The sequence below is a fragment of the Callospermophilus lateralis genome, chromosome 18 (assembly GCF_048772815.1).
Source record: "Callospermophilus lateralis isolate mCalLat2 chromosome 18, mCalLat2.hap1, whole genome shotgun sequence".
Taxonomy (NCBI): Eukaryota; Metazoa; Chordata; class Mammalia; order Rodentia; family Sciuridae; genus Callospermophilus; species Callospermophilus lateralis.
The window spans coordinates 11,453,544-11,520,067 of NC_135322.1; the positions used below are offsets into that span (position 1 = coordinate 11,453,544).

The 66,524-nt window shown below is 38.8% G+C and overlaps 2 protein-coding genes across 2 annotated transcripts; both read right to left on the reverse strand.

Moving 5' to 3' along the window:
- Nucleotides 1–2,732: 2,732 nt before the first annotated feature.
- Znf227 (zinc finger protein 227) lies at nucleotides 2,733–18,266 on the reverse strand. Its single transcript, XM_076838193.1, has 6 exons — nucleotides 17,528–18,266; nucleotides 15,722–15,794; nucleotides 15,250–15,311; nucleotides 11,668–11,794; nucleotides 10,527–10,622; nucleotides 2,733–5,406 (listed from the first exon to the last, which is right to left on the reverse strand). Exons 3-6 carry the CDS (start codon nucleotides 15,307–15,309, stop codon nucleotides 3,275–3,277), a joined length of 2,415 nt encoding a protein of 804 aa, XP_076694308.1. The 5' UTR covers nucleotides 15,310–15,311; nucleotides 15,722–15,794; nucleotides 17,528–18,266; the 3' UTR covers nucleotides 2,733–3,274.
- A 25,416-nt stretch (nucleotides 18,267–43,682) lies between these two features.
- Nucleotides 43,683–55,259, reverse strand: LOC143383518 (uncharacterized). The gene is made up of 5 exons (XM_076838194.2): nucleotides 54,526–55,259; nucleotides 50,958–51,017; nucleotides 49,174–49,300; nucleotides 48,167–48,259; nucleotides 43,683–46,751 (listed from the first exon to the last, which is right to left on the reverse strand). Exons 2-5 carry the CDS (start codon nucleotides 50,970–50,972, stop codon nucleotides 44,578–44,580), a joined length of 2,409 nt encoding a protein of 802 aa, XP_076694309.2. The 5' UTR covers nucleotides 50,973–51,017; nucleotides 54,526–55,259; the 3' UTR covers nucleotides 43,683–44,577.
- Nucleotides 55,260–66,524: the final 11,265 nt, after the last annotated feature.

A 66,524-nucleotide genomic window follows, 5' to 3' on the forward strand; every position in this document is an offset into this window, starting at 1 on the left:
GGGTGTGGCCTACCCAGGTGTCAGTCAACCTGCTGACAGTGGACATCATGAAGATAGACTCAGCCCCCTGAATCCTCACACCTTGCCTCATTTGAATAGCTTCTCCTCAATAAAAGGGGTCAGCGCATGCTCTCGCTCACTCTCTTTCTGCAGACCCTTAAGGTCAGAGGAGCCGTCACAGTAACCCCAAAGAAAAAGGTCTTTGTGTCTCTTGTGTGGTTATTTCATGCAGCCCAGTTAGCCCAGTTTAACTAGAGCGACCCCTGAGCCTTTTAGTCGTGAGAACAGAAACCTGGCAACAAGGGAAAATGGAAAGATCATTAAAGTAAAAAATAAAATGTGAAGCCGGGGCAGCATTTAAAGGTAAATTTAGAGCATTAAATTCTTATATTGGAAAAGAGGAAAAGCCTTAAATCGGTTACCTAAGTTTGTACCTTAAGAAACTAAAAAGGAGAAAATTAAACACAAACCAAAAAGAAGGTAGAAAATAATAAAGATAAAAACAGAAATTAAAGAAGAATAATAATCAAAAAAATCAATAAACTATGAAAAGAAAAAGTAGAAATTACCAACTGCAGGACTTAAAGACATGATTACAGATCCTAATGACAGTAAAACAATAAAGAAAATTATGAACAACTTTATGCCATGTGACAATTTGGGGGAAATGGACAAATTCCTTAAAAGACACAAATCCAAAAAGAAACAAGGCAATCTGATTATTCCTGTATCTAACAACACTGAATTCCAGCTTAAAAAGAAAAAAACAAAAACTTCCAAAATAACAACAGGCCTCAACTCTTTTATCTATCAAACACTAAGGACACCCTTCTCCATCACCAATTCTGCACAAATATTATAGGAATAAAGAGGATAGAACACTTTCCAACTCATTTTATGAGGCCATCATTATTTTGTTACCAAAATAAGAAAAAAAAGATATTACATGAAGACAACAGACCAATAATCCTCATGCAACCTCAATATTAACAAGTAGAATACTATATATGAGAATGTATTGTGATCAACTGGATTTATCTCAAGAATGCAATGTTACTCCAACATTTGAAAATGAATGAGTTTGGCTGGGGATGTGGCTCAAGCGGTAGCGCGCTCGCCTGGCATGCGTGCGGCCCAGGTTCGATCCTCAGCACCACATACAAACAAAGATGTTGTGTCTGCCAAAAACTAAAAAATAAATATTAAAAAAAAAAGCTTTAAGAAAAAAAAAAGAAAATGAGTAATAAGTAGAAAAACTACATGATTATTTTAATACATGCAGAAAAAAAGCATTTAAGAAAATGCAACATCCATTTATTGTGAAAATTTCGCAGCAAACTAAGAACAGAGGGATTTCCCTGAACTTCATATAAAGGCTGTGACAAAAACCTCCAGCTAATATAACACCTAAAAGACTGGGCTGGGGACATAGCTCAGTGGCAGAGCACATGTCTAGCTCTGTGTTCAATCTCCAGTACCACAAAAAAAAAAAAAAAAAAAAAAAGACTAATTTCTAAGATCAAGAAAAAAGCTAAGACATTACCTCTCAACTCTTCCATGTAACAATTTTTGGAAGGCTTAAAGAGTATAATAAAGAAATAAGCAAACAAGCAAAAAACAAACTGGAAAAGAAGAAATAAGTATCTCCATTTTCAGACACCATGATTATATAGAATCTATTTAAAAGGTACCAGACCAGTGAGTTTAGATAGGTCTAGAGTTCTAGGAGTACAATATTAATATAAATAAAATGAATTTCTATATACTAGAAATAAACAAGTAGAAACCTGAATACATTAAGATTTCAGAAAACTTTTCACTACAAATCTAACAAAACACAAGCAATATCTGTGCACTGAAAAATAAAACTCACCAATGAAATAAAATACCTAAGTCAACAGGAAGGAGAGAGATGAATGGGAAGACCCAAAGATGCCAAGTCTTCCAACATACTTCCCATCAAAAGCCATGCAGGTTTTTTTTTTTTTTTTCAATCAACAAAATGATTCTCCAACTTACATGGAAAAACAAAGAACTAGAATAGCTAAAGCAATTTTGAAAAAGTAAAGTTGGAGAACTCATGCTACCTGATTTAGAGACTTACAATAAAGCTATCGTAATAAGTGGCATTGGTGAAAGAATTAAGATCTTAAATATCAATATTAAATTTTCCTGAATATTACAGCATAGCTGTTTTAAGTAAATATTCTTATTCTTGGGAAAATATACTTTGTATTGAGTGTAAGGGCAAAATGACTGCAATATACTCTTGTGTGGTTAAGAAAAAAGTGGTATACATAGGAATCAGTGAGTATACATATGCACATCCAGATACGTGAAGAATGACTCAACTGTGTTAAGATGAATCTGGGTAAAGGGTATATGAGAGAATTTATATAAATTTTACAGTTTTTCTAAGTTTCATATGATTTCAAAATAAAAAAAAATGTAAACATATGAATCAAAATCTCATCATTTAGAGATAATTAGAAATATCTATACATCTTTACTTTTTCCTTAAAAAAAATAGGATTCCACAAAAACTCATGTTTTATGTCTTCCCAGAATAATAAATTCTGAAAATCTTCCAACCTCTGTAACTACAAATTTACTTTCTCTCATTTAGTGTTTGTAAAGTATTCCATGCAATAATAATACAAAAAATATCTTGGCAATCCAACTGATTTTCTGTTTGCTACTAAAACAATGATTCAATGAATATCTTTTCTTATATGTCATGGCAGACATAAATTTACATTTGAGGATCAAAAATTCATCTCTGGGAATCTACTATTTAATTATAGCCCTTTATACTATATAAAATAATCATATTGTACATCCTTAGTTACAGGAAATTTTTAGTCAGCAATTTTATTTTTCCATAGCTGTACAGCTTTTTAGTAAAAATAATGACCACTGTAAGTATAAAAGGAAAGTTTAAGGAAAAATAGTTCAAAACCCTTCCTGATCAAAAATAATAACTAGTTAACATATGGCAAATATCCTTTTATACAATACCTTTGAGCATAGTCACACTGAAAGATGGTCATTTACATTAACTGGATCTTGCCAACAGGATGGCAATATCAATTTCTTCCCGAAATTTGAATTCTAGCCCTGTTACTCTGGTTCTACGTCATCATTTTAAAGTATGTGTTAGATTCTGAGTCTGAAGAAAACCCCTTCCACTCTCGATATTTTAATAGGGTTTCATCACCAGCAGACTCAAAAAACTTGAAGTTGTACATTCTGGCAGAAGTCAACAAAAAAATTTTTATTTCTTGAGTTTTTTGCCAATGTGGACTTTCTGGTGGTATGTAAGACGGGACCGGTGACTGAAATCCTTGCCACATACATCGCATTTGTAAGGTTTTTCTCCAGTGTGGACTCTTTGGTGGGCTTGAAGGCGTGCACTCTGACTGAAGCCCTTCCCGCATTCCTCACATTTAAAGAGTTTCTCCCGGGTGTGAACACTCAGATGGACTCGAAGATTCGAGGGAAGACTAAAGGCTTTACCACACTCCTCACACTTATGAGGTTTTTCTCCTGTGTGGACCCTCTGGTGATGGCGAAGATTCAAGCTCCTACCGAAGCCCTTCCCACACTCCTCACACCTGTAAGGTTTTTCTCCAGTGTGCCCTCTCTGATGGTATATAAACTGTGAACTGTATCTAAAGCCCTTTCCACACACATCACATTTATATGGCTTCTCCCCAGTATGGACTCTCTGATGGGACTGGAGGCCAGAGGACTGACTAAAGCCCTTACCACATATACCACATTTGTATGGCTTCTCTCCAGTATGGACTCTCTGATGGACCCGAAAATCGATGGCCTGACTGAAGCTCTTATCACACTCTTCACATTTATAGGGTTTCTCCCCAGAGTGAACTCTCTGATGAGCATGAAGATTTGACCTCCAGCTGAAGCCCTTCCCACACTCCTCACATTTATATGGTTTTTCTCCAGTGTGAATTACTTGGTGAAGTTTCAGATTTGAACTGTAACTGAAGTCCTTGCCACACACTTCACATTTGTATGGCTTCTCTCCCGTGTGGACTCTCTGATGGGTTTGAAGCTTTGAGGACTGGCTGAAGCCCTTCCCACATAGTTCACATTTGAATCGTTTCTCTCCAGTGTGGACATTCTGATGGACTTGAAGATTGGAGGCCTGACTGAAGCCTTTACCACACTCCTTACATTTATAAGGTTTCTCTCCTGTGTGAACTCTGAAATGGATATGAAGATCTGTATTTCGGGTAAAGCCTTTCCCACACACCTCACATTTATATGGCTTCTCCCCAGTATGGACTCTGCGATGGCATATCAGTGGTGAATTGTGGCTGAAGCCCTTACCACACACGTCACATTTGTAGGGTTTCTCCCCAGTGTGGACTCGCTGATGGATGTGGAAATGTGCAGCCTGAGTGAATCCCTTCCCACACTCCTCACATTTATAAGGCTTTTCACCCCTGTGGACCCTCTGATGAACACGGAGATTAACACTCCAGCCAAAGCCCTTGCCACACTCTTCACATTTGTATGGTTTTTCTTCAGTGTGAACTCTCTGATGGCACTGAAAATTGGAACTTTGACTAAAGCATTTACCACATTCCTCACATTTGTAAGGTTTCTCTCCAGTGTGAGTCCTATAATGAATGATGAGACCTGTGCTGCTACTGAATCTCTTGCCACAATTGTCACATCTATAGGACTTTTCTCCTGGGTTAGACTGGTGAGAATAAAAAGGGTTCTTATTGAAGCAATCACCAGATTCCTGACACTTACCCAGTGTCTCTCCTGGGTGAACTCTCTGATGAGTTTGCAGGTGTGTGTTCTGACTGAAGCACTTCTCTCCTGTGTGAACCTTCTGATGAAGGTGAAGCACTGGACTATAATGGAAGCTCATTCCACACTCACTACATGGATGTGGTTTCTCTTGAAAGGGTAACTGCAGATTGGAGCCATAGATATCGCTCCTGCCACAGTTGTCACATTTGCAGCGCTTCTGCTCTGTCTTATTTTTAACATGTTCACTGAATGGTGATTTCCTCATCAAGTCTTCACACAAATGCAGACTGCTTTTCACATCAATTTGCTTATTTCTACTGAGATTCTGTGACTTTCTCAAATATGCATTCTGGCAAGAATCCTGGGTTCTTAAAGTTGACAACTCTTCATTTTCAACATACCTGGAACCATTTCCTTTATGGTTCTTTATAATGCTCTCACTTTCAAAAACCTGAATGGAATTACCTTGTGATAACTGGAAATTCTTCCTCTGAAGACATCTGGTTAATTCACTTGCAACCTGTTTCCAGATTTGCCAGCAGGATAGCTCTGCATGTGAAAGGTATTTTAATGCAAATTTTTGAAGAGTTTCCATCTCATTTTGACTTGTATTGCCTATAAGAGAAAGCATCATTCAGAAATAAGGACAGGTTAATACTTTCTTTAGAAATGTTAGAATTTCAGAGTAGGGCCAGATTAAGTAGCACATGCCTATAAACCTAGAGTCTCAGGAGGCTGAAGCAAGAGGATCACAAGTTCAAAGCCAGGCTCAGCAACTTAGTGAAATCCTTTCTCAAAATAAAAAATAAAAAGGGCTGGGGATGTGGCTCAGTGGTTAAGTGCCTCTGGGTTTGATCCCTGGAACCAAAAAAAAAAAAAAAAAAAAAATCACAGTAAGGACATAGGGTAAGGCCTTATAAGCAGGGGAAGAGTCATCTTGTCCTTACAACATCATTTATCCTTTTCTCATGTTTTTCATCCAGATGGAAGTAAAGAGTGGGATCAAGAGTCTTCTAACTTCAACATGTAAAATGTGGCTCATTTCTAGAAGTGTAAATATGATGTTTACTATGAGAGCTACAAGCTTGAAATCAGATGGTTTCAAGACAACAAAAAAACAATCTATGTTCCAACCACAATAACATAAATTAAAAGCTTATTTACCTTTTCTTTGGGCATAAAATAGTACTTTAGGTTTTGGTAGAAATTATACTTCAAGAATAATTTAGAAAATGGGGCTGGGGTTGTGGCTCAGCGATAGAATGCTCACCTAGCACATTTGAGGCCCTGGGTTCGATCCTCAGCATCACATATAAATAAAATAAACATACTGCGTCTAACTACAACTGAAATTTAGGAAAGTGGTTGGAATACTAACATGCACTGTTCTGAAGCCTGGTAATAATTCAAGTCTGTAAAAGTAGAAGAAAAGGGAAAGCTAATCTTGTACAACAAAGAAAGAAGTTGGGAGAAGGAATAAAACAAGGCATAGATAGTGCAGGCTCTCAAAAATAAACCCGGGAGAGAGGAATTATATTTCACTTGGAAAACTCAGATTTGTTGATTCTCTCACTCCCTTTAGGTCTATGTTCAAATACCTTCCTAACATTCAATGTAAAAATAATTCCACATTAACTCCTATACCTTCGATCCTTCCCATTTTCCTTATAATGCTTTATCTCTCTCCCTCTCGCAGTGCTGGGGATGCAACCCAGGGCCTTATGCATGTTAGGGAAGTGCTCTACCACAGGGCTTCACCCCCTAGCACCATATTTCTCTCCACTGTATTTATTATAAGTTGATCATCCCTAATTTGAAAATTCAAAATATTCCCAAACCCTAAACTGTGCTGACATGGAGCCACAGTGGAAAATTTCACACTTGGCCTCATGTGATGGGTCACAGTCAAAATGCAGGTGTACTAAGCAAACCACATAAAACTACCTTCAGGTTACAAGGTATCTATGAAATATAAATAAACTTTGAGTTTAGGCTTAGGTTCCATCCTCAATATTATCTCATTATGTACATATAAATATTCCCAAATCCCACCCAATCCAAAATCTGAAATACTTCTAGTCCCAACCATTTTGGATAAAGGAGATTCATTCTGCATTATCTGACTGACTATATACTTCCTATTTTTCTGTCTTATCCTTTTTTTACCGACTAGAATATAATGGTCACAAGAATAGCATAAACTCTGTTCCCAATGTAATTTGATTTTTATCAAATTGTTGGGATACGTTAGTATACTATGAAATCAATTCTATAATTTGTGACAATTTTTTGAAAAGCAGAACAAAAACTTAAGTGTATTATAAGCAATAAGAGTACCACTAAAGCTGGGTGCAGTGGTGTGCACCTGTAATCCCAGCAGTTTGGGAAACTGAGGCACAAGGATCAAAGCCAGCCTTAGCAAAAAGAGAGGTGCTAAGCAACTCAGTGAGACCACATCTCTAAATAAAAAATAGAAAACAGGGCTGGATGTGGCTAATGGTCAAGTACCCTGAGTTCAATCCCCAGTACCCAAAAGGAAAAAAAAAATCCCAGTACATACAAGTTGAGGTGGTGAGTACCTCTACACTTCTAATCCCAGCTATTCAGGAAGCTGAGGCAGGACTGCCTGAGCTCAGGATTTTGAGACCAGCGTGGGCAACACAGTGAGACTTCTATATCAAAAGAATACTATTATACAGAGGCTGGGGTGGTGGCTCAGTGGTAGAGGCTTGCCTGGCATGTGAGGCACTGGGTTTGATCTCCAGAAGAGAAACAAACAAACAATAAAATCCTGGCTTAAATTATTTCAAAGGGGAGGAGGGACCTTAATTATATAATTAATTTGCTTAAATGGAGTTATATCCTAATAATTTAAACTTTGAAAAACTATCAACAGGCACATGAAACTCTGAATGGTGACCTGAATAATCCACCTCCCCAAAGAAGAGATGTTCAAGTCCTGAACCTGTTAATGGCCAAAGGAACTTCATAAATATGATTAAATCAAGGATATCAAGATGGGGAGATTATCCCAGATTAAAAATGAGCTCAAAGTAGTCACAAGATGGAGGCGGGAGGGAAACCTCCCTCATTTCACCCTCTGCACCTCTCCTTTAGATAGTTTTGATCTGTGTTCTTTTGACTGTAAAAAACTGCTAAATAAAGCACCTTCCTGAGTTCTGCAAATCATTCTAACAAATTACCAAGGGAACCCCCAAATTTGTATCTAGTTTGTCAGAAGTGAGTCTGAGAACCCCTAGACTTATAGCTGGTGCTGAAGGGTGTCTTGTGGAGGACTGTGCCCTCACCTGTAAAGCCTGGCCTTGGAGTGTCTAACATCAAAAGTCATTGCAACATGTGAAGAGCTTCTCACACTGTCTACCGTCAACCAAGATTACCACCAACAAGGTTTAAATCATGCTGGAAAACTTAGGTAGAAACTCCATGATCTTTCCTTTCCTAGTCAGAACTCTGCTCATCTCCATAGGTATGACAGTGTACATGGACACTGAAAATGTCTAATCCAACACTGCTAAACAACTGCATATAGAATGTAACTATTTAGATATTACAATAAAGGGAGGGGGAAAGCAGGAAACTGGCTGTACACAGGGCAGTTTTCTCTAAAATGTAGTAACTTGAAGTTACTATGTGGAAACTGATGAATCATAATGCCTAGTACAATGATATTGATAAAAATTACCAAGAGTTCAATTACAGCCTGATAATTGTGAATAACTTTTACCTTCTAAATTTAAAAGGTCTGAATCTCTACATATCTAAAGATGTCTACAAAATTATAATTGTATAATAATTATGGTATAATTACCTAAACATATAATTATATTTATAGATTCACTGTAAAACAATGTTCCAAAATTACCCGTTAATCACTCTAGTGCATTCTAAATCAATGAGCTATCTTTGGAGTAATAGGGATGTAAGGTCCATTGTCTCCATTCTTCTCTGTAAGTTTTTAAGAATCACTATAAAAACAAGCACTGTAATTTGTGCTCCTGTGACCTCCAGGGAATATATAGATTATATAATTCTTGGATATTATTGGCACATGGGGCATGATTGCAAGGTCCTTAAATATACTGATATTGAAGAAGAAAAGGAAATCTTTGAAAGGGGGACAGAAAATGCTGCCTGATTTGTTAAAGGACCTTAGTCTGTTAGGTAAAAATGAAAAATGACAATACTTAGGACCATAATTCTTGAGGTTGTTTGCATATGAAAATGAGACCCAGTCAAGTGAAGCAAGTATCTAATAATCCTGAACACATTAAACATGATGCAGCATGTAGACGTAAAAGGGAAACAGACAAAAGAAGAGTGGTTATATTCATTAACCACTCCAGAATTCAGGGCCTCAACTGGTGTGCTTGCAGACAAGCCTCTATTTTGTTTTTGGGGTTGGGAGAGTATGTAAATTTACTGCCTCTAGGATGAACTAATTTTAAATTTTAATTTTTAAATAGTAGAACTGAGAAATACACAAATTAAAGAGGAAAAAAGAGAAAGGAAGTGAAGAATGTAGTGAGAAGTGAAGGAGTGAGAAGGGGGATGAGGAGGGCAAGGACGAGCTAGTGGAAGAGCATGGTGGATGGCAGCACGTGGGCAAGGCAGCCTTCAAGGAGAGAAAAGACTGGGGTCACAGGCTGGGGAAGCTGCAAGGGGAGCTTTCCCATTCCTGTGCCAGTGAATAGGAAATAGTTCATATAATAGTTCATTCTTGGGCTGGGATCATGGCTCAGTGGTGGAGCACTTGCTTAGCATGTGTGAGGCACTGGGTTTGATCCTCAGCACCACAAAAGAAGATAAACAAATAAAATACAGGTGTTGTGTCCATTTACAACTAATATATAGATATTTTTTTCTTTTCTTTTTTAGCTGTTGATAAACCTTTATTTATTTATTTACTTGTGGTGCTCAGACTCAAACCCAGTGCTTCACACGTTAGGCTAGCGCTTTACCACTGAGCCACCACCACAACCCTAATAATTCATTCTCTCAGCAAGTATTTCCAAGTACAGAAGGCCCATCAGAGGTTTTTGTGGACAGCAAAAAATGAAACTGCCAAAATCCCTACTCTTGTGGGATGAGACAGATAATAAACAAGAAAATAAAAAATATGTCATTAGGTAATCAGTGTTTAGCCACAAAAGAGATAAGGTAAGAGGACGGAGAGTGAAAGGAAGAAGTTACTTTAAACAGGACAGACACAGAAGGCTTCTCTAAAGGATGAAAGTTGAGAAATGACCTGAAAGGAGTAAGGAAGGGGCTGTGCTGGGCTGGAGGGCTCTGCTGAGGTAGTGAACAGAAATAGCCAAAGCCACAAAACAGAAGAACTCAGAAAGTCCACGCCAAGGGGACCCAAAAGGCCAGAATGATCTAAGCAAGGGAGAAAGGATAGAAAATGAAATAGAAACTTGGGGAGGATAAGAGATCAGACAGGGTCTTACAGCCCAGTCAAGTGACAAGAGAAGGCTTTGAAGGGGGATAACTAGAGGAGTGGCATGCTCTAATTTTTTTATTATTTTTTAAAGAATCACCTGGCTACTGTGAAGACACAGATTATACGAATGTAAGGGAGGAAGCATGGAGACCAGCATGAAGGTGCTTGTCATTATCCAGGTGAGAGGTGATGACACTCAGATTATGGTGGCAATGATACATGTGATGAGAAGCTCACTAGCTCGTGTCTGAAAGAATAGCTACACGATTCTCACCAAAATAGCTACTTCTCTGGGTTTCTGTCTCCATCATCCAAAGCTTTTCTTCTGCTTCCAACTGGGACACCATATCCACTTTGAAGGGAAGGTACCCTATGAAAAAGTAGAGATACATATATTTAAGGTGAACACACAACTAAAATACATTTTTGCCTAAGTCATATAATCCTCAGTGGTATTTTAAGAATTTTTAAAATCAGGAACTATAAGAAAAAACTCAGGTCTTGCCTAGTTCTCAGATGATATATTTGACATATATATGTAATAAATTACACTTGGCCAACACTGTCTTTCCCATCACTCATTCAAAGTGGTCACAGCATGGGCTGTGGTAGAGAACTTGCCTAGCATGTGTGAGGCACTGGGTTCGATCCTCAGCACCACATAAAAATAAATAAATAAAGGCATAAAAATATAATAATATAATAATATTAGTTTTTAAAAAATTTGTCACAGGGCTGGGGTTGTGGCTCAGAAGTAGAGCACTCGTCTAGCATGCGTGAGGCACTGGGTTCAATCCTCAGCACCACATAAAGTAAAATAAAGACATTGTGTCTACCTATAACTAAAAAATAAATTTAAAAAAATGCTATGGATGAATTGTGAGTGGTTTTTGATAAGGAATTCTGATATAACCTACCCTCATATATTTCATTGAAAAGAAAATGCCAGTACAAAGCCCTAAGTTTACTTCATGACCCAGGAGTGGTTTACCACCATAATTTGAAAGATAAAATATAGAAGCAAAGTTGCCCATCTACAGTTCACCTAGAACATCTCTCAATTGTGGCAAGACTGATCCTTTGCACTGGTGAATTCTGGGTTGTGGAGAGTTGTCCTATGCATTGCAGGCCCACATCCATGGTCACCACCTGTTAGATGGGACAACTGGGTCCAGATATTGCCAAATGTCCTCTGACAGAAAAATCACCCCCGCTGAGAACCAGTGATTCAAAAGAAAAGAATTTCATGTGAGCAAAACCACCACTAAAACCTATCCCTATCATCCCAGACATTAGAAATCATTTTGCTTTCAAGAGTAGGGAACCATTTCAAATGGGTCAAAGCCTTGAACATCTGAGGACACAGAGATACTCGAGGGAGTTAAAGTTCAGTGTCAGAGGGTGCCTGTCCTCACCCACTGCAACCAGGTTCTTGAAATTCTCCACCATTACATCTTGGTACAGCTTCCTCTGAGTAAGGTCCAGCAGCCCCAGCTCCTCTGTGGTGAAGACCACAGCCACATCTTTGAATGTCACCGTCTCCTACAAAATCAAACACACATAGCCTCAATTTTGCAGCTCCCCCAGAAAAAGTGCAGTACAAGCGTGGTACAGTGGTGCACACCTGTAATCCCAGCAACTTGGGAGGCTGAGGTAGGAGGATCACAAATTCAAGGGCAGCCTCAGCAATTTAGTAAGACCATGTCTCAAAAAAATAGAAAAGAAAAAAAAAAAGTCTAGGGATGTAGCTTAGTGGTAAAGCATACCTGGGTTCAATTCCCAGTACCACCAAAAACAAACCCAAAATAAGTACAGCATGAAAAGGATAAAAAGGATATTAAACAACAGAATAATAAGTACATACAGATTTGAAGGGATCCTAGTCAGTTTGTTTCAATTACTGTCTCTCCTTTAATGTCCCCTACCCCCACCCCCAAATTTTAAACTCTTTATCTGTTTTAAATGTTTGCAAAGTTCATAGGCCTTCAGCAACTCCCTAGGACAGTATATAGCTCTTCCTGGATGCTTCCAACTGCCAATTCACAGTTGGTTCAGGGATCAGCTCTGGACTCAGGCTGTCTGAGTTCAAATTTGAACATTTCTTTCCTTTATTAGTTTACAGAAACCTGGGCAAGTTCCTTAACTTTTCACTATCTCAATTTCCTCTTCTCTTCAATGCTGTCTAAATCACAAGGTGCTGGAAAAGACAGCACCACGGAATACATGTAAAGCACTTAAGACTGCACCACAGGGGCTTGGAAACTGAATAATTCACATCCCTGCTATAATCTCTTTCACGCCATTGTGAGTGCACAAAACAGTATTCCTTGGAACAATGTATATTTAACCAATCCATATAATATATAATTAGTCATATGTTTTTACCTATAATCAAAACTTCAAAGATTCCTTTATGGAGATCTTAGCAAAAAGATAGAAGAGAGAAAGAAAGAAAAAGAGAGAAAGAGAGATATCTTGGCCAAGAAGCAGCAATTGCAAAGTCATAGAATGTGGGAGGCCAACCTTACAGGTGACTGAGTTACACTCCCCAGCTGGGTGCTGAGGCGCTCAGTCACAGAAATGGGTGTGTCTTGCTACAGCCCCATGGGTGAAGCTATGCTCACCCATTCCTTTGTAATATAACCCCTTGCCCTGTTTAGGATAGAATCTTCCATGGAAGTGCCTTGTGTGTGTCCTACCCAGGTGTCAGTCAACCTGCTGACAGTGGACATCATGAAGATAGACTCAGCCCCCTGAAACCTGACCCCTTGCCTCATTTGAACAGCTTCTTCTCAATAAAAGGGGTCAGCGCAGGCTCTCGCTCTCTCTCTCTTTCTGCGGACCCTTAAGGTTAGAGGAGCCGTCACAGCAACCCCAAAGAAAATGGTATTTGTGTCTCTTGTATGGTTATTTCGTGCAGCCCAGTTAGCCCAGTTTAACTAGAGTGACCCCTGAGCCTTTTAGTCGCGGGAACAGAAACCCAGCAATAGAACAGTCACTTTTAAAACTTTAAAAGCAGCCTAGCAGAATGTCCCTAGAAAAGTTTTCTCAATGCACTTTTCACATGAGTACAAGTGTTCCTGCATCTTTAAACTCGGCCAAATATACCTTAATTCTCTTAAAAAAAAAAGAAAAGAAAACATTTCACAACATAAGTAAAATAAATCTCTTTATTAATATTCATATACATTATTAACACTATTTTTTTCATAAATTCACTTCCTTTTTTAAGAAACCCCTATTTTTTTCCTCATAATCCAAATGGGTTTTATCTTACTCTTTTTAGCAGAGAAGGTACAGGATTGAACTAAGGGGCACTCTAGCACTAAGCTATACTCCCATCCCTTTTTACTTTTTTATTTTGAGACAGTTCTATTAACTTACTGAGGCTGTGATCCTCCTGACTCAGCCTCCCAAGTTGCTAAAGTTATAGGCATGCACCACCACATCAGGCTATCCTACTAGTCCTAGCAGTAAATTGAACTATTGACCTTTACTTTGTTTAAGTATATCCCACCAGTTGGTAATTGTCTTGTAATATTGTGCCTGATTTCTTGTGCTGAAGAAAAATTTAAACTACTTATATTAAACTGAGTTTAGGCATCTAGGTTTTCAGAATGACTAAGACACACACCTAGCAGAGAGGAAACAAGCCCTTTGGTGAGACCCAAATGAAGGGCACCATTAAAGTTTATGTTTCAAAGGGTCATATGCAGGTGCTTTCTATGATATGCACTCCAGTTTCTGGAAAATACTTTTGCCTTGTCTACCTCTTCATAAAAATGGAATGAAAATATTCCTACCTAACAGTCAGAAACTTCAGAGTTGAATGTACAGGTGACCTGGGAAAAGGTGGGTAGTTATATGATATTCCCACACCCCTATCTTCATGTTTAAAATGCAGATAAATCACCTACATATTCACACAGTGCTCTAAAGAATAAAGCAACGACAGAAAGAACTGGCGAGGTATTTAAACACTATTAGACTATATACAACTGCTACCTATATACAATTGCTTTGACAAAATAAATAGATGAGTGACTAAAATACACATACACATATACACGCACGCACGCACGCACACACACAAGGAAAAACTATAGCTCTCCTTCTATAAAAACCATTTAATAACTTTACACCATGTCATACTTTGGATGCTCTACTTTGGATGCTCTGCTTACAAAATACCTAAGAGAACCGACATGAAATATACCTCTTCAATTTAGAGTTCCTAAAACTTGAAGGACAAACAATGCAGAATTCCACCGGAATTGCTTTCTGGGGACAAAAGCTATACATAGAGAAAATGTTCCTATAGTGTTCCTTAAAATGGTAAAATTCTTAAATCTCTTAAAAGTTTTAATAGGAATAATTTATTTTTTAAAGGGCATTCCAATTCAATAGAATATAATATAGTCACTGAAATACATTTGATATAACTAAATGAAAAAAATAGTCAAAATTTCACCTATTCCATTATTGCAAATATATAGTGACATGAACTTGAAAAAGGAATATGGGAAAGTAAAAAAAGCTAGTTTACAAGCAAGAGAGCAATATAGATTATTCTGTTCTTAAAGTTTCTCTTTTCAAATATTTTTTGTAAAATGGTAAAGATAATAAATGAAACAAAACACAAACATACACACACACACATCTAGCATACAATGTATACTCAAAGACCTGTTATTTTGTAGGACACAGTGGTGCATGTCTCTAATCCCAGCAGCTTGGGAAGCTAAGGCAGGAGGATTACAAGTTCGAAGCCAGCCTCAGCAACTTAGCGAGGCCTAAGCAATTCAGCAAGATTCTGTCTCAAAAATAAATCATAAGAACAGTTGGGGATGTAGTTCAGTGGTTAAGTACCCCTGGGTTCAATCCCGGGTCCAAAAAAAAAAATCTGTTATTTTCCATCAGCCTTCCCAAAGAAGAGAAAAATATATACCCAATTGTTGAGAAATTGAAATCATATATTAAGACACAGAATCCCTTACCTGAAACTTGGTCATTTGTTCCTGTTCCTTCTGGGGTAGGTCAGATTCCTGAATAGGCATGTCTGAGGAAGGATGAAGAAACCGTGAGATACAAGTTAGAGCTCCCATTACCTCATGTGAATTTTTGTGGAAATTATAGAAGAGTTTGAGTGTCCCCACTTCCAGACAGATGCCACCACATAGCTCCATAATCAAGCACAAGCAGATTCTGCCTACTCGGAGGCCTGTCAGCTCAATGCCATTGGCAGTGTGACCAACGAACACAACCAAATGCCACCTACTATAGGAATTTCTGGGAATGGTAGGAGATGAAAGGCTAACATGTGGGCTAAAAAGACGTTGTGTTCTGGAGCCAAATTAGTTTAGTTTCTAGAAATGACAATTCTGAATAGCCCAGAGCATGTTAAGAACTCTCTCTGTGCCCTACTTTTGTCATGGGTCAATGAAGACAAGAATCAAACATGGTACCTACCTCATAAAGCAGCTCCAAGTATTAAATGAACAGATGGAAATTTCTAAGAACCAGGAGTCCCTTTCTCTTGTAGCTACAAAACAAAACAAAAAGATATTTTGTATCCTAAACTATACTTGCAAACATTGTTAGTCTACAAAATCACCTTTAATTTCTGAAAAGTCTAATCCTGATTTGAAATATCTTCATAGTTAATAATTTGTTGCCCACTGATAATATTTTACTGATACTGGTATCAGTTTTCTAAAAAGTACCATTTCATGGTACTTCATGATATCAGAAAAGGCTCCCTTTAATTCTATGTACATGGATATAAGGAAAAACACATAGCAAAGGGAAAGATAAAGACAAAAAAAATCAAGATAATGGAAACTAAACTAAAAAGGTTCCAACATTTGTCTAAAAGCAATGAGAGAAGCGAATGGAAGAAATGGCAGAGACATATTATTTCAAGAGGTAATTACTTAGAATTTCCTACAGGAACTCTAAAACAGTATAAATAAAAATAAATATACTCCTAAACTAATAAATCACAGCACAACTCGGGATAGTGATAGACTAAAAGAATGCAAAGAACTGAAAACAACAATAACAATCTGAGAACTCCTAGAAAGAAAATATATTTAGTTTACTTGAATGACAATTAGGTTGACAGAAACAGGAAAACTAACTGGAGATTGAAAACAAGAAGATATTCTCTTCATTTACTATAAACAGAATAATTGTCAACTTTTCTATGCTCAATGAATGATTATTTACATGAGGGAGAAACAAAGATATTTTAAGTAAACAAAAATGAAGAAAATGCATGGCTATATGAACCCTGAAAGATAAGCTGCAAGAAGTAATGGGAAGAAAACATCTGTCAACATGTTGGCTACATAATAGTCTCTGCATTTTAAAAAAAAATCACAGTAACTACAATGAGGATGGCTTTTAAAAAGCAGGCCTATAACTTAGCCTCCAATTAAAAACAAACCAATAGGGCTGGGATTGTAGCATAGTGTTAGAGCACTTGCCTAGCACGTGTGAGGCACTGGGTTTGATTCTCAGCAATGCATATAAATAAATAAAATAAAGATCCATCAACAACTAAAAAAAAAATGTTTTAAAAAGCAACAACAACAACAAAAAGGAACATTAAATTTTAAGTGTTTTTAGTCTATATTTTTTCAAAATGAGACTATATGCTGGTTAAAATTAGTATTTGTTGATTAGGTACTGATACTGGTATCAGTTTTCTAAAAGTACCATTTCTTGGTACTTCATGATATCAGAAAAAAACCCTTTTAATTATTTTTAAAAATTAAAAGAATGGCATAAGACTGCAAGTTCTAAGCCAGTTGAGGATATCAAGAAGGGGGAAAAAATGAACCACACACACAAAAAAAACTGTCAAAAACGCAGAACAAAAAGAAGAAACGTGAAGTACGGTAAATTTAAAAATATATACAAATATAGTAGAAAAGAAATACACTTTAAGAAACAGATTCAATATCCCTGACTGCACTTTAAAAATCCAACTGCTTTCTAAGAAACGTTTAATGACAAAAAAAAAAAAAAAAAAAAAAAAAGGTTTGAAAGAAAAGGAATGGAAGGAGATACCGAGCAAATGTCAAACGCAACTTCGGCAGAGCTCATGGTAGAATTTAAGAAAGTGGCCTAATGTCTGTGATATGCTTTAAAAGACTATAGTTAAAATAAAAGGGGAGGCAGTTTGCAGCAAATGTTGAAACTGCTGGTTACTTAAGGATTCAGTAAATTGGAACACGACTTATTTGATGTGAAATCAAATTCAGTACTTACATCAATCTACATAGTCCTCAGAAGAATGTCTGGACGTCAGGGTGAGGTGTTACTAATAAACTCACTTCTGAGCCCTACCCATAACTCAGATATTCGACAAAAATCTGGTCATTTTCCTCCTGATAATTTACAGAGAGAAGGAAACCCGGCTGATGGCAAGAGACGACGGAGCAAGGACGTGCCTTCGGTTCAGTGGCAGCACAGTCCCTCCCTCCAGCTCCGATTCAGGGGTGAAGAAAAGGCTGCGGTGAAACTACGCCCTCGGCTTCCCGGAGGATGCGGCGGCGGGTCGCGGCTTCTCCCGGGGCCGGGCCCCGTCTCTCTTCGCCGGCTTCCAGGTGAAACGCGCGCTGCGAACGCAGAACTGTGTGGACAGCAAAAGGCGACCCGGGACCAGGCGCCGCCGCCGACCTGAGCGTTGACCGGAGCCTCATCTAACTAGGCTCCTCCGCAGGACCTGCCGGCTTTGCCGCTCTCCCAGAGGAAACGGCGCAGAGATGGCAACGGCGAGCAGTCTCACACGGACCGCAGGAGCGCGGCTCCGTAAGCAGGGAGGGCCGAGGGGATCCACGCTTCTGCCCTCCGCCTCTCGGCCTCCCCCGGCGGCCGCGACTTCTCCATGTTAAACTGCCGGACAGGTGGCCGCGAGACTCACGCTCAGGCTGAAAAGGTTCCGCCGGTTGCTGTGGCTGCAGGCAGGGCGGACTCACCTCCTGGACCAAAAGATGGTGACTGCTTTGCTTTCCCCGGCGGAAGCGGCTCAGACTACTCGAAACGCCTAAACTACACTTCCCAGAAGCCCCTAGGGGAAGGAACGCTGCGCGTCCGCTGCTTGATGACTTCAGGAGTTCTGAAATACATTTCCCAGAATGCCCGGAGGGGGAAAAACGGAATTCCCTCTCTCAGAGGGGAAAAAAAATATTTCCAAACTCTCCGAGGTTCAGGACCACGACTTCCAGAATCCTCTTCACGACTTCCAGTCCTTTTGCAGACCTGAATCAGTTCCTGTTGACAGAAGTTTAGGTTTTTCTCACTAGCGAATAAATAAAAAGTAACAGCAAATATGAAAGTCGGAGATTGTAAGAAACATATCATGTAATCCTTTCCTAATAGAATTACACCCAGAACTAACGAGAAAAAAAAGCAATACCTTTTAATTTTCAATGTTTACATTTAACAGGATTAACCAGTAGGAAAGATATTTTTTTTAGATACAAAGAGAATCAAAGACCAAAAATATGCAATGGATGCAGAATATTTTGTAGAATTCCACTTTTGTTAGCAGCATAAATAATTCTGAACTGATCTATTGAGCACAACTACACATAGAGTAAAAAAAAAAACGCACACGCACAAGCTTCAGCATAGACTTCTATGCACTCTTCAAAGTAATTGAGGCCACTGGAATTGTTTCTCAGGGAATTTCTCACTTGAAAAATGAACAAATTCATTAACTTTATCTTTTTTAACATTTTGTTTTAAATAGTTATACATGGCAGTAGAGCGCACTTAGTACATCATATATAATGTATAATTTCTCATTCTTCTGGGTTTATGTGATGTAGAATCACACCAGTCCTATAATTATATATGTACATAAGATAATAATATCTGACTCATTCTACTATCTTTTCCTTCACTTCCCTCCCTTCACTCCCTTCTACCTACACTAAAGTATCTCTATTCTTCCCTCCCCCATCCCCCTTGTGAATTAGAATCCGCATATTAGAAAAAACATTTGGCTTTTGGTTTTGGGGGATTGGCTTTTTTGGATGATATTCTCCACCTTCATCCATTTACTGGCAAATGCCATAAATTTATTCTTCTTTAAGGCTGAGTGATAGTCCATCATATGTATGTATGTATGTATGTATATGTGTATGTGTGTGTGTGTGTGTGTGTGTGTGTATCACTTATCACTTTTTTAATCCATTCATCTGTTGAGGGGCACCTAGTTTGGTTCTATAGTTTATCTATTGTGAACTGAGCTGCTATAAACATTGATGTGGCTGCATCACTGTAATATGCTAATTGTAAGTCCTTTGGGTATAAACTGAGAAGTGGGATAGCTGGATCAAATGGTGGTTTCATTCCCAGTTTTCTGAAGAATCTCCACACCACTTTCCACAATGGTCGCACCAAATTTCCCCCTAGCAACGTATGAGTGTGCCTTTTTCCCCATGTTGGCTTAACTCTGACTTCCTTAACAAGACTCCTGAAGCACAAAATAAAATCAGAAATCGATAAATGGGATGGATTCAGACTATTCAAAGCCATTTTCTGCTTGTCTAGTTTCAGAACCCATGTGGACTAGATCAGGAGCTTTGTTTCCTGTAAATATATTTCTGAAGATCTATGCTTTGTTATTTGCTAATTATCTGAGATTGCAAGTATTAGGGTGGCTTGGAATCTTGGACAAAAAGGAGGACTCCTTATTGAGACACTGGCCGTGGTCATCATTCTTGAAAGTGTTCCTCAAACCATATACATGACTATTTTCTATGGATTAAAAAAAAGTACAACAAAGATTATGAACACAGATTTGAGGCTCCAATTCTGGATTCAAATGGAAATTCTGCTTCTTACTAACTATAAGTCTTGAGGAAACAACATAAACTCTATAAGAGTAAATGGGAGGCTGGGGTTGTGGCTAAGTGGTAGAGCGCTTGCCTAGCACATAGGAGGCACTCCTTTCAATTCCCAGTACTGCATATAAATTAATAAAATAAATGTCCATTGACAAATAAGAAATATTTTTTAAAAAGAGAGAGAGTAAGTGGGGGTTGGGTATGATAGTGCATGCCTATAATTCTAGTGACTGGGGAGGCTGAGACAAGAGGATCTGCAAGTTCAAGGCCAGCCTCAGAAAATCATCAAGATCCCACGCAACTTAGTGAGACCCTAATTCAAAAAATAAAATGGGCTGGGGGTATGGCTCAGTGGTAAAGCCCTTCTGGATTCAATTCCAAGTACAAAAAAAAAAAAAAAAAAAAAAAAGTAAATGAAAAATTTTTTTTGCCTTGCCCAAAGGATCCATTTTCCTTTCCTTTTTCTTAGAGCAGTTTCACAAGCAATCTAGTGCTTCTGAATTCTTCCCATAACATTTGATACACATGCAAATCTTCTTAGAGGCTTAAAAAAATTCCAAAGTTTATAGCCCAGAAGTGTTTTTCAAAGGTCTGGAATTTGTCCCCTTGGAATATAATCCCTTTTGCAGATTGCCTAACATAAGATACTCTACATATCCCATTCAGTAATAAGATAGCTTTCTTTCTTGTCCGCACTGTGTAGGAAGAGTACCACTTCCATTCTCTTATCTTTAGGGGGAAAATGGTGGTGTAGGCATAAACCTCATAAATTTGTTATGATCATTTAGTGAATTAATTCCTCTAAATTGATACGGGGATGCTATATCACCTCAAACATAAGAATAGGGCAGATGAAGATTGAGTAATTCGCAAAACGATGTAATGTTAAGAATGGCAGAGCAGACACAAAGGTGAGGGAAGCCATTGGGAACAATGAGAACATTGAAACCAGGCAACACGCTACCCAGGCAGTCCTCCGCCCCCGAACGAACAGTGGGCTACAAAAGGAGGCTCTGCCCAGGGGAAGGCGAACCGCTCCCAGCTCCATCCTCAAACACTCAGTGGCCCTGGAGCTTCCCAACCAGGACGAGAAAGCTTGAAGGGTCCCCGCCAATCAGAGGAGCCCCCTAGACACTTCCCACGGGGAAAGAGTCTTCTTCCGACTAATAGGAAGCCCCTGGACCAATTCCCAGAATTCCCCAGTCCCAGCGGCCAGAAACGGAAGTGTCTCTGGGCTATGCCTCGCCGGACTACATTTCCCAGAATGCCTCATCGGAAAAGCGCAGTTGCAACGGGGGTGGGGGGCGGAAGTGCCCTGAATTGGGGGGTATTCTTGGGATACCAAGGCGAAGCTCCACAAAGTTTTCCCATTTTAGGTTGGTGGCACGTACTGATGTTGTTATTGATAGTTTAGCTAGGTTCAGTGGGCTCAGAGAGGAAGTTTGGATGGGAAGCAAAGGGGTGCCTGTTAAGACCTCAAAGAACTGCACAATATTTGTAAGGATTAAAGAGAAAGATAGTCTTTAAAGTCTTTGGGAGGAATTGGAGCGAACTTCAAATTTCAATATGTAAAGTGGGGTGGTGTTTTGTTTTGTTTTGTAAGCATTCTCGTGAACTTAGCAGAAACAAATGAAAATCCTATCTAGAGAAAAGAGACCAGCTTTCCTAGCCCTGAAATTAATTTTAAAATTTAGTAGTATTGCACAGAGTCAGCCTAGAAGAGGATTAGAAGATACATAGAACTTTATAATAATGAGTTTCAAATTATCAGGAATAGCAGCATTACATATTATATAAAATGAAATTGTCAGACCACAAAGAAAATCACAAACTCATAATCAGACTGGTTTTTAGTGTGTTTTTAGAAGGAAACATAGAGCCTTAAAATAAAATGCAAAAACATAAGCTAATAGGGCACAACCCTGTAATCTCAGCAACTCAGGAGGCTGAAGCAGGAGGCTTGAAAGTTCAAAGCCAGCTTCAGCCATTTAGTGAGGCCCTGTAGCTAATAAAATATAAAAAGAGGATGGGGATGTGGTTCAGTGGTTAAGTGCCCCTGGGTTCAATCCCTGGTACCAAAATTAAACAAAAAAATAATAATAAACTAAAAAGTAAGTGAAAGCATATCCCCAGTGAACCTATCTAAAGAATTTCATAAACAAATTCCAAAATACATACACAGTAAATATATGGAAGGAAATGATGAAGAGAAGATCCATAAAAGAGAAAACAAACTAGAGTGCATTTTTTTAAAAAGTGCCTGCAATGCCAGCTACTTGGTAGGGTGAGGCAGGAGGATAACAAATTTGAGACCAAACTGCAAAATTAAAAAAAATAAAATTAAAATAAAGAGCTAGGGCTGTAGCTCAGTGGTAGAGCTCACCTGCCAGCCCCACCCCAGTTTCTATCCCTACTAGTAGAGCAAAACAGAAAGAAAAAAAGAACATAATAATGAATGTGTTTCCTTAATGTGCTCATTACCTGTTGTATGCAGCAAGGAACGTCACATTCCCATATATATATATATATATATATATATATATATATATATATATATATATATATATAGTGTGTGTGTGTGAAGTAAAAAGGAAACACCATTAAAGAAATTAAGAAAACATTATGAGAAACATTATAATGGTACATTTGAGAATATTTCTGAATGAATATAAATTCCTAGAAAAATGTCACCTAAAACTAAAACATACACAATTGCAAATAATACTTGGAGATAACAAGTTAAAATTTTATCTCAGGATGAGAAGACAATACTGAATACATCACTTCTAATCAATTGTACTCTATCAGGCTGGGGTTGTGGCTCAGTAGTAGAGCACTTGCCTGGCATGTATGAGGCTCTGGGTTTGATCCTCAGCACCACATAAATAAATAAATAAAAGTTATTTTTAAAAAAATTTACTGAAATTTCTGTCTAACCATGTGTACAAACTTATTTGTCAATCCTGATAATTTATGTATAAATTATTTTCTACTTTCTAAATTGTAATTTATCATCTGTAAATTATGACAATTTTAATTTCTTCTTTTCTAATCCTTATACCTTCTACTATTTTTTCTATGTGCACTGACAATATTTTCTTGTAGGCCATTCTCACTTAACAATTGTTTGACTGAAATATTTTTTAAGAACAGGGTCTCCTATATTGCCTAGGCTGTCCTTGAACTCATCCTTTTGAGTAGCTGAGATTACAGGTGTGTGCCACTGACCCTGGCTTGGCTGGAATATTTTAAAGCAAATTGGAGAACTTCTTTTCAGCATAAGTAAGCTGAAATTCTGGAGAAATTGTGTAAAAATATAATAGTTTTATTTTATATTTATTCCTGTTTTCCTATTCTTATTCCCTCCCCTATCCCAGGATATTGTTTTGTTTGATGTATTTCTCTTTGTATGTGTCCTGGTGCAAAAATGTATTTTGTATGGGGCTGTGGCTGTGGCTCAGTAGTAGCATACTTGCCTGGCATGTGGGAGGCACTGGGTTTGATTCTCACCACTACATGTAAATAAATAAAATAAAGCTCTATCAACAACTAAAAAACTATTTTTAAAAAATGTGTTTTGTGCACATATTTTTAATTTACATAGGTGGTATATTGTCATAAAGCTAATTGCCTTTTACTTTCTTTACTCAGACATATATTTAAAGATTCATCCTTGTTTCTCCCATATACCTAACATAGTTTACTGTCTTTATTCATAATATTTCATCTATTTACTCTTCCATTACAACCAGTTTGCCATTGGCAATGATGATACTAGAAACATCTACATAATAATACAGTCTTTATACATCTTTATACAAATATGTGAAAATTTATTCAGGACACATGTCCAGAAGTGCAGGTGTTGATTCATAATGTGCTGCAAGGCAGATGAACTTATGGTTTCTCGTGTGAATTTCCAGGGACCCCAAGTAAAACACAGACACACACTTTACCTTTAAACAAGCTTCAGGACAGCTCCTCCACTCTTGGCCTCAAATTTCCCAAATGGGAGTTTGAGGGATAGTCACAAGAGGCTGGGGGGCGGGGCGGAGAGAGAGAATATGTTTGGAAGTGGGCTTTTATTGGGAGGACCTCATTCTTAGAAAGTTCCATTAAAAAAGGTAAGAAGGGGTGGAGTTACAAGGGACATGTGAGTGTAATTTGACCCAAGGGCTGTCGGGCGACACCTGTGTCTGAAGACACATCCTTAAACTTCTGGGACCTGGGCAACGTCCAAGTCACTATGAGATGTAGTGATGGTCAAAGCCTCTCCACCCTGGAAGACACCAATCATTCAGAGTGGCTCCCCACATATTCCCCCTTCTTTCTTTGAAAAAGCAGGTGATGGGTCACTATTTCGAGTCCCTGAATCCTTGTTTTGAAGGCTCACCATCCTGCAATTACAACAAAAGAGAGAATTAGTACCAAAGAGAACAATACAAGGATATATCATGCAGAATGTTTAAGAATGTTTCCAGGGTTAAAGCTGTTTAATTCTTTAAGTATCTAATTAGCTAAAGAAGTAGGATCTGGAAAAAAATCAATCTTACTTTTGTATATCTTGAATATTACGAGGGAGCTCCAAAAGATTCAAGCTGTTATTATTGTTTTGCCAAATATCCAATAAATGGTTTTGAACCTTCTCCCAATCTCATTGGGAAGCATTGTATTTGGCAGCAGTAATACACACATACTTATAGCTAGTGTGACATTTAAGTCTTTCCTTGAATTTCAAAGCCAAGAGTTCATTACCAATATTTATGACAGTAGCCACTAAGGCATTTATCTTGATCTCAATCCTTTCATTAATATGTATTTGATTATGAAGAGCTTTGGAAGTATTCTGAGATGACTGGTTTGTTATGAGAAAGTCCCATTTCAATAACTGCTGTGATATAAGGATTCGAGTCTCCAGTAACACTATGATTAGTTAGTCTAGGTCTCCCAATTGCTGTAGTTTCCTCAAATGACACTTTTAGATACCCAGCATGTTTATCTTGGGACCAAACAAAGGTAATTGGGCACTATAGCTAGAATAATTAAATCCAGTCACATTATTGGGAGTAATATGAGTGTCTGTGAATCCTCCCATCATGAATGAGACATTAGTAAATACTGGAATGGATTCTCCAGCCTACATTTCTGGGTGTACTAGAGGTGGATCTGGAAAATATGTCCAATAAGTTTTTCCCTGATTCCCTTTTACCTAACAGCTCGATAGAGCTAATATTGCAAGTAGCATCATTATTGGAGATTTAAATTTTCCTTGCTGTTGAATCATTTGTGCAGACTGCAGTGTCAATTTCTTCAGGTCCTTCCATGAAGGTAGCTTCCTCATTCTGTTTCAAAGGTATAGAGAAAAAACAAACTTTTAGATCTACTCCTATCAAGTAATAATCTAAAGGAATAGCTGTAGGAGAAAGAAGCCCAGATTGTAATGCTCCCATGGGCTCTATGACCTGTTAATAGCTCTAAGGTCTTGTAATAATCTCCAATTACCAGATTTTTTCTTAATTACAAAGATGGGTGTGTTCCAAGGGTTGAGCTTAGGCTCTAAATGACCATCTTGAAGCTGTTTTTCAACTAACATATGGGCTATTTTAAGTATTTTTCCCTCTTAGGGGCCACTGACTAACCCAGATTGGCTCTTCTGTAATCAAATTCATTTTTCTGCTGTTTTTGGGGTCAGGGAAAAGGTCAGGGCCCCCACCAAAAATTTTGGTTGGGTGCATTAATTAATCTCTGTTGAGGAGATTTGGGTCATAGGTAAGTACTCTTTCTGTAAGTTTCCCTCAGTTTTCCTAGGAGTAGATCCTTGATTAAGTCCCTCAAATGACATGATAGAATCTGGAATTACTAATAATAATCCTAATCTGTTTAGAATACCTCTACCCCATAAATTTACTGCTAACGTGTCCAAAACATAAGGCTTGAAAATTCCAGTATTACCATCTCGGTCTTCCCAGCGAAGATACTGGGCACTCTGGGCAGGTTGAGAAATCTTCCTATGTCTTCTAAATTGGCAGGTGTAATGTGTAAAGACCAGCTTTGGGGCCCAAAACTGCAAGATAAAAAGATTTATCTGCCCCAGTATCTACGATACCTCAAAATTTTTTATGATTGATTTTAAGTTCCAGTTCGGGGCGCTCCTACCAGATTAACCGAGCCCAGTACACTGTGTCCAGGAACCCAGAAGCTGAGGTCTTCAGAAGGCTCTCCACAGAAAAGAAAGATAAAAGTACTAATTGTGCCAGCACCGCTTTTGTAGAGAGCCGGTTGGCATGTTCTGATTTCACAGTGACTGTTAGCTCAGCTCTAAAATCCAAATCCATAACTCCTGGCATTACCTGAATTCCTTCTTTAAAATTATTTCATCCCAAATTTAGGCCTATTTTATCTGGGGGTACCGGCCCATGGATTCCAGTGGGAACTCGCTGTGGTTCCATTTCAGCTGTTTATTACCGCGGCCGGTCATAAAAGTACCCTCTGGGTGGAGGTGGCTGGTAATAGTGATGCTCCGCCATGGCTGGCTGTGATGACTTCAAGGCCTGCCACTCTGACTCCTCCTCCCACACATACTGCAGAGCCCCATTATTTATTGGGCCTGGGGTAGACCCCGCCCTCCATTTTTTGGCCCCAAAGGAGGCAGAAGTGAAGTTAGAAATGCAGGCGGGCCACCACCATATCTGTTTTCATCCCCCCTCGTCACGCGGCTTTCTGTCTGGTAATGCTGCCAATGAGGTTTTTGCCCTATTGCACAGAGATTCCCAGTCCCCCACCAAATGCCCAGTCCTGCCACGATTAAAACACCGCCCACGATAATGGCATCTCTGGGATTGGGCTGAGTACCTGTTTTAAAGCCGCGGTGAGCATAAAACCTTATAATTGCATAAGACCAACATCCACACAAAGGTGAATAAATTCAGAAATTGTTCCTTTCTTCCAACTGGTTCGGAGGATGTACTGACAAACCTTATTGGCATTTTCAAATGCTACCTGTTTAATTATGAATTCTGAGGTATTTGAATCTCTGACCTGTTAGCTGAGTGGTACTGGCACGCTATGAAATCAGAGAATTGTTCTTCTGATCCATGTTTTATCTGGCTAAAATCTAATTTTGCTTCATCCCAGGAAGATATCTGGAGCCATGCTTTTTATGCACATGCAGTGATCTGATCATAAATGGCTAGATTATAATTCAATTGTCTCTCTAGGTCCACAAATTCCCCATCTCCAAAGGAGGACCAAACAAAGCCTTGCCTCCTATTCCTCTCAGCCTGTTCAGTACAATAATCAGTTTAGTGAGATTGTCAAAGGAGATAATCACCCCCAGAAAGGCAAACCTTTGTCATTGAAATCCCAGTCTTTGGGGGTTAGAGACTCGTGGCATAATGAATCAAGCAGTTTTTGCACAAAGAGTGAGTTTGGACTATAGGTACTGCAAGTGCTTTTGAGTTCCTTTAGAGTCTTAAAGGGAACTGCAGTGTGCACATGGACATGCTGGTTTTGTTAATCTGATCAAAAGCTGAAAACCTGCAATATATTCCCCTGCTTCCTGTGCTTTTCTAAGGCCACGTTGTAGGAGTGTAAGCATGGCGATTGCCAGTTCAGAGTAATTATTGAACCCTGTTCTCCCGCAGAAGAGTGGCCGAATTTGGATGGCAGGTGCCACACCAACTAGATGTGATTTAGTAAAACCCTCCTCCAGGTCGTCCTCACCTTCTGATTCAGTCCCCTCTGAATGTGACTCTTTTTCATCTGTATCTTCCTGTCCATCTTGTTCCTTTGCATTTTGTATCTGCCTCACCAAAATCTGATTGGAGCTAGTTTCCTCTCTGGAACATGCCCCTTGGTGCTTCTCTAAACTGCTGGGTCTGACCAGCTCAGAGGAGACTAAACTTTTGATTTTAGGTTTCTAAAATGGTCCAGACCTTCTGAACACTCTCTATTGTACTTTTTTTTTAAAGAGAGAGTGAGAAAGTGAGGGAGAGATGGGGAGAGGGGAGAGAGAGAGAGAGAGAGAGAGAGAGAGAGAGAGAGAATTTTATTAATATTTATTTTTTAGTTTTCGGTGGACACAAGATCTTTATTTTTTTTAATGTGGTGCTGAGGATCAAACCCCGTGCCCCGTGCATGCCAGGTGAGCGTGCTACCACTTGAGTCACAACCCCAGCCCTCTCTATTGTACTTTTAGACAGCTTGGCAGAGAGGCAGCCTTTATATAATTTTCTATCTAGCCTCTTCCAAGTATGTAAATCCTGTGAGTCTTGCTGACAAAACCATGGGCACACTTCGCTAACCGTTTTCAGGAATTGAGCTAGCTGGGTCCTTCTGACTTGTTTACATCACTTGTTGGTTATTATCTCCAGAATTATTAAATACATTTCTTTATCTGAAAACATGGGACTGCCCATGATAATTCTTTAACAACTCTGGCTCTGAAACTGTCTGCTTCCTCTGTGATCCCCTAAAGAATCACAGTTCACTAAATTTTTATAGTGCGCTCTCTCAGTCAACCTGGAAATTCACCCCCAAGCAGTCCCTGTTCGGGCACCACCTGCCGCCCTCCTGGCCCGTGGGGGCAGCTGAACTTACGGTTGCTCATGTGAATTTCTAGGGACACCAGATAAAATAGACACACACTTTACCTTCAGGATGGCTCCTCCGGTCTCAGCCTCAAGGTTCCCAAATGGGAGAGCGAGGGATAGTCATGAGAGACTGGTGAGAAAGAGAGCGAAAGTACATTCAGAAGTGGGCTTTTATTAGGAGGACCCTCATTCTTAGAAAGTTCCACCCAAAAAAGGTAAGAAGGAGTGGAGTTACACGGGACATGTGAGTGTAATTGAAACCAAGGGCTGTAGGGCAGAGCCTCCATCTGTAAATGCATCCTTAAACTTCCAACATGAGAGCAACATTCAAGTCACTACAAAATGTAGTGATGGTCAAAGCCTTCCGCTCTAAGACAGAAGATGTGAATCATTCAGAGTGGCTCCCCACATCTTATCTTGTAGGAACTCCTGTAGGCAATTTAATAGACATGGTCCTATTAGGAGAAACATAAAGAGGACTAATAGAGGTCCTATGATGGGGAGGAGCCAAGGCCATACTTGACTGAACATTCCCCATGGAGACTGTTGGACTAGTTACTGTCTCCTCTTTTCTAGCTGTGCTTGTCCTTCATTACTTCAAGGAATGACTGTGTTTGGGTTTAACTGTTTTTGTTAGGTGTTTAAGATCAAACTGGTCAAATTGACTTTGTTTCTATCTATTGTTAAGAGTCAGCCAAGTTTCCATAGAGGTCACTCGTGGGAGAACTTGAGAGCAGCTTCTTACTTCTGCTAGTGCCATTTGCACTAGGATGGATCCAGGTCTTGCTTGACCATGTGGCTTCCCTTGGAAGCATCAGGGATGTCTCCTTTCTCCAATGACCTTCCTATTCACAGCAAGTGCACTGATTGACTTTTCATTCTCCAGTGGTCTCATTGATCTCCCTGATCAGGAGGTTATGTGGCCCAGAGTTGAAAAGCTCTTTAGAGAAGTTCCCTGTTCCCTGTATTCAGACTGACTCAGAGGGTAAGAGCCAAATATTGGTTAATTTAGACCTTTTAATTTAAGTTTTCATCTTAAACATCCAGCAAGTCAGTCTCACCAGTCTTAAATTAAGAGTACTGCACTTTAACTGAAGTCTGGCCTACTGTGTAGTCATTCTGACATGTAATAAGATGGGAGGCAGAGCCTTATCTCAGGTAAGGCAGAGCTCATTATAAATCTTAGGTAAAGTGTTTTAATATTGAAGCTGATCTTTGCTTCTTAAATATCATTTTGAAAATTTACATATATTGTTGCTTGAGGTCACATGAATATTGGCTAACAAAATATGATATTACATTTAAATTGTACCCAAGTGTATAGAACTTTATATTAATCTTATTGATAATAGGTCCAGTTATAGAACATTAAATGATATAAATAAATCTCCACTATCTTATTCTTATAAGCCTAAAATTACCAAGCAACTATTTGGAGAACACCAGCTTGATACAATTCTCTTTTAAAGCTTCAATCTTAAAGACATATACCTGGAAATATGAACATACTTAATATACAAAGAAGAGTAATAGCACCACAATTACATTGATGTTTTTATATTAATCAAGTTTAGCTCTTTAAGAAATAACATATTACAATATTGCAAACTAACAGTTGTTGTTTAACCACCATTGTGTAATCCTTAATTCCTTCAAAATTACTTGCTCAAAAAATATATATAGCCAGACCTTACAAGGCATTTTGTTACCCTTTCTTACCAGAATAGGCCTCATTTCATGTGTCAGGGAATATACAGACCTTCTTTATCACTTACTTAAACCCTCTTATTAATCACAGAGACTCTCTTATCCAAAAACACTTTTTTCCTTTTATTAAATATGGTTTCCATGCCTAGAATCTTCTAATTTCTCTTTCCCATCTATTAATCCCTTCTATATTCACATTTTTAAAACAATCCTTGTAAATTTCTGAATATAGGCAATTTATTCCATTTTAATAAGAAATATTTTGTTATTTCTAGTATACAGTTACACATATGTTTAACCAAGACGTCTTTTGTGATTACTTCTTCCTGCCTACAAAGTACAATCTGCAGTGTGTGTGTGTGTGTGTGTGTGTGTGTAACACATAATTTTTTCATCATATTGGGTCAGTATGATGTCCTGGGAAATGGAGAGACAACTAATATTTCTACAGACTAGAGTAGAAATCAGAAATTATAGAAAGAGCCAGATAGTAAAAGTTTTAGGCTTTTTAGATTCACAACTTTGCCATTTTAGTACAAAAACATCCATGTAAAAAGTGGTCATGGCTATGTTTTAGTAAAATTTTATTTACAAAAACAACTGGCAGCCAAATTAGGTCTGTGGACCACAGTTTACCAAACCTTGGATAAATATGAAAATATTAGAAAGCTGATGTTACCTTAAGCTGGGACTATAAGAGTGCATTGATGTCCTTATCAGATAAAACTAGACTTTGAATATTTACTATTAGATGTAATGAAGAAAGCACATATCAGTTTAAAGCTATGTCAGTGCCAGCACACATGTTGATTTGCTCCAGCAATACCACCACATCCTGGAGTTGCAACTGGTATCAACTCTAGGTTAAATTTAAAATAATTGCCTTGTGTACAACCAGAGAATTGAAATGTTGTACTACATTTGTGTTTGATGAGTTGAAATGCATTCTGCTGTCATGTACAACTAAGTACAATACATAAATAAAATAAAAACAAATAAAATAATTTCCTGTCATTCTCTGAGACTCACCTATCCTCTGCATAAGTCAGAGTGAATAAATGAGGGTGTGACAAAAATACTGAACCCTGAAACTTTCAAGATACTGCTGATGGCACTGATCCCTCTGAACGTCATTTTCATTTTCGTTTACTATTTTGGTACATATAAGGCATTTTGTTACCCTTTCTTACCAGAATAGCCCTCATCCATGTGTCAGGGAATCAATACAAGGATTCTGCAAGTTGTAGAGTATTTCTATTCCAACTCTGCATTCTGGAGTTTGGGAAATAATCATAGGATTGGTTCAGGGATTCATTCGGACCTGAGCAAAAACATCCATTAACTTTTTTGTTGTCTCTAATCCCTCTACTAACTGGAAAACCACAATGACATTTTGGGGTTCTAAAAGTTAATGTCAATTTAGCGGTAGTTTCCAGTAGTAACTATGAATTCTGATTTGTTTCCATGTACCTAATATATTCACACACAAACTATGGCTGCAAGTCACTTTTGGGGAAAGCTAGAATGATTTATAGTAGTATAAAACAGTTCAGTTTGGGTAGCATATCAAGGGTACTTCCTCAAGAGGACCTGGTCTGCCCTTCATTCAAGGTACTCTGAAGTGGGAACTCACATTACAGAATTTAGAGGAAGGGACACAATTCTCTCTTAAGTTGATTTACCAGATCTAGAGCTTTTCCAATTAACCAAATCAAGATTTCTAATCTACTTTAGCCAGAGGGATGCCACAATCAATGAATGAATGCAGAAATCTCTTCCTATTAACCTATTCTGATGATCCTTTGCTTTTCTGATCATTATGATAAACACAATTACTTTGTCTCTGCCAATGAGGTACCCCTACTTGACCCTGAACATTCCAGGATCCCATCATCCTCACTGATTATTCCATCATCAAGTTTCCATTTGTATGTCAAAATTTCCCACTTTTATTCCTGGTCCATAAGAAGAGTGGCTACAGAGCTCTCTGAGATGCCAATGATCCCCTCCCCAGGGAATTTCTCATATCTTTTGTAAAGAGTGTCCTCTGGATACCACACTCCCAGACCCATACAGGGTTGGGTGAGCAGGTTTTTCTATGTCAAATCTCTTCCAGCATGTCAGCATTCCTATGTCTTTGTATACCATCTACAACAGTGTTCTCAGTTGGGAGTGATTTTTGCCCTCTGGGAACACCTGAGTAGGTGTCTAGACATTTTTGTCTATTACAACTGACATGCATGCATGGGCATTTAGTGGTTAGTGGTCAATGATGCTGGTAAACATCCTATGATGCACAGAAAAATCCCCCCAAAACAGAGCTATCCAGTCTAAAATGTTGATTGTGCCAAGGTCGAGAAACTGTTCTATGACATACTTACAAACTTCTAGTGTTTTAACTTAAGGGTTAGCCAACTTATCTTTTCAACAAACTGTTGAAGACATCCCCAGGTGCTCAAGCTAACATAGTGGGTCTGCAATCACTGTTCAGTGTATCCACATCAACAAATCTATCACTGTATTCTTTCCACTGAGTTCTATGTTCTAAAGTACAAAACACACACACTCTCCCTTCCTCCCTCCCTCTCTCTTTACACACACACACACACACACACACACACAAAAACAGGTTTGCAGTATGGGGGACCAAACCTAGGGGCACTCTACTATTCAACTATATCCCCAGACCTTTTTAATTTTTGAGACAGGGTTTTGCTAATTTCAGACACTGGTCTCAAGCTTGGGATCCTCCTGCTTCAGCCTCCTAAGTAGCTGGGATTATAGGCATGTGCCACCATGCCCTGAAACCATATATTTTTCTAAGGTTTCTATTGATACAAAATCTAAAAATCATTATTTTGACTGGCCTAATATAGTGTCACAGTTATGCTTTTTTTAAAAGAATTTCATTTTTATCTTATTTATTTGTTGTTGTTTGTTTGTGGTGCTGAAGATCGAACCCAGGGTCTCACTCATCCTAGGCAAGTACTCTAAGACTGAGCCAAAACCCCAGCCCCCATAGTCATACTTTTTACCTGAAGACTCCTTTCCTCATTGCCTGTGAGAACTTGAGTCTTATTATAGGTCTAAAAATACTAGAGGTAATGGAGGCAAGTCTTAAAGATCTATAGCTCCTTGCAAGACCAATTATCTCGGGAAAGGTTGTTATAGGTTCTTCAGTCCATTGAGTGGGGAGGATGGAGCTCCTACTAATGGCAAAGGAGGGGCTTAGATAAAAGTGGAAGTAAAAGCCCTCAGCCCTATTGCTGTATGTTGCCATTCCAGTTTTTCAGGATTTTCTACTTAAAATTCATGTCTTGTGACCTAAGGCCTGTTTGTGAATTCAATGTGTTGCCATTCAACCACTGGCTGAATTTCTTATTGGTACCTCTATTCTCAACAACAAATATATGCTCATACTATATAAAGTTCCCTAAAATATTTCTATGTAGTCAAACTCAAAAATAGAAAAGCCTTCCAGAGGTCCAAAACTCAAGGCCATGAAGGCCAAGTGGGAGTTGAAACTCAATAGCCCACAAAGGCCAAGGGAGCTAGACACACAGCTAGAAGTTTAATCCTGACCATAGATTGGAGTCAAGGTCAGAATACTATGTACATTGGGAGTAAAGAGTGAACTACCAAACACTACAAATGAAAAATGCAGCTGTCTCCCATCAGCTGTGAAGAAGCAGGTAGTCCCCAGCTGCCACCACCATCTTTGCACCAACCTAAGAAATAAAGTCAATCAGAAAGGCAGATATAAGAACCAAAAGGAAATCATTTGGGAATCCTGACTGAACCATGTCTAAGCCCTGAACTACATGTGATCTTTTCAATTATGACCAAACCAATCATTTTGGTTTAACACACTGGTCAACAAAGTTCTTCTGTAAAAGGTCAGAATGTAAATACTTTAGGTTTTGTGGGCTATAGTGTGCCACAACAACTAAACTATCTCCATAGCAAAAAAGCAGCATAGACAATATATAAATTAGGCACTGCCATATTCCAATATAGCTTCAAATGCTCTGAACTGGATCTGGACAAAAGGAGGTAATGTGCCAACCTCTAGCTGAACCTGCTAAACTAAAAATCACCTTGAGAGTTGGTAAGCTATCCTGATATATCTACTAAGAACATACAAAACATCAAAGACCCAGGATTGTGATATCTGGCACGATTTGAGGTAGCATAGTCTTCCCATATTTAGCTTTTCTCATGACATGTACCCTTTGCTGAAGAGAGCCCCAAAGCCAAGATAACTGAATTGCCTAAAAACTGGTCTTCAACCCTGCATAGCTGCTTGTTCCCATCACTAGGCTCCACCAAGTCAGGCTGCCCTCTCTACGTATACCTCTAGAACTTAAATATCTCCACTCTCCATCTTCAGGATCTGCCTCACCCCGTTACTTTGTAAACAGCCTGCACACTATTCCTTTTCCCCACAGTTCAAAATTCTCTTTGGCACACACTGTCTGGAAAAACTCAGCTACTTCCCAATCAGATCAAGCACCAAAAAGGACAAGGTGTGCCCTGGACTCTGTATTTATCCAGCAAAGTCTCACAAGAACAAGGATGCATGAATTTCTACTACTGGAAATACACCTCTAGGCTGCATGGATTTATACCCAAGGAGATTCAAGTGTATTAACTAAAAATAGATATTCACACTCACTAATGAATATTTGAACAAATATACCATTTAAAAAATTGATTTCCAGAGTTTATTTCTTAATTTTGATCTTATATGCTATGTTTCATTAACCCTAAGGCATTAACACATTCTTAGTAATATTTCAAATTTTATTTGATATAGTTTTACTACCTATGTTACTGTGAACTTACAGTATTTCACTACAAAAATTCTCACTAAAAATTTTAAAATGCAAAATCTAAATGTGGAAAAATCCCTGAAGAGTTTCCTTGCTGTTTATTATGTAAGGTAAATAACCTGTCACACATGACTGGATGTGCACATGGATGTGGGAAGCCATTCTTGCACGTAATTGGGCACCTCCCTGATTGGGTGTGAGGTGTTCTGGCCAAACTGTGTTGGAGCTAATCTCTCTGTGCGAGAGCCTGTCCGTGTGGGGGTGTGACTGACCATTGACCCTGAGACCAATCACTGACCCTGACCTTGGAATGCTGCCCCCCTCGACCTTCATTGGATGGAATTTTCCCCTGAATTTCTTGTTCCCCAATAAAAGGCCACTCCCTGGTGCCGCAGTCTGCCTGGGCACAATTCAGGAGCCACTTGTCAAAAGAAACAAACTTTATTTTTAGAACCACACACCAAACCACACAGCTCCTCAGGAAAAACCTTCAGAGCCCAACTGCCACCACCGGCTTCCCATAAGCCTCTCAATCTCCCCCTCTCCTCCTACTCTTGAGGCCAATTGGCTGGGTCACATGGGCAGAGCCAAAAAAAGTCCCCCAATGAGCAGCTCCATGGTCTGAAAGGGCGGGGAAACAGCCCAATGAGCATCACCTCAGAGGAGCCAATCAGTTGGCAGCTGGAAGTTTGCTGGGGCCCCTTCGGCTGTGGCTCTCAACATCTCCCCCTCTCTGTTTAAACAATAAGTGTGTGGCTTAGGGACCGTGCCTGCCTTAGGTTGTCCAATAGTACATATGGTCCTTGCCATTCATCGGATGAGCTGACCTCAAGGCGTCAGCCTCCTATCTTAGGTTTGTACCATTGCAATTGGATTTTACCCGTCACTGACTACCGGTCCAGCATACAGTCACACCTGTGGATAGGTCTTTGTACCAGCGGGGGGGGGGGGGTGAGGTTCTTTGCCTCACCTCTGTTGGCCCCCAAATTTTAGTTGAACGACCATGACAAGCAGAAGGGAGGAAGATACACCAAGCCAATTGACGGCTCCTTTTGGAAAAATTGTACCACCGATGACACCATCAGCAAAAATACCCCAACACTACCACAAGTAGCTACACCATCAGATAGTTCACGATGCATACAAGTGAGTTCACAATGCATACAAGTGATACATAGTCTAGGCAAGTTCTGCAAGCAGTTCAGTGATGGCTATTGCAGAAGCTGTAGATTAGTTTTATCTTTGTCTTCACCAGCACTGGGATGAAGATAGGAATTCTGGCAATAATGGCTAAAGAAAAAATTATGTAACATTCCAGAAGGCACTAAAAGAAAACAATTTTCTTAACAATTTACATTATCTTGAACAGAATTATTAAATATAATGAAAAGGAAAGGTGAAAGTAAACAAACAGATCTGTTAACCTCCTTTTTTGTTCACATTTTAAAACAATCCTCAACAGCTGTTTACCCAATTTAAATTAAACCATTTAAATCACGTGAATAAAAAAATATTTGGATCCATTTTTTCATGAGCGCTCATCATATATGATATATGGACATATGTACATACAAACATACAACATAAAACACAAGTGTGCACACATAACATAATACGTACAACACATAACATAATAGTAAAGGCCTTATAACTTTTTACAGGGAAAATCTCCATTGCAATGTTTAAAAACTCTATAGTCAAAAAATAGAACTGATCAGCAAAACATTAACCTAGGTCTCTATGAGCTCAAAAAACAAAATAGAACTTCATGATGTGGGAAAGGGTAATAATAAAATAGATATTGAAAAAAGCATCCTGGTTCTGTCGCAGATGTAAGGATAGCCAAACTGGAGTTTTAGATATCAGCTGTTATGGATTTGAGCCAAATCATCTTCTTTTTGGTCTGTAGAAATCGCTTTAGTTAATCTCTCTGGAATCCAAATTGGCTGCTTTTCTCCCTGTGGAAACACACAAACAGACCCCCGACTCCAGACAATTACTGGGTCAGGACCTTTCCATTGTCCTGTTAGAATATCCTTCCAAAGAACCTTGGGCTTATGTACATTTTTTGGACACATATGCCTTTCCGCAGCACTAAGCCCTGATGAATCCAATTTTAAAAAGTTTAGAGTAAAAAGGGTTATTTTAAGTTTATCTTTGAGGAATATATACCCCTTCCCAATTCCCTCTTTTTGCTTTAATAAATACATTTTAATAGTTTGATCAGCTCTTTCAACTATGCCTTGTGGATTGTATGGGATTCCTGTTATATGAGTAATGCCAAATGATGAGCAAAATTGTTTAAAAGAGGTAGAAGTATAACCAGGGGCATTATCTGTTTCTAACTGTTTTGGAACGCCCACAGTGGCAAAATTTTGTAAGCAATGAGCTATAATATCTTTAGTTTTTTCTCCGGCATGAAGGGAGCCCATCAAAAATCCAGAAGAAGTATCAACTGTAACATGCAAATATTTTAATTTTCCAAATTCTGGCAAGTGTGTGACATCCATCTGCCAAATATGGTTAGGTATCAGTCCTCTAGGATTGATTCCAAGATTAACTTGTGGTAAAAAGGTCACACAATTTTGACATTGTTTTATTATTTGTCTAACTTGTTCCTTAGTTATTTTAAAATGCTTTTGTAAAGTATTAGCATTGACATGGAACTTTTTATGAAAAGTTGTAGCTTCTTCTAGTGTAGAGAAAATATGTATGTCATGTGTAGTTTTATCTGCTAAATCATTGCCCAAACTAAGGGCTCCAGGCAATCCTGTATGTACCCTGAAATGTCCTATAAAGAATGGATCTTTTCTTTCCCAGATTAGACTTTGTATAGTGGAAAGCAAAGAGAAAACAGTAGAGGAAGGGGAAATCCTACCAGCATCTTCAAGGGATATTATAGCATTAACTATATACTGACTATCAGAAAATAAAATAAATACAGAATCTTTAAACATCACAAAAGCTTGTAATACTGCATTAGGCTCTACCTTTTGAGCTGATTGTTTGGGTACTAAAAATGTAAAAGTTTGATCAGGTGTAACTATTGCTCCTGTACCATTATTTGACCCATCAGTGAATATATTTGGAGCATTCATGATAGGTGTTTTTCTTGTCATTTTTGGAAAAATTACAGGATGCAATGACCAAAAAGACAATAAAGGATTAGATGGTAAGTGGTTATCAAATGAAACATTAGATTTGCACATGATTATTGCCCAAGTATTTAACTCATTAGCTAACTCATCAATTTGATCCATAGTATATGGAGTAATAGTTTTATTGGGAGAAATCCCAAACAGTCCCTTTGCTGCTTTTGTTCCTTTGAGTATTAATTGTCCTACAGCCTCAGGATACCTAGTAAGAATAGTGTTAGAAGAATAAGATAAATGTATTCATAATAATGGACCTTCTTGCCAAAATACTCCTGTAGGAATATTTTTTGTTGGTAGTACAATAAATAATAAAGGCAAACTTATATCAATTCTATCCAAATGCATATTTTCCATATATGTTTCAATGAATTTTAATGCCTTTCTTGCTTTAGGCGTCAACATTCAAGGTGAATTTGGATCTGATGGACCTTTTAGGATATCAAATAAAGGTCCCAACTCTCCTGTTGGTATACCTAGATAAGGCCTTATCCAATTTATGTCTCCTAATAACTTTTGAAAGTCGTTAAGTGATTTGAGTTGATCTACTCGTATTTGAATTTTTGGTGGATGGACCATGGTTGAGGATAATAGAACTCCTAAATAATTAATTGGAAAATTTAATTGTACTTTATCTATTGCTATCTCTAGATTATAATTTTTAAATAAGTTTGTAAGTGTGGCATAACATTCTAGCAATGTGTTTTTATCTTTGTGTGCTAATAATACATCATCCATATAGTGAAATATTTGTAGTTCAGGATTTTGATTTCTAAGTGGCTGGATTACTTTGTTAACATAAATTTGACACATAGTTGGGCTGTTAGCCATCCCTTGAGGGAGTACTTTCCATTCATATCTCTGATCAGGACTTTCATGATTCAGTACAGGGATAGTAAATGCAAAACGTGGACTATCCTCAGGATGAATTGGAATTGAAAAAAAACAATCTTTAATATCTATAACTAAAACATACCAGGTTTTTGGCAAAGCAGACAATTGAGGAATCCCCGACTGAGCAGGTCCCATAGTAACCATCTCATTATTAATGGCTCTTAAATCTTGCAATAATCTCCATTTACCAGATTTCTTTTTGATGACAAAAATGGGAGTATTATGGGGAGATACAGAAGGTTGTATATGTCCTTCCGCTAATTATTGTTTGACCAGGTCATGGGCTGCTTGTATCTTTTCTTTAGTCAGGGGCCACTGAGGAACCCATACTGGTCTTTCTGATTTCCAAGTAATTTTTATTGTCTCAGTGGCCCTTTCTGAAAATCCAACCCATGTCTGTCTGTTCCTTGATCTATTTGTATTGGTGCTGCTATACCTTGTTCTTGTTTTTCTAATCTTTTTCCTTTCCTAAAACCTTGTCTAGCCATAATAGTGGGTGCATTTTGATTGATGTTATTTGTTAATGTCAAACCTAATTGATCTAGGACATATCGTCCCCATAAATTTACGGGAAGATGATCCAATACATATGGTTGTATAGTTCCTTCACATCCTTCAGGATCCTTCCAATCTAATACCACTGCACTTCTATGGGGATTAGTCGCCACTCCTAGGCCTTGAAGCAGTTTTTGAGTGACTTGTTGTAATGGCCAATGTTTTGGCCATTCTTGACGAGAGATAATGCTAAGGTCTGCACCTGTATCCATTAGCCCATTAAATTCATGTCCTTGAATATTTAGTTTTAGCATGGGGTGAGAATCTAAATTTAAGGAAAGCATAGCCCAATCTACACCTGTGGAGCCTAATCCCTTGGAACCTCTTTCTACAGTACGACTGGAAAATTTATCATGTAGGCTGGGTATTATTAGTAACTGTGCTATTCTATCTCCTGGTGAAATTACTGATATACCCTTTGGAGAACTGGCTATAATTTTTATTTCACCTTCATAATCAGGATCAATTGCCCCAGGACTTATCATAAGTCCTTTTAGAGTAGAAGAACTGCGTCCCAATAATAAGCCTACTGTTCCTTGGGGAAGAGGTCCTTTTACCCCTGTGGGAATGATTTGAACTCCCATCTCTGGAGTTAGTACTGTTCTGGCGGAGGCGCAGATGTCCAACCCTGCGCTCCCTCTGGTTTGTCTGATGAGGTCAATGTGTCCTGGACACTACCCTGATGGGATTGCTGGGTTCCTCCAGTGCTCTGTATATTTGTGGTTTTGGGCCCCGGAGCATTGGGCCCCCCGTGTCCATTTTTTGGCAATGGAGCCCGATGCCTTTCTCCATGATATGGTGGATAAACACATGGTCCTTTGTCATTTTTTGATAATAGAGTACCCTCTATGGTGGTTTGAGAATGGCATTCATTAGCCCAATGTCTCCCTCTACAGCATCGTGGGCAAATACCCGGTATTCTACTCCTTTGATACCTAGTTTTGTTAAACCCTCCTCCTATGGGGCAATTCCTTTTAAAATGTCCTGTTTGTTCACAATTGTAGCATGTTCTTGGCCTGGCATCTAAAGCCTGTTTTACTGCAGTTGCCACGATTTGCCCTTGTTCATTAATGTCTCTACATAATTTAATATATGTGTTTAAGTCTTCATGTTTCCATGGTCTAATGACTTCTCTGCATCAACGATTTGCTTGCTCATAAGCCAGTTGTTTTATTAATGGCATTGCTTGTTCTGTATTCCCAAAAACTCTGGTAGCTGTTTGAATAAACCTATCTACAAATTCAGCGCAAGGTTCATTAGCTCCTTGTATTACCTTAGATAATTGACCTTGTAAACCTCCATGTCCTTGTAAAGTCTTCCATTCCCTAACCGCATCTACAGTAATTTGTATGTTTACGCCAGGATCATATGCAATTTGTTGCTGCTGATCCTCATAAGGTCCCTTTCCTAACAACATATCTAGATTTCTCTAAGGATAACCAGCTGCTGCATTTTGCCTAGCCGACTCCTTGCAAAATTCCTCATTGGCAACCTTCCATAACAGGTATTGTCCTCCAATTAGCACAGCTTTACACATATTAGCCCAATCTGCTGGCGTCATGTTCAAGTTGATAATGGATTCGACCATGCTTACAGTGAAGGATGCTTGAGGACCATAGGTTGTTACAGCCTCTTTTAGCTGCTTCACTGTTTTGAAATTTAAAGCATGGTGAATTCACTGCCCTCCTGCTTGCTCAAATACAGGGCATGTTAATATTTGAGATCCTGTCTCAGAATCCCAACTATCAACTGTGGGGGTTGGGGGCCTCCCAGCATATGGAGGTGGCGCTGTTGGTTGGAATCTTATGCCCTCTGGCGATAGAAAGGTGTTAGTAGCAGTCTCCTGTAGAGGTGGCGCTGTTGGTTGGACACTTACACCCTCTGGTGATAGAAAGGTGTTAGTAGCAGTACTGATGTAACTTTTCCCCTGATGGCTTTTTCTGCTCTAAAATTTCTTCCTCTGTCTGACTAGTTCAAGAGACCTTCTCTTTTACTTGAATCTTTTCCTCTGTCTAACTTGAGAGACCTTCTCTTTTACTTGAATCTTTTCCTCTGACTAACTTAAGAGACTTTCTCTTTTACTTGAATCAATATGTCTTCTCCTTCCTCTACCATTGTCTGAACTGAAGGCTTTGAACTAAGCAAACAAGATACGAACGTCCACAATGGTAATGTGCCAACTGGCAGAGTCCCTGGGCTTTTCTTTTCTATTCTTTTTAAATCTTCACCATGATGGTTCCATTGTGATATATTTAACAACTCCTCCTTAAAAAGCCATGGGCTACATTTTTGTATTGTATCAATGTATGCCCTGACTGTTCTTGATTTTACTGAGATACCTCCTTCCTCTAACAATTTACTTAACACTCTTTCAGTTTGTTTTTTACTAATTTCTGATCCCATATTTCTACTATAATACAACCCAACAAGATGACGCCAAACAAAACCAAGACAGAATGAAACAACACAAAATCATTATAGCCTTGCTATCCTCCTGAAATGTCCATCCGTCCTTTCTCCCTATCTGTTCCTCAGACGCAAATAGTTTTTCCTCAGATGTGAGTGGTTTTTCTTCCGTCCTACACATCTCCAGGGACAGGCAACTTAAAACAAAAGCGAAACAAAATGAAAGAAGAATCTTAAAATGGCTTAAAATTCATCCTCTCGCCCTGCCCTCAGGGGCGAGCAGTTTACCTTATCACTTACCCTCAGTCGTTCCCCGTGTGGCCCACCAAATGCCGCAGTCTGGCTGGGCATAATTCAGGAGCCACTTGTCAAAAGAAACGAACTTTATTTTTAGAACACACACACCAAACCACACAGCTCCTCAGGAAAAACCTTCAGAGCCCAACTGTCACCACCAGCTTCCCACAAGCCTCTCAACCTCCCCCGCTCCTCCTGCTCTTGAGACCGATTGGCTGGGTCGCGTGGGCAGAGCCAAAAAAAGTCCCCCAATGAGCAGCTCCATGGTCTGAAAGGGCGGGGAAACAGCCCAATGAGCATCATCACAGAGGAGCCAATCCATTGGCAGCTAGAAGTTCGCTGGGGCCACTGTGAGCCAATCATCAGCTGGCAGCTGGAAATTTGCTGGCAGCTGGAAGTTTGCTGGGGCCCCTTCGGCTGTGACTCTCAACACCCTGGCGTGTTCTCTCTCTCTCCTGCTAATCCTGAGTAAGCCTTGCTGCCCCACCGGGTGGTTCGAGGTGAGAGCCAGAGGGGAGAGGCATCTCAGACCTGGTCATAGAAAAAGGTAACTGAGCCTGTGCGTTTATTTCGATCTCTCTAGTTAACTTCTATGCTACAAACCTCTTTAATGAAACCAGCGTGCTGTTCGCGCAGTGGACACAGACACACACCAGTTTAAGGTGCTCTCCCTACACTACATTAAATTTATTCTTGTACTGTCATAAGTCTTGGCCATTGTTTTAAATGATGCTATTGCAGATAAGTTTAAACAATTTTTTAAATTACTAATTGAAGCATCATACAGCATACCACCAATATGTACAATTTATGTATAATTTTAAATAAAAAAATTAATTCATATTGGTGAATGCTTACTTCCATGTTTAGAGAACTCAGCAACCTCAATGATGTGCTTCCTACTCATTTGAATCTCCTAGTAGTAAGTTCCTGTTCTACCAAAGGATGCACATTCTGCATCCTGACCAATTCTTTTTCCAAGTTACTCCTCCTTCATTTCCACTGCTAGGAAAAATTGAGTCATTAATGCCCCCAAGAATCAACATGTTTGATTAAACTTATTAAAGACATTAGAACACAAATGAAAATGTAGAGAATAAGAAAATGATCAATTCCAGCAATTACTATGAAAAACATCTGTCAGGAGTAACTTCTGACAAACCTCTGCCTTAAAGGTGTTGAAAATAACCAATAGTTGGGGTTAGGGCTGTAGCTCAGTGGCAGAGCACTTGCCAGGCATGTGTGAGGCACTGGTTTTATCCTCAGCACCACATAAAAAATAAATTAATAATAAAATAAATAATTAATGTGTGTCCCTCTACAACCAAAAACATATTTAAAAAAATATCAATAGGAGAATAGAGTACTACCATTCCAAGATGAACAAGATTCATTTTCATTCCATATTGTCACAAAAATAATTGAATATACTGTATAAAACAAAAGAACACTAGGCAAAGTCCAATAAGATAGGACACAGCTTCTTAAGAAAGTCTGGCAGAGGACAGGTGATAATCAAAATGAGGCTAATACCAAATAAATATTGTAGTTTGAAGTACTGAGTGTTTTTCTACATTTCAACTGTCTCTCTTAATTTTATTATGGTTACTTTCACATCTCTTCTGATTACAAATTTGCAATATTCTGTATGTAATTCCAATGCAATTTTCAGTTACACATTTTCCCCATTTATTAAATGTAGTACCAATGAAGTACTCAGCAATGCTAAGATTATGCAGATTAAGCAGCCTCTCCATTTATGAAATAAATTATCGTTCCAGCAGACACTAACTTTGGCATATCAATGATAATACTATTTGCAAAATCCCTGATAAAACTCATCCTAAGGTCTCTCTTCTGAGTAGCACTTGGGAAAGTTCAAGGTTCTGACTGAAACCTAGTTCCTTCATGTGCTCTGAACCACTGGGACATGAAGAGCTAAGGCTGAAACACTGAATTCAATGAAACAAATTTCTTTCTTTGGGGAACTGAAGGATTCACATGACACTTGAGTCTTCCAAAAAAAAATCATTTTATAGAACTTTCTTCCTGTGTGGATTCTTTATTCTTACCATCTCTTTTATAGGACTTATCATTGACATGAATTCTGTGATGAATTGTAAGATTTGATCTCCAGCTGAAGCTCTTACCACACACCTCACACTTGTAAGGTTTCTCCCCCGTGTGAACTCTCTGATGAGACTGGAGCTGTGAAGCCCGACTGAAGACTTTACCACACACATCACATTTGTAAGGTTTCTCTCCAGTGTGGACACTCTGGTGGAGCTGAAGACTTGAGGCCTGACTGAAATGCTTCCCACACTCCCCACACTTATATGGTTTTTCTCCTGTGTGGACCCTCTGATGCATGTCCAGATTCAAGCTCCACTTGAAGCCCTTCCCACACTCCTCACATTTGTATGGCTTGTCTCCAGTATGGACCTTCTGATGGGCTTGAAGGTGTGAGCTCCGACCAAAGCTCTTCCCACACTCTTCACATTTAAATGGTTTTTCTCCACTATGGACTCTCTGATGGGCCAAAAGATTTGAGGCCTGCCTAAAGACCTTCCCACATTCCTCGCAATTATATGGTTTTTCTCCTGTGTGGATTCTACAATGAATTTTAAGATCTGCTCTTCGACTGAATCCCTTTCCACACTCCTCACATTTGTATGGTTTCTCACCAGTGTGGACCAACTGGTGAATCTGAAGTCGTGAACTCTGATTGAACCCCTGACCACACTCTTCACACTTATAAGGTTTCTCTATGCTGTGGGCCTTCTGATGGATTTGAAGATAGGAACTCTGACTGAAGCCCTTCCCACACACCTCACATTTATAGGGCTTCTCCCCTGTGTGGACCACTAGATGAACTTGATAGTGGGAGTTCCTCCTGAAGCTCTTCCCACACTCCTCACATTTGTATGGTTTCTCTCCAGTGTGGACTCTCAGATGAGCCTGAAGGTTTGAACTTAGAGTAAAGCCTTTACCACACACAGTACATATGTATGATTTTTCTCCAGTGTGGACTCCCTGATGGGCCTGAAGACTTGAAGGCCGACTAAAACCTTTATCACATACCTCACACTTATAGGGTTTTTCTCCTGTGTGGACCCTCTGATGAATATAAAGATTTGAGCTACAAATAAAGCCCTTCCCACATTCCTCACATTTGTATGGTTTCTCTCCTGTATGTACTCTCTGATGGGACTGAAGATGTGAATTCCGACTAAAACTCTTACCACAAGCATCACATTTGAATGGTTTCTCCCCAGTGTGGAGTCTTTGATGATCTTGAAGATGAGAGGCCTGACTGAAGGCCCTTCCACACTCCTCACAATTATAAGGTTTCTCTCCAGTGTGAACTTTACAATGAACATTAAGTGCTGATCTACGACTAAAAGCTTTCCCACAATGCTCACATTTGTATGGTTTTACTCTTGTGTGGACTTTTTGATGGGTTTGCAGATGTGAGCTCTGGCTGAATTCCTTACCACACTCATTACACTTATGTTTTCCTTCCATGCAAACTCTCAGATGAACACAAAGAACTGAGCTGTCATGGAAACCTTTTCCACATTCAATACATGTCTGAGACCCCTCTCCTGAGTGTTGCTGCTGAGGATCAAAGCTGGAGAAATCATTGAAGACTTTTTTATACTCATTACACTTGTAAGGCTTCTGTTCTGGGGGAGTCATTCTGTGCTTACAAAGTGTCGAAATCTTTAGGCTCTCTTTTCCATATTCATTGAGGCCATAAGATTTTTCACTTTTGTCTACTTTAAGATCATCATGGTGATGTGAAATCCAACTGATGGGGTCAATACTCTGTTTGAACTGACAGAGTTTATTTTTCATGGGAATCTGTTGATATCTAATCTGATAATTCTGTGATTTAATCATGGAAGTTTTCCTCCAAGAATCCTGGATACTTAAAGTTGGAAACTCTGAGTATTCAGTATGGCTAGGACCATCAGCTTTATGATTCTGTTTAAAATTCTCATCTTCAGAAATTTGAACAGGTAGTCCTGTCCCAACCTGGCAGGGGGAATAACACTGCTTGTGGACCTGAGTATTATTTATTATGGTGCCAGGACACTTGGTTAAGTCATTTGCAATTTGTTGCCAGATTTGCCAGCAGGAAAGTTTTTCATGGGATTCTCTGTCTTGAACAGTCCTTAACTCACTTTGATTGTTCTCTCCTATAAAAAACAGAATTCAGAGACACAAACAAGTAAAAGCTTTACTTGAAGATTCACTTAGGGAAAGTAAGAGACATTAACAAAACTCGGGATGGTTTAGCACAGTTTTTCACCATATATGACATTTTTTTTTTTTGAACCCAGGGGCACTTAACCACTGAATCACATCCCCAGTCCAGTTTTTCACCATATATGAAGGCTTTTGGTTTACTGGCAGAAACCAAGAGATGGTCCATTAAATTCCCAACTACTAAGCATTACTGAAACTCATTTAAGAACACAATTACTGATATACCTAAATCTTTTCATTAAAATTACAAGTCATTCCTATTACAATACAGTATCAATAAGGACAAAATGGAGCTCAGAGTTTTATAACTACTGCCCAGAATAGTACTGGCATTTAGTAGGTGTTCAAGCAATGGATGCACAGATAAATCACAATTTGACTTCTGGGATTCTCATAATTCCAAATCCAAGTTTGAGCTAGATCAGATGCAAGGGGGTTTTGTTTGTTTTGTTTTTGTTTTTAAAGTAAAGTATATGAAATCCAAAAAAAATGGAAAGTGCAGTTTTGCTGAGAAGGCACAAAGCTGTACCTGAAGCAGGGGTATACCAAGTGTATTAATGCTGAGGACAAAATAAAAGATGGTAAGAATCACTTGGGGTGAAAGAAAAGCATGAAGATTTGTGTACTAGATCATTCTAAAGATTTCCTTACTTCCTTTCTTTCTTTTTCCCTTCCTCTTTTTTTGCAGTGCTGGGAATTGAACTCAGAGTCTTAGACATGCCAGGCAAGAACTCTACCACTAAGCCACATGCCCAGACTTTTTCTAAGGCCTTTATACAATCTTTCTAACATGTTTCTACTTTCTCAAGCAAGAGTCAAAATTCAGAGGCAAGAAGAATATTGACTCTTTGAAAGCAAAGTACAGAAAATTTTAGATGCAGAGTCATTTGCCTTTGACAAGAATGTTTTCCAAACTGATAAATTCAGACCATTAATTAAATGTGCAATAAATTTAATAGCTAGTGATAAATGTTTAAAACAGAATCGAAATGATCAGAGAATCATCACAAGCAATAATGGTGTCACTATGTGAAATGTCTTCTAAAGGTGTATAAATCTGAACACCCATAAAATGTGGATTTACTCTAAGTAAAATAAGCCACAAGAGAATTCTGAGCAGAGGAATATCTCACACTCTAACTTAAGGCTACAAAGGATCACTCTGAGTGCCATGTCAGAGAACAGACTGTAGAAGGGGAAGAAAGGGAGAGGGCAATCAGTACCAACGTTGCTGCAATAATCCAGGAAAGAGTTTGCAAGTTGGACCAGGTGACAGCAACAGGGGTGATGAGAACAAAAGAGATGGACAGTTAACTATAAAGATTCAAAACTGCTTGGTCCTTACCTAAACTTGTCTCTCTTTGGGTTGCTGTCTTCATCATCCAAAGCTTTTCTTCTCTTTCTGCATATGATATATCTCGTTTGAAGAGCTGATGCTCTATGAACAGGCAAAGTCATAAGTTTAAATGACATGGTAGAACTAAAATGTACTGGAAACAGTTACAAATGTATATTCAAGACACTGAAAATAGTGTTTATCACACTTTCTTAAAAAAAATCATCACCCATGTGGGCTGGGACATAGCTCAGTTGGAAGAGTGCTTGCCTTCCATGCACAAGGCCCTGAGTTCAATCCCTGGCACCACCACAAAAAAAAAAAAAAAAAAAAAAAAAAAATCACCCATTACAGGAATATCATTTATTTCATGAACCAAATATGTGTACAAAACATACAATACAAAAAGTCTGAATGATATTTTTCTTTCCTTTTCTTCTTTTTTGAAAGTACTAGTGATTAAACCCAGGGCCTCATTCATGGTAGGCAAGCATTCTTACCACTAATCTACATTCCCAGTCCTTTTTTAAACTTTGAGACAGGGTCTTGCTAAGTTGCCGATGCTGGCCTCCAACTCATGATCCTCCTCCCTCAGCTCCTAAGTAGCTGGGATTACAGGCACACACCACCATGTCCAGCTGAATGACTTATCTAATGTCTGTTTTTGTTAAATTTCTTTCTCCTGACCCTTACACCATTCATGCAGTTGGCCAGTTTTTGCTGGAATGTGTACCATTCTTCCTAAGGAGCACCAATATTTCCTACCCTCTTTTATTTAATTAAAAATTGCTGATAGGATTCAATAAATTGGTTTTAAAATTCAATAATGGGACAGAAGCAAAATCTGAAAAAGAATAGGCAAGGAATAGTAATATACTGTCCATGTATCATTCTTTAAGATCAGAAACATCCTGCTTCTGTAGCCCACAGGAATTAGGAAAGTCTGGGAACTATTTCAAGAGCATCAAAGCATTAAAATGCCAAGGTCACAGAGTTATTTGAGAGAGAGGCCTCACCCACTGAGACCAGGTTCCTGAAGTTTTCCACCATCACATCTTGGTACAGCTTCCTCTGGGCAGGATCCAGCAGTCCCAGCTCCTCCTCAGTAAAGGCCACAGCAACATCCTTGAAAGTCACAGCTTCCTACAACACACACACATGACTTCAATCTTACAGTGTCCACTGGAAGAGGGATAGCACTGAGAAGAGAGAAATAATGGGTGGGAGGTTTCACTGGACTCTGAGCCATGTGTAGGTTTCCCAGCCCTTTTCCTTCTATCTCATTGATGCCATACACTGATTTTCCTCAGCCTTACCAAAAATGCTACTATGAAGAAGAGACCTGGTGCTTATACTATAATAAGTAAGCTCCCTAGAAATCTAATGGATGTAAATGTAAACATTTTAATTAAGATTTCCAATTTCCTCAGAATTGTTCATCAATTAAATTCCAACAGTGCCCAATAGCAGCTGCCTTCCCACTGAGGTTGGAGCCAGATGACTTTAAATAGTGTATAGGTTGAAATAAACCAAAGGGAATGTCAAATCTCTCCATTTTTTACTAGAACCTGATACCTTCACCTTAGATCTTTAGTATTCCATGTGAATACTTTTCACAGCCACTTTTATTTATGTTTAAAATGAAGAGGAAACACAGTACCTCCTCACACAGTTGTTCTGAGGCATAAATGCAGTGATAGAGCATAAGTGCCTGGCAAGTTCTCTAGTGCCACTTTTTACATTAGACTTTTTACATTAATGTCATATATTACTTGGACAAAAAAAAAGAAGAAGAAGAAAAATTTAAAAGCCAGGCACACATCCCAGTAACTCAAGACACTGAGGCAGGAGGATTCCAAATCCAAAGCTAGCTTCAGCAACATAGTCAGCCTCTGTCTCAAAATCTAAAAAAATTTAAAAAGAGATAGGGATGTGGCTATGTGGTCAAGCGCCCCTGGGTTCAATTGCTAGTACCAAACCCACAGAGGAAAAAAAATAGATCAGTAAATGAAATATACCCAGAGTATGATTCAGGCATGGGAAAGACAGAATCTAAATCTTGTGGTAAGAAAATGTTGAGCAATGTTTTTCTACGTGAAGCAGTAGTCAAATCTGATGCATTGGGCTGTATTTAAATCCACCCAAAATATCTAAGGTACCACATGTAGAACATATCTTTTCAATTCTGAACACCTAGTATATTAAGAATCCCTTTAAAACTGCAGTATTTTTCAAAATTGACTTTTCAGAAAAAGCTAAATGTAGGAACACTGTTCACCATAGTGTTCTTGAAACAGTGAAAGTCCTAACTAAAATAAATGTTTACATAGAGAATAGTTTAAGAACTGGGTATATAAATTTGGTGGAAATTTAGTAAAGCAATTAAAAATAAATTTGTATAATATTAAACAACAACAACAACAAAAACAGAAAACATGAAGCATTTAGGGGCTTAGGGATATAACTCAGTGGCAGAGAGCTTCCCTATCATGCACAATGCCCTGGATTTGACTCCCAGCATAGAAAAAGAATACATGAGATTAAGTAAAATTGTATCTGTTATGAACAGAAACATATAACTATGAGCATACCTGTCCATTAATCTATAGACTTTTATTTGTAAAGTAAAAAATGAAATAAAAAAGGAACTAATACCAACCAGCTAAACTTAAAAGGGACAAAAGAAGTACCTGGTACATTCTGCAGCTCCTCATGACTTGACTTGCTTTGAAACACTTCCAATCTCTGAGCACTTTTTAAAGAGGCACTTTTAGTAGTGAGAAAGGCAAGTTCTACTCACCTTGAATATGTTCATCTTTAATTTATCTTTCCAGGGAGTGCAGAGTCCTAAGAAGAAGAACTGGTAAAAGAGAGAAATCATCAGAAACTGAGAAAGTATGTAACTAACCCATGTGGTTGCTCCTTGCAAATAAGCAAAGGTACTTGCTCCAAATATTTTAAGATACACAGAGTTCACATGTTGTTGCCCTCTTTGATGTGAAAATCTCTTAAAACTTCTAAAAAATATTTGGTTGTCTTTAATAATTTGCTACCCCAACAACAATATTATTATTATTATTATTACTATTACTATTATTATTCTGTGCAGGGGATTGTACCTAAAGCTTCATGAATGTTAAGCAAATACTTTACCACGAAAGTATACTCCAAGACCAACAACAGTATTTAAATTGATTAGGAAAACTTTAAAAAGTATAGAAATCTGTGATATTTCCTTTTGGTTTTGTGGTTCCAGGGGTTTATCCCAGGACACTGTACATGCTCTATTCCTGAACCACACCCCCAGCCTTTGCTATTCCTTTTTAAGTGGGAAGTACCCTTTTAGCACATATGCATAGAGGTAAAGAAACTGATAAAATTAAGATATTGCAATAAAAAAGTGTGACAATCTACACTCTGTTTAAGTGAGAAAGACAGAAATCTGAGTTCATATTGTTATAAATAATGTGTAACAAATAAATGAGAAGAGAAAAAGTCCTTTCTATAAAACACATACACTAATACATTTAGAATAAAAAAATAACTAGAAAATCACTGATGAGTGCTAAAAGTTGGTTGAAGTTTGTGAGGAAAAAGATAGCTACATAATCTCAAAGTATTGAGGAAAAAGATAACCTGTTGATTAGCTGGAAACATCAAGTATTGGCCCTTAGCCAAAAGAACAAAGCTGAGACCACCACTGAGTGACATCTGACTTACATCATGCACAGAGAAGGAAGCCTGCTCACTTCTGTGGCACTTCTGCTGATAATACACAGCCTGATTATCATGAACAAATACCAAATAAACTAAAAAGAGTGGGGACATTCCACAAAATACTTTGCCAATACTTTACAAAAATATCCAAAGCAAAAAAAGAAAAAGTTTGAGGAATCATTCTAGATTAAAGTGACTAATGAAACAAAAACTTATGTGCAATGCAATAAAAAACTTATGTGCAATGTGCAATAAAACTGGGCTAATCTCTGACCTGGGGGTGAAGTGTTCTTAAAGACTCTGAGAACAACAACTTTATTGAGAAAGTTGAATGAATTTAAATATGAATTGTGAGTTAGATAACTGTATGCTATCAATGTAATTAATTTCATTTTAATCATTGTCTCCAGCTTGTTTTAGTAGTTGGGGAAAAATGTGTATATATAAGTATACAAACATATATGTATACGTACATATACATAAAGCTATAGAAAAGAAAAAAAAAGCTCTAACAGCTAGTAGTGGCAAGGGCCAATACATGATGCTTCCAGCTGATCAACAAAATTGAGGCAAGGCCATTCAGTGATAGTGATGCACAAGAAAGAAAAGAAGACATTCTAACACAGAGGCACATTCTACAGTAACAAAAAATAACCAAATAACTGTTTCTCCTGACTAACATGAGTGACCACTTCATTACTAGTAAAAACTCTAATCTATTTGGTTTCTCCCACCTCCTAGGGAAAAATTATTAGAATACTTGGTCATCAAATTACTTCTGATTATTGACATCATCAAATCCAGAACAAACTCACTGCCTACACTTCTCCCCATCTCAGCTTATACAAGTCAAAATGCTACAACCAGCTCCTCCTAACTGCCTCTTACCAAGAGACCGCAGGCCTGATTCCCAACAGTGTGTGGGTTCCCTTGTTGCATCAAGCTAAAATAAAATTAAATGCCTTTGGTTACATATATGCTGGTGTTATTTGGCTCATGGTTACCAACAGAGAAAATAGGCAAAATGCAAACAACTAGTGAATCTCAGTTGAGTATGAGATTTCCTTTTAGTGTTTCGCAACTTTTCTGAAAGTTTAAAATTTATATGAAAATAAAAACTAGCCAGGTGTGGTGGCACACACCTGTAATACCAATAGATTGGGAGGCTGAGATGGGAGGATTGTGAATTCAAGTCATCAAGGCAAGGCACAAAGCAATTCAGTGAGCCCCTGTTTCTAAATAAAATATGAAATAGGGCTAGGGATGTGGCTCAGTAGTCAAGTGCCCCTGAGTTCAATCCCCAACACCAAAATAAGTAAATAGATAAAAAACTAATGAAATCAGGAAATTGTTATAGTAACAACAACAGTAGTAATAATAGTAATGATGACTACAGAAAAAAAGTATCTAGCATTGACAGTAACTAGTGGTCAATCTTGCCACTTTAGATAAAAATCCTCTGGTACAAAAGAGCAATGAACCCATTCCCCAAATCCTAGGAAAAATTTATCTTCACATTTCTAATTCTCTCCATGTTAACTCGAGACTTGCTAGCTGCCTTCTGCTCACGTCAGGATTTTTCAGAAGACTTGATAACTGACAACATTTACTGAACAAAATCTTTGGACTGAGTAGGATGCTTGTGTGGCCAGCTCAGTTTTAACTGTGACATTTGGCAAGATCAATTGCCTTAGGCCTGAGTTTCCAAGTAGGTCCCTTTCCCGAGCCTGTGTAGGAATCACTTTAGGATTTTGTTGAAATCCCAATTTCTGGGTTCCATCTACAGAAATTCTAAAGTGGAAGGTCTTAGATGAGACTTAAGGCTGGGTATTTCTCACTATGTGATCCTAATGCTGTTGATTTGTAGACTCATTTCTTCTTCTTCCTTTTTTTTTCCCCATAGGAAGGATAAAACATGCTTCCTACCACTGAGCTACATCACCAGTCTTTTTAAGATTTATTTTGAGACAAGGTCTAAGTTTCAAAGGCTGGTCTTGAGCTTGTGATCTTTCTGCCTTAGCCTCCAGAGCAGTTGGGATGATAAGGGAGTGCAATCATGCCTAGGGAATTCCAGTCTCAAAAGCACTGCAGTGACTATTAGTGTCCCCCCAAAAGACCTCTGCTAAACAAAAACATACACAATGATGACAAAAAAGGCACTAAACTATTAATATTTGTTATTTTTACATGCTATAGTTGTGGTAATTAAAGTTTTTATATATTTGTGTTTTCCATGATTAAAGGTTATTTCTATAACATAAACATTATTTGAAATAAAATGAAACCCACATCTTACTCTCAAGATCCCCTCAAGTCTCGGCCTATTTCCACACAATAGTGACCAGAGTCCTATGACCCAGAGAGACCATACCAAAGACAGGATGAGCTCAGATCTGGATTCACGTTGCTTAGGATCCAAAGCTATTCCTGCCACCTACTAGCAATGGACCATGGGCAAACAGGTTACGTTCCCTGTTTCTCAGTCTCCTCATCTTCACAGTAGGAAAAATAGCGGTACCACTTCACAAAGCACTCTGAAGGGCTTCATCTGTATAAAGCCCTTAGAATGGAACTTGGAAACTTCAGCTTTAACTAACTGTAACACATTCTCAGATTTATGTGACATTTGTAGAATGACAAGTCTTACTCACATGGGGCTCTGCGGCCTCTTCTTTTCTGCAGTGCTTTTGGACAAGTCAGGAATAGTGAAGAAAAGGAGGCTGCGAAAAACCAGCCTCCAGGGTTGTGTCTCCACCTCCAGTCAGTCACTGCCACATCGTCCAGACCAGCTAGAAGCAACACTCTCCTTCTTTAAAAGGTCAGTGGTTTAGGGATACTGCAGTTGCTTCCTGACCTCACGGAGGCTCAGTACTTCAGTCCTGGACTACATTTCCCGACAGACGAAGTCCAGAAACATGCGCTTCTCGGAAAAATTTTAGTAGTATCAAGAAAAATCCATGTACCAGGCAGTTTTAAATCTTTTGTAGTATACCACGTTTTTCTCAAAATATTCCATCATTTGAAGGTGTCACTTGTATTTTCCTTCTACAGAACAATCAAAAGCACAAAGGGGTTAACTAGGCAGTCCGAGGTGAGACCGTTTGAAGCTGCAGGTCAGGCTCGCAGGTGGGCGAGTGGGGCAGGAGGCGCGAGCCCCCAGGAGACCCTCAAACTCCGTGAAGCACGACCCAGGTACGCCCCCAATTCAAGGAAGCTCCGCCCTAGAAAACGCAAAACGCCATTCGCAAACGTCAGCTGTCAGCCGGTCCTCCCCAAACGAAAGACTGCTAAGTGTTGGTCCCAAGTACATTCAGGGGAAATTCGAAAGGTTTCAGGGGAGAAGATCAAAACCACTAAAGCCCGAGAAAAGATGGCTGCTACGCCATCCTCCTGGAGCGGAAGTACCAGCGACTACCAAAAGCTCCGGGACTACACTGCTCCGTCCAGAACTCCCCAGAACTGCCTTCCCCCACTGGAAGAGCCCGCGAGTACAGGAGTTCCGGGACTACGCTTCCCAGGATTCCGCGGAGGAGAGGGACCGTTTACAGGAAGGGCTTAGAAACGGAAGTATGCGAGCTTAGACTACAGATCCCAGGATTCTAGGCGGGAAACCACCCACAGTACTTCAATCCTGGACTACATTTCCCGACAGACGAAGTCTAGTTCCCTGGAGCCAAAGTATCCAAATACTCTGCCCTCCTAGTTTTCACTTCCCAGAAATCCCTGAGAAGGTTTTGGGCAAATGTCTGTTCATTGTTGTGTGTCAGTCTTAGAAGACTGTAGATTCTTAGAAGACTGAGAAGCGGACTAGGCTTTAGATATTGGCTGTGATATCAGTGCTTGTGTCACCGTCCCCACCCCAAAATTCATGTGTTGAGATCAAACCCACCAGATAATGGTATTAGGAAGCTGGACCTTTGGGAGTGATTGCATCATGAGAGCTTTTCCTCGTGAATTGGATCAGTACAGTAAAGTGTCCCGAGGGAGCTCATTTGCTCTTTCAGTTACGTGAAGAAATCACTAGAAGGAACTACCGATGAACCGGAAGTGAGCCCTCAGAAACCCTGAATCCGCTGGCACCCTGAACTTGGACTTCCCCGCCTCCAGAACCGTGAGGAATAAAGATCTGTTCTTTATAAGCTAGTCAGTTATGGTGTTGTATAAGATCTGGAACGAACTAAAGCAGACTTATTGAAGGGGTCATTTTCAAGGAATAGTTGTTCATTGCCTTTGGTAACCATCAAAGACCTTCTCCACAGGAGTATTGGGAAAAGGGAATTAGGATTCTCTAGAAGGAACTGATACCAAAGTACCAAATCCCTGAAACTGCATGATGGTGGATGTATTTTGTTAGCATTTTCTGGCCCTCACAAAAGTAAATAAAAATCTTCTCTCAATAAAAATACTATCACCCCAGGTTTCAAATTATTTCTATAATTTAATTTTTTCTTATACTAACGCTTGAGCAAATGAACTAAAAGGAAAAAATAGTTGGGGGAGCTGGGGAAATAGCTCAATTGGTGGAGTGCTTCCCTCCCACGCACAAGGCTCTGGGTTCAATCCCCAACACCATAAATAAAAATAAATACTTAACATACAGGGACCCTTTATAATGATTAAAAGGCTCAAGTTACCATGAAGTATAAGCTAATATTTTATAAAGCAAAAGTGGACAGAACCACCAAAACACAAAAATTAGATATACAGAGGGAAATGTTGAGCTTTAAATGGGTATATTAAAATAGAAGGGAAACTAACAATCAATTAGGGAAAAATATCCATCACAGGACGATCATAAAGGAATAACAAAACCAAAAAAGAAAATGGCAGAATACTTAAGAGCAAATTGATAAATTGCCAAACAAATGAAATGAAGTTTATACACACACACACACACACACACACACACACACACACACACCCCTATTGAGAAAACCATTCAATTGACAATAGTGGTGAGAATGACCATGCAAAAAAGACATAAAAAATTACCAAGGCCAGAAATATAAAAGAGAACATCAATGAAAATTGTAGGATATTGTGAACAACATTGTAACAGTTATTTGTACATTTAGGAAATATATTTCTAGAAAAAATGAACGAAACTAAAATGCATTGTATAAAATTTAATAATGAGGCAATGATGAAAACTTCACCTTTGAGATGGGGATTAGAAGATAATATTATTATAACCACTTCTAATGAAATTATACTGGATCTTATACCACTAAACTTAGCAAATTCAGTTATCACAAGTTATATGTATATCATTTGGATTTTCTTCTTTTATTTTTAGGATTGAACATAAGAGCACTTAACCACCTCTCCAGCCCTCTTTATTTTTATTACTTTAGATTTTTCAGTTGCTGATGGACTTTCATTTTAGTTACTTATTTGTATGTGGTGCTGAGAATTGAACCTTACACATGCCAGGCAAGTACTCTACCACTGAGCCACAACCCCAGCACCCTACCTCCAGTCCTGATTAAAATATCTAGAGGCAGGGTCTCACTGAGTAGATTAGGGTTTCACTAAGTTACTGAGGCTGGCATTGAACTCACAATACTCTAATTTCCCTGATTTCATAATTGGTTTTTCTTATGTTTTCTACAGATTTTTTTTGGGGGGGGGTTGGCTTGTTTTCTGGTCCTGAGGATTGAACCCCAGGGGTGCCTAACCACTGAGCAACATCCCAGCCTTTTTGTTGGTTTGTTTTTTGAGACAGGGTCTCACTAAGTAGCCTAGGGCCTTCCTAAATTGCTAAGGCTGGTCTTGAACTTGCAATCGTCCTGCCTCAGCTCCTGAGTTGCAGGGATTATAGGCATGTGCCACCACAGCCCCCAGCAATAGAACATTTATATATTTACAGCATATCATCTGGAAGTGGAGATGGTGTCACATCTTTATTTCCAGTTTGAATGCTTCATTATTCTACTTGTTGCTCTTAGGACTTCCAATGCTATGCTGAATGGATTTGAAGAAAGCAGTGCAACCCTACTGTGTTCTGTTAGAGGAAAAACTTTCAGTCTCCCACTATTTAGTCTGATGATAACTGGCAAGTTTTTCAATATCTAGCTTTTATTTATTTGTGATAGTTCCTTCTATTCCTTTTTTGTTGTTGTTGAGGCTTGTTTTACTCATGAAATACTGTTGAATTCTGACAAGTGAATTTTCTGCACTGAGATCATGCAATTTTTATTTTTCATTCTGTTTATGTGGCATATAAGTACCACTTACCAGATATAAATCCACATTGTCATTGAGTGTATTCCTTTCAATACGCACCTGAATTTGGGTTTCTAGTATTTTTAATAGATGGACATCATATCATTAGTTTTGCTTATTTTTATGTGGTGCTGAGGATCAAACCTAGTGCCTCACATGTGCAAGGCAAGCATGTTGCCACTGAGTCTCAACCTCAACCCAGGTTTTTCTAGTATTTTGTTGTGGACTTTTGCATCAGTATTCACAAAAGATATGGCTCTATAATTTTCTTTTAATGTCTACAGCTTTGGTATCAAAGTAATGCTGGTCTCATAGAATGAACAAAGAAGAGTGATTTGGGGAGGAGTTTTGATAGTTATGGCATTAAATATTCCTTAAATGTTGGTAGAATTCACCAGAGGACATCGAATCATGGATGGGTTTTCTTTGAATTGTGAAGAGCTGGGGGTTTTTTGTTTGTTTGTTTGTTTGTTTGTTTTTGAGAGAGAGAAAATTTTTTAATATTTATTTTTTAGTTTCGGTGGACACAACATCTTTATTTTTTAATTTTTATGTGGTGCTAAGGATTCAACCCAGAGCCCTGAGCACATGCCAGGCAAGTGTGCTACTACTTGATCCACATCCCCAGCCCATTTGTTTGTTTTTTAACTTTTTTAGTTGTACACGGACACAGTATCTTTATTTTATTTATTTTTATGTGGTGTTGAGTATCAAACCCAGTGCCTCACACTTGCCTGGCAATTTCCCTAGCACTGAACTACAACTGCAGCCTATGAAGAATTTATAATTACAGATGCAATCTTTTATTATTTATAGGTTGACTTAGATATCCTTTCTTCAAAATTCGGTGTTGCCATATTTTGCTCCTAGGAATTTGCCTATTTCATCTAGGCTATAAAAACTCTTGTATCGGGCTAGGGATGTGGCTCAAGTGGTAGCGCACTCGCCTGGCATGCGTGCAGCCCGGGTTCAATTCTCAGCACCACGTACAAAGATGTTGTGTCTGCCGATAACTAAAAAATAAATATTAAAAAATTCTCTCTCTCTCTCTCTCTCTCCTCTCTCACTCTCTAAAAACAAACAAACAAAAAAAACCTCTTGTCTCAAAAAATAAAAATGGTTGGGATGTGGCTCAGTGGTTAAGCACACTGGGTTCAATCCCCATTACCAAAAAGTGAAAAATAAAAATGGAGTTACAAGTCAGGCTCAGTGGCACACACCTGTAATATTAGCTACTCAAAAGGATCTGGCAGAGGATCACGTAGAGAATCAGATATAACTGCATTACTATTACTGTCCTTGATGGAGTCTGCCTGCAAACGGGATATTCTGTCAAGGTATAGATAGGTAACAGCGGACATGCTTGAAAACGAGGTGTCTGCTGTCCTTGGGAGGACTTGCCTGCAAACGGGATGTTCTGCCAAGTGGGCTAGGAGGGTGCTGAGAAAAAATTTTATTATCTGTTCTTAACAAAAGCAGAGCTCAACATACTCTGGGCATAGAATAGATTAGCCATGAGAAGCGGGTCACTTCTGATTAGAAAGTAAAACTTCTGTATGCTATGTTTAATTAGCTGAAAGACCTGATTTATTGATGTTGGAAGGCTGCCTTCTTTGTTCACAATACTATAAAAAGATTGCTTGTACACAATAAAGGACTTTTTTTCTGCTGCTGCTTTGCTTGCTCTGCTTCTTCTTTCTTTTCCCATGCTGACCTGCAAGTGAATTACTGCAACAGATCACAAATTGGAGGACAACCTCTGTCTTAGCCCTTAAAAGGGATGGGGATAGGGGCTGGGATTGTGGTTCAGCAGTAAAATACTCACCTAGCACGTGTGAGGCCCTGGGTTCAATCCTCAGCACCACATTACAACTAAAAACATAAATATTTTAAAAAGTGGGGTGGGGATATAGCTCAGTGGTAGAGTGCCACTGGGACTGCGTTCAATCTCTAGTATTTGGGGAAAAAAGGGGGAATAACATCATCAATATGGTGTTCTACCGTTTGGTACTTTAACCTTATAAAATTATAACTTCCCATTCTTTGATTTCTGATTATACTTCTGACATATACTGCTTTCCAAAAGACATACTTTTAATGCCACCAACAAAGACCACATAAATTTTAATCCTGCCCCAATAATGAATATATTTGATGAAATTACCAAACTCCAGTTTTCAAAGTACTTATTCATAGGGAAAGAGCAAAAATGTGAGGTAGGGAGTTTGACAAGTATCCTTCCATTTTTGCATAATTATGACCTAACAAGTTTGATTAAAATAAATACTACAGCAAACAGAAGACAATTTCATCAAAATATAGTCATTGCCTGGAAGTACAAAAAGTTAATTATAAGTCATGATCAACTCAGGATTAAGTAATTACATCACAATCTTTCAGACTGTTACTGTAAATCTTGTATTAACACTACTGAAATTTTTAATTATGAAATATGCTGTAGTATATTATTGTAGTTAACAAAACCATTTAGTCATTTGTTTTTGCTTTTGTTTAAAATCTTTCAGTCTTAGTATGAGAAAAATTCAAAAGATTCAGAATGGGGAGAGGCTAGGAGACAAATGTAGTAAGATAATAATTGAAATTAATGCTCTGGATTGCAGTACAGTGTGCATTTTGCATTTTAATTCAAGTTTGTTACCCAAGTTATTTTCTGCAGGTTTCATTTCCTTGATACTTTTGAATAAGACCCTTACATTACCAGTTACAAGAAGGCTCCATTATGTGGTCCTCAGACCACTGGGACATGGTGAGCTACGGTCAAACTTTCCTTAATGAATGTTTCCCCTCAAAAATTTCCTTGGATGAAATTTTTCACCAGTATGGATTCTGTGATGAATTTTAAGGTACACTTAACTGAGTGCTTATCACACACACACCCACAATTTTGTAGTTTTCTTTTTAGTTGTAGATGAACATAATACTTTTATTTTTATGTGGTGATGAGGATAGAACTTGGTGCCTCATAAATACTAGGTGAGCACTCTATCACTGAACTCACTGAACTACAAATCCAGCCCAGACATCCCCCATCTTTTCGGTTTCTAATAGCACTAGTTGTGAAGACCAACTAAAGACATGCATCACATTTCCAAGGTAATTTGGCGGGGGTGGGGGTGTTCTGATGCAGTTGAAAACTGAGACAGTGAGACTGACTGAAAGAATTACAGCACTCTCCACATCTGCATGGGTTATCTCCTGTGTGGACCTTCAAACACAGATCAAGATTTGAGCTCCAATGTAATCCTACCCAAAGTCCTTGATTTGTAAGCCATTTCTCCATTGTGCACTTTCACATGGAGAAAAGTTTTGTGTCCAAAGCTCTTCCGATACTCTTTGCAAACGAAGGGTTCTACTCCACTGTGGTGTCTCGGATGGCTCAAGTGACTTGATGCCCAGCGGAAGTTATCCCCACTCCTCACACTTTCATGGCTTTCCCCCAGTGGGGACTCTCCCATGGGTATGAAGTTGTGAATTCTGAATAAAGCTCTTCCCACACTTTTCACACTTGAATGTTTTTTCTCCACTGTGGAGTCTCTGATGTTTCAAAAGATGGGAGGCCCAGCCAAAGTTCTTCTCACATTCCTTATAAGTATAGGGTCTTTCTCCCGTGAGGACCCTCCTATGGGAATAAAGTTGTGAATTCTGAGTAAAACTCTTCCCACAGTCCTCAATCTGTATGGCTTTTCTCCACTGTGCACCCTCTGATGGGAATAAAGTTCAATCATGGCCTCCCTCTGCTCAAGTAGGCACCAGAATGAATGGGTCTGCAAGGACCCCAAACAAGAGCCAGAACACCGGCAGCTGGAGCTCTCTAGCCTCAACCCAGGGTCTCCCGCCATTCAGCGGGAAATAAATGGTAACAAGGAAAGCCACCATTCACTAAGTGCTCGTAACTGTTTTAAGTCTTTGCTTTGAAGACCCTCTTGCAATTCCCAAACCATGTCATTAGGATGGTACATTTAAAATGACCACAATGAGCCCCCCGCATCGAGTAAGTCCCCACCGTGTGCCACCCGAGGAAGTGGTCGCGCGGGAGCGGTGGAGGGGGGCGGATTCGGCGAGCCGAGAGCCCCGGAAACGTCAAACCAGGTGACACACGCCCTGACCAGGTCACGAACCCAGGGACTCCACCACAGAGAGTCTCAAACGCGAGCAGGCTCCGCGGGGAAAACGGAAACTTCATCACCGCTCCAAACCCCTGCTCTCCGCGGAGGCTTCCGTTCCCCTAAACTGAAGGCAGAGTCATTGAGGGTGCCGGTGGGGTGGGGGCCAGGAAATTCGGAAGAGCTCTCAAGACCCAAGAAACTGATTTCAATCACCATGAGAAACAAACAAACAAACAGCAGCAACTTCCGGCTCAGAGAGCGGAAGTGTCTCACTCAGCCTTCCGTAATATACTTCCCAGAATTCCAGGCATCCGCCCTCCTAAGGAAAGATGCCGGCGACGCTATAGTCCGCCTGGACTACACTTCCCAGAATTCCTGGGACTTTCCTCCTCCCCGTCCCAGCGGAACTACGCGGGACTGCAAGTAACCAATGGACGTTTCCCAGAACGCTTCAGGGAGCGTTGCCTCTGTATGGAACATGGTTGTGTGTCCATTCCTCGGCTCCTGTGTGCTGATGTGAACTGAGGGCTGTCCTCACATTCACCCGAATCCTTACACAAAACTATTTCAAAGACAGTGTAAATACCCTCCAGCCTGGCAGGGTTGTTGGAACGAATAAGATAGGCTCTTCAAGGAATTAACCAGGACTCAGTAAGCGACTGAAAAGGTATTTAACCTGACGTTATGAAGCTAAAGCCTGATTTGCAGAATAGGCGAGGTAGACCGCTATCTAAATGTAGTTTAAACATATATTTTCTGCATTGTAAATAAAATAAAATACCTTTTTGTGTTTTCAAGGGTCATTATTAATTTTTGGTAAATTTTCCAAGCCTTTTCCATGTTTTAACCTCATCATTTAAATATTATGTATTCATGTCTCATTTTTCTCGTTAATATTTTCTCCCAGTTTTTCTTTTTGACTTTCTGGTTGTTCCTTTTCTTTTTTGACCACGAAAAAAAATTTTTTTTTAAGGTCATGAACGTTTTTTCATATATATAGAGAGAGATAGAGATAGATAGATAGTGCTGAGGATGGAACCTGGTGCCTTACACGTTCTAGAGAAGCGCTTACAAAACCACAATCCCAGCCCATGAAAAGCATTTTTAACATAATGTTTAGAAAACATGCTCAGGGGTAGCATGATTGCCTAGCCCATGCCAGGCCCTGGGTTCACTCTCCACTACAAAACAAGAAAAAAATATATATTTTTAAATGTAATTCGCAAAAGCAGCCTTTTTAAGTGTATAATAGAAATGATATCCATACAGGGATGGGGATATTGCTCAGTTGGGAGAGTACTTGCCTCCTATGCACAAGGCCCTGGGTTCAATCCCCAGCACCAAAAAAAAAAAAAAAAAAAAAAAAAAAAAAAAAAAGGAGAAAAGAAAAAGAAGAGAGATTGGCACATTCACAATATCTGAAAGCAACACTTCTTATTCTACAACATTTTTAGAGTTGGAACCATGAGCCCCACTCACTATTGATGTCTCAGAAAGGGAAGAGGGGCCACAGATGGACCTCAGTCTAAGGGTAAATTTCCTCAGCCATGCACACATAATAAAATTTCCATAAAAACCCCTTTGAGAGTTCAAAGAGCTTCCAAGTTGGTGACTACAACACTACACTTTGATAGGTGCTGGGAGAGGGATGTTCTTGGAGGGGGCATGGAAACACTGCATTGCCTCCCGCACTCCCAGGTACCTCACCCTATGTATCTCTTCCATGTGGCTTTTTTATCTGTTGTAATAGATTGGCAAGAGAAATTAAACTATTCCTGAGTTCTGCAAATCATTCTAGGAAATTCTTGCATCCAAGGAGGGAGCTAGTTGGACAGAATTAAGAGGCCTGGGACTTCAAGGCTGGATTTTCAGTTGGGGGAGTCTTATGAGACTGAGCTCTTAATCTTTGGGATCTGGTGCTAACCAGGTACTTACTATCCGAAATGAAATGAATCATTTCATTACACACCCACTTGGTGTTAGAATTGGAGAAGTGGTATAGAAAGCCCCTACATATTTTGTCAAAAGTGTTGGGAGTAAGACTGCAGAAATCCAATGCCAATCCCTTTACAAACGGTTATGCTATTGCTATTAAACAATGACCTATTAAATTTATAAACACCTCATGTTGTCAGAACAAAGAAGATTGAAAGAATTAAATGTTGTTTTTAATAATTTCATTGCAAAAAGAATCCTTGTCTTCTTTTCTCCTTCCAGTTGCCCTATTTGGCCCACCCTTAACAAGAGTAAAAATAAATACCTCATAACATTTATAATCCCTATAATATCTCCAGTTAAGGCCCCTAACCAAATATTACTGAGATTGCTTCAAAGCTACTGACCGAGCTTAATATTTTATACTGTCCCAATTTATCCATCACAACTACAATTTACATTTATCTGAGGGATCCCATTTTACACATACTTTTTTTTTTTTTTTAACCTATAGGCTATTTCTGTAGCCCTCCACTGTTCAAAATGTATGGAGAAAGGACAATCAAGGGCCTGCCTATGATACTGTACTAAAGAGAGAAACTTATGAAGCCATCATATAAGACATTAGAAATGTTGATTAGACTTTGATCTTAGCTAAACTACCATGACGTATAACAAGGTCCAGAGCCCTACCTCTATCAAATTTGGAAGCAAAATTTGGTCCATAAAAAGCAGCTGTATGCAGTCAAACAATAAGTATGGGCTCTCTTTGCTCTGATCTCTCAAACAAGCCTAATACTTACTTGTCCTGTTTGGTTTTGGAGGGTAACAATTCATGCCCTCTTTAGTTTTTTAAAACCTAAGTCACTAATTAATTTGGGTCAATTTGCAAACTTCACCTTTCTCCAAAACATATTTGTTCACAGGAAACCTGAGATTGTAGTACTGACCCAAATACTGGGGGTGAACCGTGACAATTCTAGGAAATTTACACTTTGACTTAGTGTAAGCAATCCATAAGCCTCATCACCTTCCCATGTCTACTGCCTCCTTCACAATCCTGACAAGGTTCCCCTGTGGATACCAAGTGCATTGTGCCCTCCCACCATCTCTTTTAAACTTCCTGCTGACAGAACTTCCCCTGTATAATATGAACACTGACTACTCTTTCTGTTCTAGACCTTCTACTGACTACTCTTTCTGTACTAGATTTCACAACAAACCCCATTCCTCACCTTTTGGAATCAAAGGGGCTACTGTCACGATTCATGAAAAACAAACCTAACTTTGGAGGGAGCTGCTCCATGTCACAATGCAGTTGCTGTAACAGGTATACAGGGGAAAAGAAAAAAAAAGTTTTTACAGATAACATGATTATCCACCCACAAAGTCCTAAGGGTTGGGCATGGTGGTGCATGCCTGTAATCCCAGTGACTCAAGAGACTAAGGCAGGAGAATCAAAATTGAGACCAGCCTCAGCAACTTAATAAGGCTCTAAGCAATTTAGTGAGACCTTGTCTCAAAATGGGGGGGAAAAAAAAGTCTGGGAGGTAGTCCTGTGGTTAAGGACCCCTGGGCACAATACATGGGAGAGAGAAAGGAAGGAAGGCAATCCCAAGGATTTCCTTCAGCTATTTAACAATTTAAACTATTAAGTTTGGCAAGAGGGTAGGATATGAACAATTGTACTTCTATTGTAGTACATAAACAATTGTACTTCTACATTTTAGCAATGAACAACTGAAAATTAATGTTTGATAAATAGTACCATTTAATTTAGCACCAAAAAGCATGGGATACTTATGTATAAATCTAATAAAATATGTACAGGATCTATATGTTAAAAACTACAAACTTCTCATGAAAGTAACCAAAGAAGTTCCAAACAAAATTATACCATGTCTATAACATGGAACATTCAATATTGCTAAGATTCCAATTGTCCCTAAATTCATTTTACACATTCAATGAAATCCTAAGAAAAATCAGAAGAATGTACTTTTAAAAATCACAAAGCTAGAGTCTACAGATTATGGGAGGACAAACAAAAGTCAAATTAGTGCTGAAAAACAATGGAATTGGAAGATTTATATTATCCTATTTTAAGATATATAAACAAGAACTATGGTTGTGCAATATTTGGCAAAATGATAGATCCAAAGATCAATGAAACCAAGGGCCAGAAAAAGACCTACACACAGATTTTTGACAAAGGTGAGAGAGCAATTCAGTGCTGAAAAGGTAGATAATTGAGTATCCATACGTAAAAAGGGACCCTGGCCTCACACCTTAACAGATTAACTCAAATGGCTCACAGTCCTAGATATCTTGACAGTCCTGAAGACATAAAATTTTTGTTACCT

What these genes read in the sequence shown, in the direction of transcription:
- Znf227 (XM_076838193.1), bottom strand. Translation starts at nt 15,309, where the DNA reads ATGCCTATTCAGGAATCTGACCTACCCCAGAAGGAACAGGAACAAATG. An exon ending in CAAGAACCTGGTTGCAGTGG is followed by an intron (nt 10,623 to 11,667) that starts GTGAGGACAGGC and finishes ACTTTTTCATAG; the next exon opens with GGTACCTTCCCTTCAAAGTG. An exon ending in CCAGAGAAGTAGCTATTTTG is followed by an intron (nt 5,407 to 10,526) that starts GTGAGAATCGTG and finishes TTTCTCTTATAG; the next exon opens with GCAATACAAGTCAAAATGAG.
- LOC143383518 (XM_076838194.2), bottom strand. An exon ending in CAGGAACCTGGTCTCAGTGG is followed by an intron (nt 48,260 to 49,173) that starts GTGAGGCCTCTC and finishes GCCTGTTCATAG; the next exon opens with AGCATCAGCTCTTCAAACGA. An exon ending in CCAAAGAGAGACAAGTTTAG is followed by an intron (nt 46,752 to 48,166) that starts GTAAGGACCAAG and finishes TGTTTTTTATAG; the next exon opens with GAGAGAACAATCAAAGTGAG.